This window comes from Euphorbia lathyris, chromosome 7 (assembly GCF_963576675.1).
Source record: "Euphorbia lathyris chromosome 7, ddEupLath1.1, whole genome shotgun sequence".
Taxonomy (NCBI): domain Eukaryota; kingdom Viridiplantae; phylum Streptophyta; class Magnoliopsida; order Malpighiales; family Euphorbiaceae; genus Euphorbia; species Euphorbia lathyris.
The window spans coordinates 1,281,395-1,353,483 of NC_088916.1; the positions used below are offsets into that span (position 1 = coordinate 1,281,395).

Sequence of the window (72,089 nt, forward strand, 5' to 3'; positions counted from 1 at the left end):
GAGTCGTGTTCGTGTCGTGTCATTTCGGGTTCGTGTCAAAAAGAGTAAACCCAAACCCAACCCAAAAACTTTCATGTCAAAGTCGTGTTAACCTGTTCGGGTTAGTGTCGATTTCGTATCGTGTTTTCGGGTTACATGTAATTTTTTTATGCATATATATTAATAATAACTCTTAAAAATATAAGAAGATATGATACTGTTTTTAAACATTTTATATCATTTTTAGATTAGTATGTAAACAATAATTATCGAAAAGTTCGATAATATCATATTAGAGGGTCATGTAATGTGTTTATAACAATTTAGGAAATTCAAATCAATATTTGCAATTAATAATTATAATTTTATTATCTTTATTAATAAAGTGACATAAAAAACATGAGAGAATATAACAATAATTTACAATATCCGTGTCATTTCGTGTCATTTTCGGGTTCACATATCAACACTAACCCAACCCAAAAATTAGCGTGTCAGTTTCGTGTCAACCCAAAAATGACCCATTACCTATTAAGCTCAACACTAACACTAAAAATCCGTGTCGTGTTCGTGTCGTGTAATCGGGTCGTGTGTCATTTTGCCACCTCTAAGTTTTAGGACGGTTTTTAGCGTTATTTCGTGAATAAGCAAGCAATTCTCGCATTTATATGCCTTTGTGTGAGTTAGTTAGAAATTGAAAATGTTTTATTAACTTTTCGTTGTTTAGGCTCGTTTTCTGGTAATTTCAGGCAAATATGGCCAAAATAACATGTACGTCAGATTTTCATTATCTTTTATAGCTAATTGATCCGCCAAAAGTCGCACCAAATGGAGTTTTTACTTAAAATGAGCGATTGGCGGGTCAATTTAGCCCTTGGACTAATGTTGTTTGGAGTTTCGTACATGTGTAGGAATGAATTCGGGTGAAAAACGCGTTTAGGGGAAATTCGGCAAATGCGCACGGGCGTTCTGGGCATTGTCGCTCGACGAACTGGCCTTTGTAGGCCAGCTCGCCGAGCAGGCCCTCAGGGGCCTGCTCGGGCGAGCTGGCATGGCTAGCTCGCCGAGCAAGCCTCCAGGGGCCTGCTCGGGCGAGCTGGCTCGCCCAGCTCGGCGAGCTGACCTGTGGGAATCAATCAAAAAGACTGATTCCCGGCCCCACGAAGACACGTTGACTCCACGACTTCCCACCTGTAAAAGGACACGACTTAGGTCAGAAAGAGGGCCCGAACCGCGTCTATAAATAAGACAATTGTAAATTAGATATCTTTCATTATTGTAAATTACTTTAGCTTTCACCCTTGAAGATTCCTCTCCACCTCCTCCATCTCCTTCAACCTCCATTGAAGCACCTTCGAAGCTCCGCTCACCGAGGAATATTCAAGGTCCGTCCTTAAGACCTAGGAAGCCGGCTGTAGAGTAGACAGGTTCCCTGAAAGGGATTTTCGTATCCCCTTTTATCTTTCCTTGTTTGTACTCTTTGATACAGTCTATGAATCCTAGGCTAATTGTATCCCGTGACAATATTCTTCGCCTTTAATAATATCTTAGCTCTTATTTTGTTCTATGATTATTTGTTTAATCTTTGTCTTACGCTTTATTCAATTGGTTTAACTCATTCAAAAGCCCCAAAATCTTGTAGGCACATATTGTGAGCTGAATCTGACCTAGTCAGAGCCTAGGAGATTGACGACCTCTTAGTTGATTAAGCCCAAATTGCTGAGCCTTAGACCTAGTTTTGGCCTTACAAGGGAATCACACACTAGAGACTTCAGGAGGGTAAGTAGGGTTAATCGCCTTGAATACAAGTGACTTAGATTATGTTTTTAATCTGTTGACCTAATAATCTATCTTCATTATTATCGTTCATACCATGTTCCTTCGGGTAATTGCATTAGTGAAAGATCACCTAGGAGTAGTTTAACTTAATTAGGAGTAGAATAACTTAATTAGGAGTAGAATAATGTAATTAGAATTAGATAACTTAGCTAGGAGTAGCATAATTCAACTAGGAGTAGATTAACTTAAACAAAACCAACTCAAAACCCACACAGCCTAGATAACACCTGAGACCAAGTAGTTCGATACTTGTAGTAAATAAATCCTGTGGATTCGATACCTGGACTTTCCAGATTTTATTACTTGATAACGATGGGGTACACTTATCCCTTAGTCGGCCTCAGCAGAACCGAACGCCGCTGAGGCCGCGTCAGTACTCAGCAAATTCTGACAAGCGACGGAACGCCGAACACAATGCCAGCAAGAAAGCAAGAACTCCAAAGAAAGAAGCAGATTAAGAAGACACACCAAGAGAGAATTTGCAAAAGGAAGACGAAAATAAAACCTCTTTCCTATATTTATATCACAAACGGAGGCACCGGCAAAACACGGTATCCAACGATACTTTACGGCGCGTGCATAAGCATTAATGTAAAAGCAATTAATTCTGCGTTAAAAACTAGAAGCGCGTGCTGAGATTTGAAGGGTCCTTCTTTCTCACAAAACGAGCATCGTTTTCAAAAGCTGCCCTATGCTCACTAGGCGAACAAAAGGCTCCCAGATTCCCAACTACACCTCGCATGCAATACTCGATATACCTAGCCGGGGGGACTACCTGATTCGGAATATCACTCAGGACGAATAGGCCCAACCGGCCCAAGGGCTAAAGGGCGAGAAGCCTCAAAGGCCCAAGGGAACTCACTATAAATAAAAGGAACCAAGAAAGGAAAAGGGATCGGGTAACATACTCTCTACCTTATTTTTAATAGATTAACAATATTCTCGAGTGGCTAACTGTCTTGATCGTCGGAGTGTTCCCAGACACCGCTCCCCGCATAGAGACGACCCCTCAAGAACTCGGAACTCCCCGAAGAAAGTCCGGATCACTGTTCCGCATGTCCCAATTACCAAATTTTAAAATTCTCAAATCCTCTCAAACTCTCTAACCTCTCTTGGATCAAATCCGGACTAATTTATCAACGAAAACATGGATCGGAATAGGGACGACAAAGGAAAATGACTAATGTTACGAAATTGATATGTTTGATTTTGTTGATTTTTGGACATTTTGTTTATTCGAATTTGGATTTTTGGGGAATTTGGATTCGTGAGGTAGGGTGTAAGGCTATCACGCCTGGTGCGGCGTATGAATATCACGCCGCACCATAGGTGGAGGCGTGATAGCCTCACGTCCCACCACAAGAGACGTCGTGATATTCATACGCCGTCTCTTGTGGTAGGGCGTGATAGCCTCACGCCCTCACCTATGTGAGGACGTGATGGCCTCACGCCCGTGTGGGCAAAATTCAATTTTTTAATTTAATTTAGTTTTTATTATTTTTATTTTATTAATTTGATTATTATTTTTTATCTTTGTTAATTTTTATTTTGTTAATTATAGTTAAATTTAGTTGTTGTAAATTTTATTTTATTTAATTTAGTTTTGTTAATTTTTATGTTTATATTATTTTTAGAATAATTATAATTGTTTAGAATAATAATAATTAAAATGTAAAATTGGGAAAAAAATTCACATGTGGAAAAAAAATAATTGTTTATAATTGTTATTCATGAACTTATATTATTGTTACGGGTTTTAATTAAAATTGTATGGTATTTACAGGTTTTAATTAAAATTGTGTAGTGTTTACAGGTATTTACGGGTTTAATTGCATAACAATCCTATTTTTTTTCCTTCCCGACACGCGAGCGTATGGCTATCACGCCCCAACATGCGGTCGGGCATGTGGCTATCACGCCTCACCGTGCGGTCGAGCGTGATAGCCACACGCCTCACCTAGCCACACACCCGACCACAAGGTGAGGCGTGTGGCTATCACGTCCGACCGCACGGTGAGGCGTGATAGCCACACGCCCGCGTGTCAGGAAGGCAAAAAAAATAGCATTTTCCCACCCAAAACCCATTGATGACTTGTGGAGAAATTCCGTTCAGCTTTCGTCCCTGTGGGGGCGTCGTTGGGTTCGACGGGGGGAAGCTCCGATGCCAAAGTCAGTAAGGAAGAACAAGAGAGCAAACTGAATTGACAAAGGGTAAGTGAGTGTGTACCTTGATAGCCAGAGATGTAGGCTATATATAGTCATGAAGTTGTAACCTTTAGTAACTAGAAAGTCTCCATTAATGTCCCATTAATGGCGGTTACTGGTTACCCTTAAGTTGGTGGTTAGCTAATTGATAGCTCATTAATGGTCTTTATTGCCGGATCGGCGCAGCCGTTCTAATGGCAGATTGAGAGCTTATGGAGATCCGCCTCACAGGTTCGCCCGTGGGTCTTTCTTGGCGAGTCCTAGATGATCCGCCCGTCGGATCGCTTTACTTCGATACGCCATGTAATTCCTTTATATCAGACGACCAACACGTGGCATTCTTTAGGAAAATATCCCTTTTTGATCCTTGGGATAATATCACAATATTATCAGAAGCCCCCCCAAAGTTCCTTTAAAGTCCTTTAGGGCTTTTGAGCTTCTTTGCGCGCCGTCATGATTACTTGCATTAATGAGCACTCTGTTCGATGCCAATCGTGAAGTGACACGTGTAGCAGGCGCACCGCCCGAGGAGAGAGAAGACGCCTTCTTCCTTTTCCCTTTTCTCTTTCTTCCTCATTTGTTCTTCCGCTCCATTTTCTTTCGGGTCTTCTTTGCAGAGCTTCTTCGGAGTTTTTAGAATCCTTTAAGCTTTTACTCTTCATGTAAGTTCATCTTTTCATTCTATATATTGTGTTTTTGAATGTTTAGAAGCTCTTCTTCATCTTCTGGGTCAACCTCTGAACTTTTTAATTTGACCTCTCCTTCCGAGGTTGTATTTAGTTGGACCTCCTCTTCGTCGGAAAATTCTCTTTCCTCCGAAGGCACGGTTAATTCTGATTTAGCTGAGTTGCTTGACTCGGCGTGTAATCATGGTCGAACTCATCTAGGTAGGAGTCAAAACCTTTCCACTCCAATCACCGGTACTGCTCCGGCCGTAGCTCTTAGGCGTTTTTCTGGGATGATGGCCTCTTCTTCCGCCCTACCTAGGAAAAAGAAACCTCGAGCGGAGTCCACTCCGTCTCGTATGAATGCCGCGGATCTAGCAGATCTGGCGAGTCGCTTCCCATGGATAAATAATTATGAGACTCAGTTGGCGGCGGCTCACCAACGACCCTCTTGTCTTCCAAGTGGATTCTTATCGGTATATTGTAGTCATGTTGAGAGAGGGTTTCGGCTTCCTCTTCCAAAGATGATGGCGGATATCCTTTCTTACTTTGATATCATTGTCAGCTAATTACATCCTAATGGCTGGTTAGACATAGCTTTAGACTGCTATCTGGCCTCGAACTTAGGAGTAGTGTACACTCCCCGTATCTTCAGAGCTTTTCATAAACCATCGAAACGAAAGTCTGAGTCTTTCCTTACCTTTGCAAAATTTGGAGTCTATTCGCCGTTTAGTGGCAAAATGTCCAATGTCCATTGTTGGGACGAGAAATTCTTCTACGTGAAGATAAACGAGGGCGAATCCCTAGGCTTCCCAACATTCTGGAATCCCCGACCTTTGCACATGGCGGGAGATATGCGTATACTGACGAATAGTGATGAGGTAGTGGCGGAGCTCATGAAGAGTGTCAAGGCAGAGGCCTGGACATATGCTAATGCCTTAGATTTCATGATGAGTGACATTCCCTTGATTCGCCGGGAAGGGGACAAGTTTATTTACTCGAAGATTGCCCAGTTTGATCAAGGTAACTTTTGTGTTTTCTTTATTTGAACCTTGATCGCTTTATTGTTCTCTTTGGCAGGGGTTTATCTAAGGCCAATCACGCTCTTGCAGAGAAGCGTAGGAAGTTGATGGAGGATGAGGCTCGCAAGAAAGATCAGATGGCGAATCCCCAAAAGGGTGCAGGGAAACGTTTGGCTGATACAGCGGGCGATCCGCCTCTGAAAAGGAGAAAGCCTACAGCGTCCAGCGGTCCAAAGCTTATGGCGGATGCCATGAGATCCGCCATGCCCATGGTGGAGATGGAACAAGTAGGTTGTCTTTATCTTTTTATCTGCTCGCTATGTTTGGAATCTAAGTTTTGATCCTTACATCTTTGTGCAGACGGCGAAGCCTGACCTAGGCAGATACTGGTTCGCCAAGTATGGTGTCCATGGATCCTTGGAGAATGAGTCTGTTATCAATGACCTAGATGAGGCTCTGGGTCAGTTGGGCGAGGTACAGAGGAATCAGAACCAGATTCCAGGATCAGTCCATGCTCAAAGGGGAAAGACGGAGCTTCTTACAGTAGGTCCCCTTACTAGAAAGGATCACTTTTTAGAAAAAGTCGTACCTTTGTTCTTTCATTTTGACAAACCTGTTTGTTTTTTGACAGATGTATACTCGCATACACGCCATGGAAGCTGAGCTCCTTCAAGGTGTGGCAGACAAGGCTACCATAGAAAGGTTGGAGAAAGAAATCGCTGATGCCAACGCGAATGTTGCGTCCGCCGCGTCCACCATTACCCTCAAGGATGCCGAGATTAAAAAGCTAAAGGAGAAGGTCGAGGCAGATGCCAAGGAGCATGAGAATGCTTTAGAAGAAGCAAAGTACATGGCTGGTGAGCAAGCTTTCTTTTACGGCGAACTGATCATGGCGTATGTCACGCTGGCCCATCCTGAGATCGATTTTACAGATCCGCAGTTCGCCGTTCCGGACCCAGAGGATGTTCTCAAATTTAACAAAATCCCGGACATCAAGGACTACCTCCGTGACTATGTTCGGAAATGGATGAAGGGACCCGTCGAGGAAAGAAAACCTTCCACCAACGTCAAGCTAGTGGACCTCGAGGAAGTGCCTCTGAAGTCAGGTGAGGAGCCGATAACCGATGGCACCCCTCTTCTTGGGGGAACACCTTCCGTGGAAAAGGAGGTCTCCTTGGTGGGCGCATCGGGAGCTGTTGAGAAGGAAGCTTCTCAAGCAGGTGCCTCAAGCGAGAAGAATGCTAAGGAGAATGCTCATGTTGATGTGTAGTGGTTTATTGTTTGTAAAACATTAAGTACAATTTTTTAATCCTTATGGTTGCTATTTATTTTACCTTTACGTTTGTGTAAGTAAATATATAAGCTTTTAGGATTTATTTTGGAGTAGGTGGCCAGCCATACTCCATTGTGCGAACCTTTGTGAAGGTTTGAAGCTGTTTTATTCCTTTAGAGGAAGTAAAGCTGCCTTTAGGGATCAACTTGCTACCTACCTTTGAGGTGAAGCGATCCGCCTTTAGGACTTGTGAACCCTTCTTTGGGAAGGGAGTAAGAGAGTGTAAAGACCTTGCATCCAAGGAACGTTTTAACTCTATCTCGAATGGGGATCATCTACAGATGGATCCGCCCATGAGATTGTTCTCCTATCTTTGAGGAGAAAAAGTAGTTATGAGATAGCAGTACTTTTTAATTGTGGAAAGCGTTGATGCCCCCCCTCTTTTTGAGATTGGAATATTTATATTGCTGCAAGAAAATACTTAGAAAGAATATGGACAATAGAACAATTGCTTTTTATTAATAGGAGATACGCTTTAGTACAGCAAACAGGTCTTATAGGTGAGCCTCATTAAAACCTTTAATAAGAAAAACCACATGGGAAAAAAGCTTATTAAAGGAAAAAGAGTACTCAAGACCTTGTTTACATTCTATTTTCTGGCGAAGTACTTGCGGAGATTTTGGAGATTCCAAGTGCGTGGCAATGTATTTCCATCCATGTCCTGTATTTTAAATGTGGCGAACCCAATCTTGTCCACTATGCGATATGGACCAGTCCAGGTGAGCCCTAGTTTACCTTTCCCTTCTTTTGATTGGATTTTGTCGGCCTTGCGGAGCACGAGACCTCCCACATTCAATTCTACAAGTCTGGCATTTTTGTCATGATAAGCTGCGATCCGCTGCTTGTAAGCCACCATACGCACATATGCCTTGTCTCTCTTATCTTCCACTTGATCGAGACTTTCTTGCAACCTCTGATTGTTGTCCTCCTCGCAATAGAAGGCGACTCTGTCACTCGGGACCAATATCTCGACTGGGATAATAGCTTCCACGCCATGAGAAAGGGCGAATAGGGTTTCGCCCGTGGCCGTGCGAGGAGTAGTACGATACGCCCATAAGACGCTTGTCAACTGATCCGCCCATTTCTTATCATGCTCCCCTAGCCTTTTCTTTATTCCTTTTACGATTGTCCGATTCGTGACTTCAGTCATACCGTTGGATTGTGGGTAATATACAGAGGCGAATCTGTTTAAAATGCCCAATTTTTCACAGAAAGCTTTGAACTCGCCACAGTTGAATTGCGTTCTATTATCGGTGATGATTGTGTGAGGAACGCCATATCTTCCCACGATATTATCTGACGAACTCTACCATTCGTTCAGCAGTGATGGAGGAGACAGCTTCAGCCTCTACCCACTTGGTGAAGTGATCTACTGCCACTACTACATACTTCCTTTGTCTACGAGTAGGAGGAAATGGTCCAATGATGTCAATTCCCCAAAGGGCAAAGGGTCGACCTTCAATGATGGGCCTTTGGAGATGTTTGGCAGTATGAGATTCATTTGCATGAATCTGACAATTATGGCAAGATTCCACCAGTTTCTGTGCATCAAGTTCTGCTGTGGGCCAATAAAATTCGGCTAGTCTGGACTTTTTTAGGATGGAGGCGGATGCCTCATGGGCTCCACATGCCCCTTCATGCAGCTCATTGAGGACCTGCTGTCCCTCTTCTGGCAAAATGCATTTCAACCAAGGATGGCTAAAAGATTTTCTATAGAGGCAGTCATTTATCATAGAGAAATAAGCCGCTTTCCTCACTATCCGCCGAGCTTCCTCTTTGTCCGTAGGTAATGCCCCATCTAACAGATACTGGCGGATGACAGCCCTCTAATCACCTTCTACTGTCGTAAGTAGGGATACTTCTTCCGAGGCGAAAGCCGGAGCTGCTTTAACTTCAAATGGACATTGTGGATCATCCCATTTCTCCTTGCTAGAAGCCATTTTAGCTAGATGATCCGCTTCAGTGTTTGATCCACGAGGCACATGGATCAACTCCCATTTAGTTTCTTTGGCTTCAAGGTGATCTAGCAATTTTTTGACTTCAGCGACGTATTTGGCCAAAACATCATCCTTCACTTCATAATTTTTGATCACTTGGTTGACCATCAACTTGGAGTCACTATAGATCACGATCTGCTCAAGAGTGATTTCTTTTAGCAGGCGCAATCCTAATATTAGAGCCTCATATTCTGCGGCATTGTTAGTTGCAAGGAAATCCAATTTTGCTGCGTACCGTAGCTTTATATACTGGGGGCCTTTGATCACAATGCCGATACTAGCTCCATCGGCTGAGGAGGCTCCATCTGTATACATCGTCCATTCTTCGACTTAAGATTTAGGGAGATTCATCCCTTCTTCAGTGAATTCATTCACAAAGTCTGCCAAGACTTGACTTTTTAAGGCTGACCTACTTTCATATCGTACATCAAATTCTCCAAGGCGGATTGTCCACTCCATCAATCTCCCTGAAGTTTCTGGCTTTTGCAATACCTTCCTCATTGGTATATTCGTTCGAACTATAACAATATGAGCCTGGAAGTAAGGCCTAAGGCGGATTGCCGTGGTGACAACTGCCAACGCCATTTTATCAAGCTTGGAATATCTGGTTTCAGCATCCTTTAGTACTTTGCTCACGTAATAAATTGGATACTGCTGGCCATCCTCTTCCCTTATCATGACCGTGCAAACAGCTTTATCTGTAACCGAGACATACATGTAGAGATTCTCACCTTTCAGGGGTCGGCTCATCATGGGCGGTTCTGTGAGAAACCGTTTGATCCCCTCGAAAGCTTTTTCGCAATCCTCGTCCCACTCAAATGCCTTTTGCTTCTTGATCACCTCGTAAAAGGGTTGACATCTATGGGCTGAACAGGAGATAAACCTGCCCAAGGCTACGATCCGCCCGTTAAGGCGTTGCATTTCCCTGATGTTCCGTGGCGCTTGCATCTCCAGAACGGCCTTAATCTTGTCAGGATTTGGGCTCACGCCTTTCTCGCTAATCATGAATCCCAAGAACTTTCCATATGTTGCACCAAAGGTACATTTCTCCGGGTTCAGTTTAATATTGTGACGTCGGAGTACGCCCAGTACCTCCCTTACATCATCTGCATGTTTTTGCACAGTGGTGCTCTTGATGATCATATCATCTACATAGACGGAGTAGTTATCACCTTTGCTTTCCGCGAATATCTTGTTCATCATCTGTTGATAGGTTGCACCTGCGTTCTTAAGCCCAAAGGGTATGACTTTAAAGCAATAAGTGGCTTGGTGAGTCACGAACGAGGTCTTGATTCTATCTGATGGATCCATTGGGATTTGGTGATAGCTGGACTTTACGTCAGTGAAGGAGTACATAGCATGCCCCGCGGTTCCATCTACAAGGATATCGATACACTGCAAAGGATAGTTGTCTATTGGACAAGCTTTGTTGAGATCTGTAAAGTCAATACACATGCGGTACAATCCGCTTGCCTTCTTCACTAGAACGACATTCGCCAGCCATTGTGTATAAAGTACCTCTTCAATGACATCCGCCCGCTGGAGCTTGGTGATCTCCTCTTCTATCACCTTCTGCCTTTCTAGGCCATGGTTTCTCCGCTTTTGGGCAACCGGAACTGTATCTTTGTCGATGTTGAGTTTGTGAGTGATCACATCTGGACTAATCCCGGGGAGGATCTCATCCTTCCATGTAAAGACGTCTTCTGCCTCATGGAGAACCTTGGTGATTGCTTCTTTAATTTCTTCCTTGAGCCCTTTAGCCATTCGTACCTATTTTTCATCCGTCATGAGGTACATCTCCGTTTCACCCAAGGCCATTGTGACCAGTTCTTCCTCGTCTTCATCTTTAGACTGTGGGCGAATCATTAGTGATGCTGAGTACGTCTTTTGAGCCACTTGTTGACTTCCTCTGATCATTACACCTCCCTCGGCCGTGGGGATGTAAAGAGTTAAGTGGCGTATGGAGATAAGGGCCACTGCTTCGGAGATAAAGGGTCGCCTAAGGATAATATTATAGGCTAACTGGCCATCCAGGATGGAGAATTCCAGATCGCCTTTCCAGACTTGTTCTTCATCTGCTAACTCGCAATCTAATGTTACCTGACCTTTTGTTCGAATGGTATGTCCTGTCACTCCTAGGATGTCCACTACGGTGGTTTCCACCTGGATTGGGTCTACCATTAGTTTGGCAAATGCTCCCCTTGTGATGACATTGCACGAACTCCCAGTATCGATCATCACTCTTTTCATTTCCCAGCCTTCCACCATCATAGTAATGACCAAGGCATCCGCATGAGGGGAGATCTCTGGACCTACATCGGCAAAAGGGCGATTAAGTGATGCCCTGTCAAGAGTGGTGGTCTTTGCCTTTTTTAGTACAGGTTGGTACCCAGGTCCGCCTGCTATGACATTGATGGTCCCTTTTCCTTTCTTCTTTGGATCATCTTTGGATCTATCGCCATCTCCCTTCTTGCCATCATTTTGGACGAACCGGTCCAATTTGCCTCTCTCGATGAGTCGTTCTATTTCTCGGGCCAACTCCCAGCATGCATCTGTGTTATGGCCATTTTTCCTGTGATATTTATAATAATTTTTAGGATTTTTACCAGTGTTGGTGTACTCCCCCCCTTTTGGTTCGGGGTATGAAATGCTCCGTTTGTGCTAGCTGTTCTCTATCCATATGAGCACTTCGCTCTTAGAGGCATTGAGAGGTGTGAAGGACGTGACAAATGCCGATTTGTTCTTGGAACCCCTTCGCCGGCCTCTAGAGGAAGAGTCTTGGTGCTTGTCCTTTTCTCTATCTCGGTGGCGAGATTCGCCTTTGTCTTTTCTAGGCGGAGAAAGTGATTCACGGCAAATTTCATCCACCTCCATAAAGTCCTTGCAGCGCTCCATCAATTCTGCCATGTTGTTGGGCTTCTTTCGAATTAGATCCTCCTATAAACTCTTACATGTCGTGTTCTTTACTAGAGATTCTACTGCCATGGAGATATCCACATCAACAATTTGTATACACAATTTGTTAAAAGTGTTTACATACTCTCGAAGGGATTCGTTCGCCTTCTGTTTTAATTCGAAAAGCTTCCGTGACTTGACTACTGGAGGATACATCCGGCGAATTTAGCACAAAACTCTCTGCTTAGTTGATCCCAACTGTCTACCGATCCAGGAGGTAGAGATTGGAACCAGTCATAAGCGGGACCTCCTAACGTGGTGATAAACATTTTGCATAGCACTGGTTCCGTTGCACGGTTAAGGCAAAGCAGTATTCGATATTTTTTGGCGTGGGCCTCTGGGTTGTCAGCACCCGTGTATATCGGGAGATTGGGTATTTTAAAATGCCTATCCATTTCCTCCGCCTCGATCCAAGCCGTGAAGGGCGAATCTCTATTGGCGAATGGATTATGCCTGGCATTCTCCTCATTCATGCGGAGCACCGCGGCTCGAACTCTATCATCAAAATTCTCCGGACCCGCCCTTGGGCGTCCTCTCCGTGGAGATCTACTTGGAGAAGATGAAGAGCTGGATCCAGAAGACGGATCCGATGGTGATCGTCCGCCTCCACTTCCATGTCCACCTCCTCCTCCACCTCCACCTCCTCCACCCTGTCCGCCCAGGGGAGCTTGACCGTTACCCCCTCCATGGCCTCCTAAAGGAATGTGCCCATCATCCCCTTGGTGTGGTGGTGGCGGTGGCCCATCCGAACTTGGTGTCTCTACTGGCCTTTTGCTCTGTCTACATCCAGTAGATGGGGGTGATCTACCCTTGCGAGAGGATCTAGGTCTCCGAGGCGAAGGTGATTCAGACCGCCTACTTTTCTCTTTTCTACGCTTTTTGTGCCTTCGCCCTTCTGATCCGCCTTCTGGGAGACTCGACCGCGGGCGGTTTAAATTATCTGATCCGCCCAGATTTATTCGTTGACTTCCACCGGCCTCAGAAAATAATTGTCGATTGAGTGGTGGGTTATTACCGGCTAGTGTAGTAGTCACCATGGAATCCGTGGGTTGAATTTGGAAGAATGAAGAATCATGGGCGCCAGATCCCACAATGGCCTGTTGCCATTGAGATGACGTAGGGGTGGTGCGCCGAAGCTCTGGTACTATCATGAACGACCTTAGGCGTCTCTCCATTTCTGGGCCAAACTCTCTCCCTATAGCTCCAGCGCATGTTTCAACGAATGCATCTGGCGATAGACTCCTTCCCACTTGGGCTGCTGGAGTGCTCGAGTCAACGCGTCCAGCGCTTGATTCAGGTTGGCTGGAGGGTGTTGCCAGGGGCGTTTCAATCCCAGAGGAGGGATTCTGACCTCCGTTAGTCATATCTTTTCCTAATGTGAACGAAAACCCTTTATTTAATTAAGAGTTCCACGATCACCACACCAATTGATGACTTGTGGAGAAATTCCGTTCAGCTTCCGTCCCTGTGGGGGCGTCGTTGGGTTCGACGGGGGGAAGCTCCGATGCCAAAGTCAGTAAGGAAGAATAAGAGAGCAAACTGAATTGACAAATGGTAAGTGAGTGTGTACTTTGATAGCCAGAGATGTAGGCTATATATAGTCATGAAGTTGTAACCTTTAGTAACTAGAAAGTCTCCATTAATGTCCCATTAATGGCGGTTACTGGTTACCCTTAAGTTGGCGGTTAGTTAATTGATAGCTCATTAATGGTCTTTATTGTCGGATCGGCGCAGCCGTTCTAATGGCGGATTGAGAGCTTATGGAGATCCGCCTCACAGGTTCGCCCGCGGGTCTTTCTTGGCGAGTCCTAGATGATCCGCCCGTCGGATCACTTTACTTCGATACGCCACGTAATTCCTTTATATCAGACGACCAACACGTGGCGTTCTTTAGGCAAATATCCCTTTTTGATCCTTGGGATAATATCACAATGTTATCACCCATGAAAGGGCATTTTCGTCCTTTCATGGGCTAGGGGTGGGAATTTGAGGCTGCATATAACAACACCCTAAAATAATGGCATGAGTGACACGTCAACACGAGTCAACTAAGATCTTTGATCGAAACGAAATGTGACAGCAACGTGTCGGGTTTTTTATGCAAAAAAAACTAAATTTTGTTTTTTTCATAAAAATAACTGACACGTAATATTCAGGTGATGCATACGTGGATGTCATATGTCGTTTCAATCAGAAATTTGAGTTGAATCATTCTAATGCGTCACTTATGTCATAATTACGGTGCTTTTTAATCACTGAAATCGTCAGAGTGATTTAATTGAGACAAAACTCAAATTTAAGTAATTTTATTGAGACAAATTAAACTTGAATAACATTTTAAGACAACCATATATGTAAGTTCATGGACCAATGATGCATTCCCTAATTTGCTTCAAACATCTCTTTGCAAAACAGGACCTAAGTAGGGTTAAATACACAATTGGTCAATGAATTTACACGATTGTCTTAAAATGATTACTCAATTTCAATTTCTCTTAATAAAATCACTCAATTTTGAGTTTTGTCTCAATTAGTCACTCTGGTTATTCCAGTGATTAAAAAACACTGGAATGATGATATATAAGTGACACGTCAGTATGAGTCAACCAGATCTCTGACCAAAACGACATATGACATCCACGTACACGCCACCTGACTACCATGTCTTGATTATTTTTATGAAAAAAAATAAAATTTAGTTTTTGCTTTTAAAAAAATAATCGATATATGAGTGTCACGTTTCATTTCAGTCATAGATCTGAGTTGACTCATATTAACATGTCACTCATATCATTATTTTAATACATTTTAACCACTAAAATCTGCAGAATAATCTAATTGAAATTGAGCGATCAATTTAAGACAACCATATAAATTTAGTGACGAATAATGGATTTAACCCAATCTAAAGTTCAAAATTTCACCTTATTATTAAACTTTTGTTTTGTTTTTTTAAAAACGATCTATATAAGCGAGAGAATAAAAGACACGTGTCACAGATCCAACGAGTGAAGACTACAAAATGCCCCACATGGCCCAAGGCTCCTCCGAATTCGAAACTCAAGCAATAAGCGCGAAATTTGAAGACAAACTTTCTCTCAGTCTCTCTCTACAAAACTCTCACTCTCTCTCTCTAGTTATATGAATTTGAATTCATCGAAGAAATCAACAAAACCACTGTGAGATTCGTTCCTTTCTCTCCTTTTTCCTTATAATATAGTAGTAATTTTTTTGAATCTCTCATTTCAAAATTTTCCCCTCAATTTCCCCTTTCTTTATTACTAAACTAATGATTACTTCGTCCTCGGTACGATTCTTACTTTGTTGTTGAATTCGTTAAGTAGTACTATTAGTTTTTTGAATATGAATTCTCAGTCTGTGTTTAGCTTCTGAGAATAGCTGGAGGAAATCAGACGGAAACTAAACATTTGTAAATATGAATGTTTTAGTGTGTGTATATATATATATGTATAAATTCTCAAGTTCCAATGAGTAATTTCGATAACTTCGTCTCTATTCGTTTTAGGTAAGGTCTGTCTGCAAGAGAAATGGGGAAATTTGAGGGGATGCAAAGAGAAATGGGAGCTGATGGAGGAGGTACACTCATGGTTATTTTGGATTTAGAACTCTTAATAGGTGAGTTGAGTGTTATTTATTTATTTATTTATTTATTGTGCTGTTATTCTTATTTCATAGCTTCTTTGTTGGTCTGCGATGTGTACTCACAGTATATATGCTTATTTCTTTCTATTTTGTCAATTTGTTTTTACTAGGGTTTTGAAATCTTCAGTAAAGGAAGGGATAAGTTTTGGGCTATGTTGCACGGAAACTCTTCTTCACTAGAGTTTCACATTTTGTGTAGGTTTCCATTTCTGTTTCTTTTCGGTTTCCATTACTGTTTTCTAACTGTATTTTTTAGAAATAACTTTTCTCGGTCTCGGTTTCAATTTCAGATTCCATGCAACATAGACTGGGGCATGCATAAAATGTCAAATTGAAGGGAACGCTTTCTTTATTAGCAAAATTAAGTTGGAAACTTGGTGTATTATCTTAAAATGAAGTCATATGCACAGATGAAAGCCAAAGGACCTTCTAGGTTTAATGCACAACAAGCGACTTTTGAGCTGAAACAGAAAGTGGTTGTTGCACTAAACAAGCTTGCAGATCGAGATACTTGTCAAATAGGTGCTGATGAGCTTGAGAAAACAGCTCAATCTTTAACTGCAGATGCGATTGCCCCGTTCCTATCCTGTATATTGGACACAGACAAAGAGCAAAAAAGTGCAGTTAGAAAAGAATGCATTAGGCTATTGGGTGTTCTGGTGAATTATCACCAAAGTCTTGTTGGCCCATATGTGACTAAGATGGTTGCTACCATTGTCAAGAGGCTTAGAGATCCAGACTCCATTGTGAGGGATGCTTGTGTTGATACAATGGGTGTTTTGGCTTCTAAATTGAGTGATGATGGAGATGAGAATGGTGGGGCCTTTGTGTCATTAGTCAGACCACTTTTTGAAGCTTTGGGTGAACAGAATAAGCAGATGCAGTCAGGCTCTGCATGGTGTCTTGCAAAAGTCATTGATAATACCCATGACCCTCCAGTCTCAATTTTGCAACGGATGCTGACTCGGACTATAAAATTGCTCAAGAATCCGCACTTCATGGCAAAACCAGCAGTGATTGAGTTGAACAGAAGTATTATTCAGGTAATTTTTCAACCATGGCATAATTTCTTTTTGCCTGTATTTGTATGTCATATTGAATTTCATATTGTTGTACAAATTTGCTTCCATCAGCAATGATTTTTCAATTGCGCGTTCAGTTTGAACTTCTGCATCTTTTAGGTGGAATTTGGCCTTAGAATTATGTACAGCTGTCACTGTTCTTTTTTCAGCATACCATTTAAGGTGAATGTAATAATCTCTACTGATGTTTAAGACTGGTTAGATCTGAAGCCACTGTATTTTGGTGATTTGTATTGTATCCATTTCAATATTTATATCAACTTGGGCAGAAATTTGCACATCACTGTATTGTCTCTTAGCGATTGCATGTTGCTACCCAAGTTCACCATAGATCATGCAACAATTTGGTGGTTGAAAATTTCAGCCTCAGTTGACAACTTTGAACTAGAACTAAAGACCAGATCACACTCGACTAGATACAGTGGAACACTCTGATCATCGTATCTCAAGTTTGAAATATTTGCACAAATGAATAGCTATGATATATGTAATCAAGTGCATACCTGTAGAAGTTAAATGTTGTACTATTGCTCAAGTTACATTATATCATCCAGAAGTACGAGAAAAAGGAAATTGGTATTTCTGATGTTGGTAATGGGTTGTCTGATTAACACACCAGACATCATAAATAGCTTGAAATCTTGAATTACTTAATTTAAGTATCTAATATTTGTCGATTAGTTTGTATCACCTATCTTAACCACTTTCAGTTATCTACTTAGGAGAAACTTCTTTGCTGTCTCATATTGAAGGCAATTTGGTTTCACAATGCATTTGATTGATTCTTTATTTCAGGCAGGGGGTGCTCCATCACACAATGTTCTATCTGCAGCAATGACTAGTATCCAAGAAGCCCTTAAGAACAGTGACTGGGCTACTCGGAAAGCAGCTTCTACAGCTTTAGCAGAAATTGCTTCTTGTGGTGGATCTTGGTTGGAGTCATTCAAATCCCCCTGCATTACTTCTCTTGAATCGTGCCGTTTTGACAAGGTTGATGTTGGTTAAAGGCTTATTTATAGGGAGCTTACAGTTTTTGAGTAATTATGTTGAGTTAAGAATTAAGATGGATGATTCTCGGGTTTCTTATAGGTTAAACCAGTTAGGGAGACAGTACTGCATGCACTCCAATACTGGAAAGGTCTTCCAGGGTCTGATACTCATGAACCTTCCGAAACTGGATCTTCAATAAAAGGTTTGTGTTTTTCTGCTTTGTCTTTATGTAGTAATCTGTACACTGTTTGTTAATCCTTTGCAATTGTCTTTTTGTGTTTTCTCTAGTGAATCCACTAGGTAGACGTTCTTGCAATGCACAATTAGTTGCTAGTAATGTGAGCTATTATCAGTTCTCTGATCCTGAAATTAATCACGGGTCGAATCTTAGGAGCGGCCTCTTGCCAAAAAAAATTGGCAGGGGAAGTCTTGCCCCCCAGTACACCCTTGTGGTGGGACCCCTCCCCGGACCCTTGCTTAAGCGGGGACGCGTAGTGCACCGGGCCACCCTTTTTTTTTAATCAAAGCATCAACTTTAACTTAATGTTCAAGTATTAAAGCAATGCAATTCAACATATTTCTAGTTGCTGATCATTGTAAATGACTGTCATTTTTTTTAAGGAAAAATAGCAATACTTAATTATCAAAAGCTAATAAAGAAACATGCTAAAACTATAGTAATTTTTTAGGGATTAAAATTGCTTGTAATTATTGAAATTGTAAGACTGTCAAGATTTGCGAAAAAAAACTAGGGAAGGTTTAGACACTTTGCAAGTTGCAACTACAGGCCAGAAAAGAGAATATTTATGAACTGAGTCCTAGCGAATCATAAGGCATTTCAAGTTCACCCTTAAATCAGTCCGTCTTCGTCATTTAGGACTATAACATACATTCATGAATGCATTTAGAACTCATTGTTTAATTTGAACTTAAAAAAGTCCAAATTCATCGTAAGATGATTGATTTGATATTCTATGTGAGATATGATGATTGATTTGATATTCCATGTGAGATATGATGGGATCTTTTTCCTTATTGATTTTGCGGTAATTTCTAGTACAAGTATTGTGTTGTCGCCATATGTCCACTGTTCTGGTAAATTATTTCCATCAGCTTATCATATACTGTATGCAGAAAATTTTGGCAGAGCTGACTACAGCGATATTACTAGTGATTCTATGAGGAGGGATGTAACACCCGGAAAAGCTGTTGCAGACTTAGCTAAAAGAAGGGTTCCTCTTTCTGTTAAAAGAACATGTCAGAACTTCCAGGATTCCCAGCATTTCAAAACAGATGACTGGAAAATTGATATTGCAGTCCCAAAATCCCATGGTGTTTCTTTAGCTGATATCCGCAATGAGGAATCTGAGTGTAGCTCTGTTACTAAGACATTAGAAAGGTTCAGCTCAGACGTTACAAGTGCACCAGATGTAGGGTGTGAATATGCACCAGTTGATGATGAGCAAGACTGCTCATCAGTGTCCAACCTAGATGCTGACAACTTTGAGACTAAGTTTGTGACAATTTCTCAGGACTCGCTTGAAGAGGGCTGTCTGCTGAAGTCAACAGGAAGAAATCAACAGTCTGCAGAATCTACAGTGATACAGAATAGTTTTCAACGTCCTCATGGATGTTGTTCACAAGTAGCCAATGAGATGGCTTGCATTCAGAAAAAACTTTTGGAAATCGAAAACAAGCAGTCTAACTTAATGGAACTGCTCCAGGTAAACATTTCTAGAGTTGGAAATTTGTCAGTAAGGAAGTTAATGGAGATTGTTATGTGACACTCTGGTCTTTTGGTTTTGGTTCAAGGCAAAAGCCATTATTAAGCTTTTAACTTAACTTTTAAATTATGTTCTATCAGGCCTTGTCACGGAACCAATTGAACTAAAAGCTCAAGCTGATAGTTAAAGGTGCATTTCATATTAATATCCGACACATCCCCACACGCGAATGCCCATTGGGCTTGAAGCGTGTATAACATAGGCCCATATTACATGCAATTTAAATCAACAAATGGGCCTGTCAGGAAGCGAACCCTAAACCACTTGGTTAGAGAGGCTCTGATACCATATTAATATCTGACAGAACTAAAAGCTTAGGTTGATAAGTTAAGGCCCAATAATAGCTTTTATATTAATATCTGACACACCCTTCACGTGAATGCCCATAGGCTTGAAGCGTGTACAGCACATGCCATCTTACCATGTGTTGAAAATTAATCAATAAATGGGGCTGCCAGGATTCGGAGCCTCGACCACTTACGTTATGAAACCAATTGAAGTAAAAGCTTAAAACTGATACTTAAGGCCCAACTGTAGCTTTTTATATTAATCTCTTACAAGCCTCAAGTTTCTTTTGTAACTTTAACTCCACATAAATTTGATGTTTTTTTTTTCTTTCTAATTGTTTTTTTTCTTTTGCATTTCTTGAATCCAAGAGATCAATGTATATTATTAAAATTTGAAGGCTCAATGTGTAATTTTATATAAATTCGAGGGCTTAGGTTAACAAGATAAATATTCTAGAGCTAATACAATAAAATAAAAAAGATTGGATGTCTTTTTACTCTCTAGGGAGTCTCTCGTTTAATTTGCAGCAAAGGTAATTAAAATAGCTTGATAGTTTTTCACCTCAAATTTTTGACAACTATCTTAACTCTTTTTAATACAGGTGTTTTCAACTGGTATAATGGATAGTTTGTCAATGTTGAGGTCAAACGTGTCTTCTTTAGAGCATGAAGTTGATCGAATATCTAATGCTGTTCTGAATGGTCCTAGACATTCAGATTCAGCTATCTCCAAACTTATGAAGCAGAATCCAAGTGTTTCATCACCCAGACTCTCAACATACACACCAAGGCCATCTGTTGAAATTTGCAATAGGCAACCTTCATCTTTTTCTGCGAAGAAACCTGACATTTGGGCGGACAACACGTTTGGTAGAAGCCGATCAATCAATTCTGCTAAGCAGGGTACAGAGAGGTTGACAAATCCTGCAGCAAAGACCAATAGGATTGCAATAGCTACTAAGGACATGCAGAAAAGCTCTGGAGATAGAGCTTCAAACATGCAATTCAGAAGTAAAGTTGATGCTTCTGTTGCTTCAGTTTTAAGTAATAATGCCAGAGATAATGGTCCAGAGAACTATGATTGCTTGTGGCAACGTGTAAAACATTTTCTATGTGAAGGGAACCTGGATTCTGCATATGTTGAAGCTCTTTCTTCTGCTGATGAACTTGTTCTAATTGAACTTCTTGATAGAACAGGCCCTGTACTGGAAAATTTATCCTGCAAGACTGTCAGTGATCTCCTAGGCACCTTAGCATCTTACCTCTTGGAACGAAGGTTTACAAACTCTATAATCCCGTGGTTGCATCAGGCAAGTACTTCATTCCAATACTTTCATGTCCTGTATTTCAGTATCTATTTGCTATCATAGGTTACTGGATATGGTGATGTGTTGAAATTTTTGTTTTTCTCTTAATCATTAACTAGATGTTACAGGCACTAACCATGATATGATCAGGATTTAGGAATCTGTTGCATAGTGGTGGAAACTAACAATTTCAGATTAGAACTTAACAACAGTAAAATAAGAATTTGAGAAAGAAAGGATGAACCAAGCAGATGTTTGCATTGATTTAGGGAAAGAAAGGTAGAACTTGAAAGGAAAAAACAAGATACAATACAAGTATCTCCCAGGGACAACACCCTCTCTCACTAGGAGCCAAATTAGAATGATAAATCTTAACTGACTGTCACCTCACCACACACACCCATATATCCCCATAACAAACTCATGCCACCTCATCATTCCCTTTTGTCTTCTTTCTTTTAGATATGACCTTAAATATCTTGGGCTTTGGGCCCACTATAGCTGGCAGTAGCACTTCTGTATCAGTAAGCATCCCTCTTATTTGGTCAAGTTGCCAGTGAGGAGTAATAATGATGACTTGGGCAACCTAGAGAACCATTCTATGTCTGCCCATTTAAACTTGCACTATCCTGATACGTTCAGGCTTTTCTTTGGGCAGTTGTATAAGTTTTTGTGACTAGCCTGTAAATCTAAGTTTAGTTGGATGCATAGTTGTTAGAGGCGCGCCATACGCAAGGCTGAAGGTAGTGAGCCTTGATTTCACAAGGCAAACCGAAGTTTAAACAGCTCCCGCCTTGTGTGCCTCGGTTGGGCTTCGGAGCCCGAGTCAAGGCGTGCCTCAGTAACATATACAGTTTTCATTAGTTTTTTTTTGTTTTTGTTTTACTGTTTTGTGTAAAACAAATGGTTAATTAATCTCAACCACTAATCTAATTTAAATAAACTTAATCTTAACCCTTGATCTAAATAAGAACATCAAGAGACGTAAATATAGAAAGACTAGAGAGGGATTAAGAGCTGAGTCACGTAAAGAATGGTCTCCACTCAACAGAAACTACGACACACAGAAACAGAAGAAACTGCGAGACACAGTGTTAATGTCTCTATAAAGAATAACCAGCAGAAGAATATGTTAATGTCTCTGTAAAGTATGAGCTTAACTCGGTGTTCTTGACATTTAGTATTATGATTTTATGTGGTTTTGTCTTGTTTGTGTAGTCATAAGTGTGTTTTTTTGGTTTATACTTTAACTAGAGTATTAGCGATATTGATATTGGTATAAAATATTGATATGCTTTAACTAGTAATAGTAACAGAGTATATTGATATTGAAATTTTTTTATTGACAAAGAAAAGCGGAATATTGTTTCAGGTTGTCAATGTGCCTACGACTATATATGATTATATTTTATGTTAGGATCAGTTTCATGAGAACCAGTTGGATTTAATGCATTATAATATATTACAAAGTATGTAACTTGGCTGTCAAATCTATAGAGAAAGCATCTAATTGACAAGAAATATTTGTCTGAAAGAGCATTTTAAGAGCCAATTTTGATATGTTGCTTCAACATATTTGATGTTCAATTGGAAACCACAAATTTCTGTGTCTTTAGGTAGTGGACTTGAGCGCAGTTCATGGACCAGATTGTTTGGTTCTCTCTGCAAAAGCAAGAAGAGAATTCTTGTCTGCAATTCAGGAGGCTCATAACATGGAATTTTCAAATCCTGCTGAGAGAAGATCTATCACTCAAATTGCCATGAGATTGTCTCACCTTTGGGGTAAGTCAACTTGATGCTTGAATCTTCATTTTGGTGACATATTCTGGTATTTTCTTATCCAAAATATTATTTAATATTACCTTTGATTTTAGTTTTTGGCTTCTGGAGTGCTACTTTTCTTTGGGCATTACACCTATTTGGGTCCCTAAACTAAAGCTTCAAAGTCAATTAGAACCCTAAACTATGAAAATCATCAATTAGGTCCCTGAACTAAGCAAAAATCATCAATTGAGTCCCCATCATATCCTAAAATCAGAAACTGTGACTATTTGATATAGATTATAATAATCTCTATGTTGGTTAAAAATGAGTTTAGAAAAGAGGGTTTAAAAATGTTCAACCAATGAATTTATGTGAAACATCAATTGATGATTTTTGTTTAAAATGAGGGATAGATAAGATGCCGAGACAAAAAAGAGAGTTGGATTCTTTTATCGATTGAGGGAAGACTGCGGATGAGAATGTCGTCTTTGATTTGATTGAATGTTCTATTTTAATAGAAAGAAATTTGATTGAAAGAAGTAGAATCTTCTTATATTATATTAGGAAACCTCTAGCAGTCCATGATCAGCCTTTCAAGATGATCTTTCTTTCTATTGATAGAGCTAGGTTCTCTTACTGAAATTCATGGTAGGACTCAATTGATGATTTTTATTTAGTTAAAGGACCCTATTGATAGTTTAAGGTCCTAATTGACTTTGGTTTGAGGAGCCAAATGTGTATTATGCCCTTTTATTTGAAATTCTTACTTTTGGAGTCCCTTGTCTTAAATTTTGAATTAAGGGTCATCATTTTGTTATTTTTTAAGGGTAAATAATTTATTAGTACTCTTCTTTTTACCTAACACACTATTTAGTCCTCCTATTTTGAAAAATACATTATAAGGTCTCTATCCTTTGTCACTGTTAACCTTTTATTTATTCTGTCTATTTTTTTTAGATTTTTAACCGTTATATTCGGCATAAACAGACAGAGAGAAAATAACAGAATAATAAAGTTGTTTTGTATTGCATTATGACTATCCTGGACGCTAAGATATTTTTGGTAGAAAATCAAAATAGACAATAGTACCAAAGTGTTAACAATGAAAAAAATTGAGACCTTATTATGTGTTATGTAAATTAAAGGGACTAAATAGTGTGTTATGTAAAATGATGAGGACTAATGAATTATTTACCTTTTTTTAAACGAATTTATTCGATTTGACATGTAAAATCCATTTACATTTACATTACGGAATGGAGTTTAGGAGTTATAATATTAGTAGCTCTGTAGTTCATTTTGATCCTGTTCTGGTTAGTTGAGCTGCCAGAAATACTATAAGTTAGCCTAGAATAATGATTTGCCATAAAAGTATAATTTCTAGGGAAAGTAGGAAAAAAATATATTTGTGGTATGTCTTATTTATAAATAGACGTTAACGAACATATATTATTTTAACTACACTATTTAGTTCTGGTGACAATCAATGATATGTATTTTTTTTTAAATTGACATTTATATATCGATAAAACACAATCTCCAAAATTGAATTGTAGCTTTGTAAAATGAATTTGAGCGTCAATTTAGTTCATAAACTGTCAAATTAGTAAAAAAAAAAGTACAATTCTACCATATAATTTATGGTATCGATCTGGAAGTTGTGTTACTGAGGTCTAAAGCCAATTTGATACCATAGAAATAATGAGGCGTAATATCTAATTGATGAAATAATCAAGGGATTTTAATGTTTTTGAGGAGGTGTAGATTTGTCCTTAACGAATGGAATGGTACAAAGTTACTTCTAATGTTTATAAGCAAGATCAATTTACTTTTAATGTTTATAAGCAAGATTAATTTTACCACTATTTAGTGGAAAAAATGAAATGTATGGAATTGTTTAACTAGGATTTGCAAACTATTTTGCTGATAAATTGAAGCAGTTTTATATATTTTTTTATTCATTTTTTCTAACTATATTAGCAACATGATAAACATTTTAGACACTTTAACAAAAAAAAAATGATTAATTTAATGTAGCAAATTTAGTTAGTATTTTACCAAGTTCTTTTTGCAACTGTTTTAGTTATACACTAAATATATGACATTAATTGATGTTTGGAAGTTCCAATGCGACAGTTAAATAATAATCGAATTATCGTTTTCATATTGTCAATAACATAACATTAGAAGTAAATCTATACAATTTCATGCATTACGGTGACTCCGTACTTCCATGAAAAACGTTACGGTCAAATTTCATCCTTATCCCAATAATCATGTCACTAAATTTGTTATAATAAATAATTTTATTCAATCATTTAAATTTACTTTTGCAGGGAATAGCTGCAGATAATTACACTCATCGGAAACATGGATTCCACTGCATTATAAATCTGGTTTATCAGATAGTAGCCACCGTGTTAGGAGGAGCGCAACATACATTTACGTGTCCTAAACTTTCCTGGTGGCCAGAACGTGTTCCGGCCACCAGAATCGGCTTTTGTTTACGGGTAAAGTTGTGGGTAACATCTTTCCTAGCTAGAGTCAGTAGATCAATGTTTATGTTCTCAAATCATGAGTTGTTTTTTCAATACAAATTCTTTATGGTTTAATGGTTTATTTCCACTGTTGCAGCTCTTTGTGAAGTTTTATTGTACCATTTAACTTAATTGGAATTTAAAAAAAAAAAAAGAGAAATCGGTAAAAAAAATAAAATAAAAAGGAAAACGAGAATGATAAGAAAAAGAAGGAAAAACGAGACGAATAAAAAGAATGTGAAAAATGTGACAAACAAGATAAATAAGAAAAACAGGAAAAATAGAAAAAAATGGACATTTTTTTTTATTTTTTTGCCATTTTCTTGGTTCTCTCATTTTTCTTGCTTTCCGTTTTTTTTCATATTTCCCGGTTTTTTTCACTTTTATCATTCATTTATTAAATACTTATCTGTTTTTTCCGATAACATTTTTTCTCATAGCAGATTATATTAAGAGTCTGTTTGTTTTATCTGCTGTTTGCTGTTTCCTGTTACGGTCTGTTGTTCCAAAAAGCAGGGAGTCCCTGCTTTTATAAAAAGCTACTTTTCGGCTACAAAAGGTAAACATGAGGTGTCTAACCAAACACCTTAAACTCTCATTTTCAAAGTGAAAAGGCAAACAGGAGGTCGAAAAGCAGCTACCAAACACCCCCTAACTATAGTAATACCAAACTAGCGTTTAGAATTACTATGAACGCTATTATTAGTTAATATACGAAAACAATAAATTAAATATATAATCTTTACATTGTCCAACTAATTTTGTCTACATCTTTGGACGAAAAAGAGCACGTAATTCATTAGCAACTACTCCCTCCGTTCCATAATATTTATCGTTCTAGAGAATTTTTTTTGTTCCATAATGTTTGACGTTTTGATTCATTCAATGCACATTAATTGATGTTTTACCAAATATACACCTATTAAAAGACAAATATTATGGAACAGAGGGAGTAGCAAATATATACAATAATCTCTTAGCATAAATATATAAACAAAGGGCAAGGTGGGGTCTTCATCTCCGCTTTCATTAAAGTTCAAGGTGATAACCGAAGTTTTGAGAGGGGCAAAAGATATATTAAGTTAATTTTACTTGAATATATATTTCGAGAGAAAATATGTAAAAATACTTGTAACGCTAATAATTAAGAGAAATTTTACTTTTAACGTTTAAAATAGTGTAATTTTATCTTTAACGTTGTCCGTCAAGATTAATTTTACCCTTTACGTTATAAAGTTGGGTCAATTTTAGAAATCATTAAACAATACAAATATTCTTTTCTTGTATTCTATATCAATTGCATATTAAAAAAAATGGTTAATTACAAGTAGATGCCCTGTAGTTTCACCGATTTGCAGCTGTGATAATGTTTTTCTTGCAAACACAATCATGTAATTTGTAAAATTTTGCATTTGGGTTCACGTTGTCAGAATTTGGCCGATGACGACTTCAAAATGAAAATTTTCAAGAATTAAATAATATCAATTTAGTTAATAAACTGTCAAATTAGTAAAAAACGTAAAATGTCTAGCATATGATTTATTGTTCCGATTTAAAGAGTTTTTTTGGGATTTGTATTTTTTTAATATGTAAGAATAACTTTTTTAAGATAAAATTATATTTGGTTGTAATCAGAACTCAACTCTGTAATTGGAAGACTTTGTTTGTAATAAAACATACCACATACCTCTATTTGCAAATTTTTTAAACCACATACCTCTATTTGCAAACAGGGTAAACCACGAACATTTTTTTCATACTTCTCCCTAAAAATAAATGAATTCAGTAATTAAAGTCAACAAATGAAAATCAAATATATGACACATACTGGATACCGGGTATACAAAGAGTATTCTCATACCCGTCACGGGTAAATTTTTGAGTTTGTACGTACATGTAATGTCAATAGGATCGGATACCCGCGGGTAAAGTACTCGTTACCATCCATAAAAGACTAAACTATTTATTATTACAAAAATAACGAGTAAATAGTGTATTATTAAAATACACGGAATAAACAATGTGTTAGATAAAAATATAAATTCCGTCGTGCCCTCAAATTCCATTTCTTATATAATAAGTCACCAATTTCAAAACATCAAATTTGGATAGAAGAGTTATTACATTTTCTTACAATTTCAAACTTCCATCCACATTGATAAAAACTCAAATTAATTCACAGAAGATTTCGCCGCTAGTTTCTCAACGGACCGGAGCGTACAACATCCGAACAAGCTTCACGGAGATCAGATTCAGCAGGAGGGCTACTGTTGCTTCTACCCTTTCCATGATTACTGCTACCTGTATTTAGATTTCTTCTACCGGAATCTTCGTAAAGCGTTACGGCCTTTTCGCTTTGGAACATTGCATCTTCATCCTGTGTTTGAACACTTTCAAGCAATTCAACCACCTGATTCATTAAAGGCCGTCCTTTCGGGTTTTGGCTAAGACATTGGTATGCTAAGTTTGCTACTTTCATTGCGGTTCTGACCGAATATTGCCCGTCCATTCGGGGGTCGAAGATCTTAAGAGCCTTTTTATTGTGGTTCAGAAGTGGACGAGCCCATTCGACCAAGTTGTGTTCTCGGCTCGGTCTTCCCTTGTCCAATGCCCTCCTCCCGAGAAGTAATTCAAGTAACACTACCCCAAAGCCATAAACATCACTTCTTGCAGTTAAATGTCCTGTGTAAAACACCATAAGGATTACATTGTACAGATTGTCCCTAAATACGGGTCGGTTTCAAAAAAGTCACGGAACTTCAATTGGTGCCATAAAAATCCGCACATTCAGTTAAAAAAAATTGTTCCGTCAAGGTACCAAAATAGACCTATGGATTTTGGAGAAGTATCAATCTAGGCTCCACGTACAAAATAGCACCAATATGGGCTTAATGTTTTAAAAAGGGTACCAATTTAGGCCTCGATAACGGAACGCAACACGTCATTCATATTACTCCGTTAAGTTTTATCAATTGTATGTGGAGAGAAAAATCAGAACTTAACGGAGTAATATGAATGACGTGTCTCGTTTCGTTATCGAGGCCTAAATTGGTACCTTTTTTAAGGGTTAAGCTCATTAGTGCTATTTTGTACGTGGAGCCTAAATTGATACTCTCCAAAAACCACTGACCTATTTTGGTACCTTATCCTAATAATTTCCGAATGAACACATCACACGTGTATATACACAAGTGGCATCGATGTCACATCAGATCTCCAGCCAACTGATCGATGGAAGATGGACAAGATAAGTTTTACCAATTAAGGTTAGTTTGAATCGTAAGGGCTTCAAGCCACTAAAGTTAGAGATCTCGAGTTGGAGTTCTAGTGAATGCAGCAAACTTTAATTGGAAAAGGGTACGAACACTAGGACCAAAGGCTAAAACGATATGAAAGTGTCCATGACATTAGACAAATTTCAGTGTTTACTCTTCCTGGGGAAAAATGAAAAGCCCGGTACCACAATTTCTTGCAGGTCGGGCTGCTGATGGCACCCTATGACATTTCGATGTTTACTTTCACATGAAGTACTAGCAACCTAGGAAGGAGTAAATTACACCACAATGGTATCTAAACTTTACCCTAGTTCACACTTTGGTATTTAGATTTCATTTTGCCCAAAAATTATACCTGAAGTAATGATGACCGGACAATTTAGTACGTTTTACCGGTCAATGCGAGTTTGGTGAGTAAATTACACCAATGGTACCTAAACTTTACCCTAATTCGTACTTTGTTACCTAAATTTCATTTTGTCCAAAAAATACACCTCAAGTAGAAATGACTCAGAAATTTCGTATATTTGATCAACGCGAGTTTGACCATTTTAAATTAAAAATTGAGACCTACCATATACTCAATTAACATATACAATACTAAGGGTAGTATTGTATATGTTAATTGAGTGTATGATGGATCTCATTTTTTAATTCAAAATGGTAAAATTCGCGTTGATCGGCCCTAACTGGTCAAATGTACTAAATTGTTCAGATACCATTGATGTAATTTGCTCATCAAACTCGCATTGACCGGTAAAATTTACTAAATTGTCCGGTCAGGTATATTTTTGGGACAAAATGAAATATAGTTACCAAAGTGTGAACTAAGATAAAGTTCATGTACTATTGGTGTTATTTACCCACCTGATGGGTACTCGTACAGGTGCAGCAAACAACATTTTTAAAAATATTGATATGCCAAATTTATATATATAGAGATTATAGCATTCATAAATCATTATAAACCATAAATAACCTCCGTTATAAGTAATTAATTCATCAAAATCAAACATTTTAATACTTCAAACTACCAAAAAACGGGCATCCGCTATATTCTTTTATATTGATTTATTTTTTGGATTAAACCCATATTTGTCCAGTGTGGTATTCAAAATTTTGACATTTGTCCCTTGTGTTATCATTTGGTAACATTTGCCCCTTGAAGTTCCCATAGATGACATTTAACCCATTTTGGATAGAAAACTAACCAATTTATTAAACGTTTTGCCACATTACACAGTTTTTAACATGTAATGTACAGGTGGTAAATTTAATTTATTTTCCATATAGATTTAATATGCGGATAAATAAGGAATTAATTTTTTTCTTATTTATCTACATATTAAATCTATAGAGAAAAAAAAAACAAAAAAAAATTGTTATATTTACATTCACGTGTCAAAAATTGTATGTGGCAAAAAAATTTAACAAATCGGTTAGTTTTCCATCCAAAATGGGTTAAAAATCAAGTATAGGAATACTCCACGGGCAAATGTTATCAAATAATACCACAGGCGCCCCAAATGACACAATTTTGGATACCACGGGCCCTATGAAGCACCGACTCGGGTGCAGACACGGGTGTGGACACGGCAAACGGCATTTTTAGAAAATATGAGACACGGGTGCGGCGGGACACGGCAAATTCTATATATATTAGATATAGGGCGGCCCGGTCGCACTACGCGTCCCCGCTGAGCGAGGGTCCGGGGAGGGGTCCCACCACAAGGGTGTACTGGGGGCAAGCCTTCCCCTGCCAATTTATTTTGGCAAGAGGCCGCTCCTAAGACTCGAACCCGTGACCTCTTGGTCACACGACAACAACGTTTATATATTAGATATAAAATATATATAAAAACTTGCTAAATCACAAAACAAATCGAAGAAGGAAGAGAAAGAAGCTCTAAGCGTTTATAATCGCGATACACATGTGACAATTAGATGTAGTTTAGGTTTTTTTTTGTCAAATTTTGTAATTGAACCATAGGTTTTAAAAAATTTAAAAAAAAAAACGCTAAACTTTTACATATTTTCACCATTAGCCGAGTCCCCGCCGTGTCCCTACCGTGTCACTGCCGAGTCCCATCTGTGTCCCGTGTCCCCGCCGAGTCCGACACGGCCACGGCGACCTCGGGGAAGAGTCCATGCTTCATAGCATGGGCCAAATAGGGGTTTGATCCTTCTTTTTTCTATTAGGGTTTATATATACGAACCCTTTTATGTAAAATTATTAAAAAAAATCCTATATTCTACTTAGTTAACTCAGAAGCCGTGTCCCCGAAGCGCCCCATATTAAAAAGAAAGGGGACACTTATTTTGGGGCTCACCGAACAGTCGTACGTTAACATGTCGGTGTTTCCTAGCTAGCAAGCTATTTATGTGAAGATGCAGCCGGAGACAAGAGGGCGACACAAAATGAAGTAATGTCCAGACTTGAAACAGATATTTCGTCCTCCATAAGAATGAAATATCATTTACTTCATAGTTTTTGCTAGGCAAGACTTTAAAAAATACACTATTATCCTGAAAACTTCAATAAATTAGAACCATAGTAGGAAGCACCGACACAGGTGCGGGTGCGACAAACAACATTTTTAAAAAATATGAGACCAGTACAATGGTGACACGCCAAATCTATATATATCATAAATAACACTCATAACCAGTCATTAATTCATCAAAAAGAAACATTTAATACTTCAAACTATTTAAACTACCAAAAAAAAGGGACGGCTGCTATATTCTTTTCATTAGATTTTGATATTTCTTTTTTTTACCAGGGTTCTATTTTATTTTTGTATATATCAAACCCTCTTTTTTGTAAATTATTAAAAAATACCCTATGTTCTACTTAATTAACTTAGAATTCGTGTCCCCGGAGTGTCCCCATTAAAAAAGCAAAAAAAAAAGGGACACTTATTTTGGAGTGTGTGTGTCCCTGAAGTGCCCCCCTTAAAAAAGAAGAAAAAGAGGGGACACTTATGTTGGAGTGTCAGGTGCGTGTCCCTAAAGTGTCGAAGTGTCCGATACTCGTATGTGAACCTCCTAGAAGTGTTGGTACTTCCTAGGAAGCATACAATGCAACAACAACAACAACAACAACAACAAAGCCTTAGTCCCAAAATGATTCGGGGTCGGCTAACATGAACCATCATATAAAACCGTGAAATCAAGTCGTGTCAACGACACAAATTCGCTCCCTCCACTCCGTCCTATCCACTACCATATTTTCCTCAATTCCCAGTAAACTCATATCACTCTCGATCACCCTCCTCCAAGTTTGCTTAGGTCTTCCCCTACCCCTCACCACTACATCCCTTTGCCACTCTTCGGTACTCCTAACCGGCGCATCAAGCGCTCTACGTCTCACATGGCCAAACCACCTTAGTCGGTTTTCTCTCATTTTATTCTCAATAGATGTGACCCCTACTTTTGTCCTAATTATTTCATTACTCACCCGATCCTTTCTCGTATGACCACACATCCATCTCAACATACGCATCTCCGCCACCGACATCTTATGGATGTGACAGTGTTTCACTGCCCAACACTCCGTACCATATAACCATACAATGCAACAATTTAAAGCAATTTATTACTTCATACTCACCAGTCATAACATACTCAGGTGCAGCATATCCATATGTACCCATCACCCGTGTTGAAACATGTGTCTGGTCTCCCATCGGTCCATCCTTTGCAAGCCCGAAATCTGAAAGCTTTGCATTGAAGTTCTGCATGTTGTTACAAAAATTCAGCAAACAAAAGTAAACTAATAACAAGAACCAACAATAATAAACCTATGTTGCACAGAAACTCTTCTTCGTTAGGGTTTCCCCATTTCCGTTTCCATTACCATTTCCTAGCTATATTTTTCGAGAAATAACGCGGTTTCCGTTTCTGCGCAACATAGTAATAAGCAGCAAGGCGTAAATAAAAAGTAATAGCAGGTCATCACCTCATCAAGTAGAATGTTGGATGTCTTGAAGTCACGATATATAATCGATCTCTCTGCACAATGAAGAAAAGCAAGTCCTTTTGCTGCATCCAGAGCAATCTTCATTCTTTTTGACCAAGTCAACGTGCAACCCACTCCTAATAACACCAACAACAAATAGAAAATTATGAACATAATACTTTCTTCCTTTAGTTTAATTTTATAACCAATATATCACATCTCCCAAAAGTTGAAAACCCGGAAGGAAAAAGAAAGATTGATTCTCAAATGATTGAAAATGAGGTGAAAACTGGAATGAAAAATCTCCTAAAGGGACCAATTAAGGTTGACTTGAGTGGTTAAGGGCCTCAAGTCGCTTAAGCTAGATCTTGAGTTCGAGTCCTAGCTTACGCAGAAAGCTTTAATTGGAAGAGTATCCACCTAAAGGGCGTCTGACGAGCCTCAAACCAAGAAATTGGACAAACTATATATATAAAAAAATCTCCCATAGGGAGGAACCAAATGTTACTTCATGGGGTGACAATGAAGTTCAATTTTATTACTTAATTCCTTGACAAAAAAATATCATTCCGTAGTTTTTTTCCACACTTTTATCAATCTTAAAACACATTCATCTACCGGAGTTTTCCGTGTATCCCAACACATTTACCTAATTGATGAGAATTAAAATTGCAGATTCAGAATGGACGGAAAAAGGAATTGGTTGAAGTTATAGATTCAGCAATTGATGGGTAGAGGAACGCTCAAGCAGAATGCAAAACCAAGGACCGATCATCCACAATGAAACCAATATAGCTTTAGGTTGCATGGATATCGGAAACTGAGAAACTAGCATTAACAATATTGATAAGTTGAAGCTGGATATACATTAGCCACTAGAGCTTCAAAAAAAATTGATTTGAAAATGAAATTTTATGTGGAAATGACATGTTATGCTTGATTAAAACGTGGGTACCTGAGATCAACTAAGTGAAACAAGTTGAGGAAAATGTTAGGATTAGTTTAATCTTGTGCTGCAAGAGTGACACTCTGGCAGAGATTTTTTAGCACTTGCAAATGGAAAGAGATTGAACTCCAGATTCAGGGAGAGCTAAGCAAGAGATGTCCTTGCTTATAATTCTTATGCACAATAGAGTTATGCCATAGTTAGTTGTGAAAGGCGCAAGGCTCAGGCGCACGCCCGAGCAACACAAGGCGCACCAAAACAAAATAACATGTAAAATTATAAATAACACTCGACATTTCTAAAATGACACAAATAGTCAAATAACAACAATTTCAATCTTAAAATGCATGAGATAAATTCTAATTAACTGCTAAGACAATTATAATTCGTAATAAAATTTAAATCTAAACTAAAGACTAAAGTTCAACTTCAACGAAACACTAAGTTACTAACTAGTAGTCTAATAATAACTAGTACTCCTCAAGCAAGACTAGTAAACTATTTAGTCTTTATAGTCCTTATTAAGAGTTAAATGCACCATTGGTTACTGTACTTACATATGTAGCCACCACGTGGCAGGTGGCGCATACGTAGCCGCCACGTGTCGTTTCGGTCAGAGATCTGAGTTGACTCATAAAGTTAGTGATTTTATTGAGACAAATTGAAGTTGAGTGACCATTTTGAGACAACCATGTAAGTACAGTGACCAATGGTGCATTTAACCCTCCTTATTCATCATGTGTCACCGTCATCCCTATCATTTCCTACATCATCAAATTCTTCTTCAAGGTTCTCAATCTCATCATCATCATCTTTTTCTTTCTTTTTCAAATTTAATTTGAGTCCTTAATCCTAAAGTTTTCCTATGGCTGTGATTAGAAGCTGAAAAAACCCTCAAAGCACCTAAAAACCCCTATAGCCAAGGCGCGCCTCCCACCTGGCTGAAATCGCCCGCCTCACACCTATGAAGGTGCTAACCTTTGTGCCTTGCGTCAGCGAGGCGCACCTTTGACAACTATGGGTTATGTTGGGCTTTCAAGAGATTCCCCTAAGATGGATTTGCTAACCTTTTGCTCTGAGCCTACGGATAATATAAAATTCACAGTTTATTCATGTAAGGTGCAAAATAAAATAGGTAAACGCAAATGTTCATAGGAATAAAGGATTGCTGAGAGTACTTGTAGGTTGAAGATCTTTACTGAGGATCATGAACCAAAAGACAGTAGCTATGTATGTCCTATCCAACATAGCCCCCTAACATAATATTGTGGAAAAAGTTACACTTGTATGCACCAAGATATGCTTCATTCATGGGTCAAATGCATCGTTGGTTACCGAACTTTCATGGTTTTGAAATATGTCTCAATTAAGCCGATCCGGCGACTTCAAGACAAAAAGACACCGGAAAAATGATGTGACTTCAACACCAGCACTGGTCAACTTTCACTGTTGACTGAAACAATACGTTGGTGTCACCTAGATAACACATGTTTGCCACCTAGCTGATCGAAACCACACGTGTGAACGTGTCAGCTAGGTGGCAGCCACGTATCATTTTGGTCAGGTAGTCACATATCGTTCTGATCATGGTGAAAATTGACTATTGCATGTGGCAACCACGTCAATATTCAAGTGCCTAAAATTCAAAGTTGAATGATTTTATTGAGACAAATTAAAGTTGAGCGACCATTTTGAGACAACCATGGAAGTTCAGGACCAATGGTGCATTTAACCCCTTCATTCATGTCAAACTAGTTATTATAGAAACCCCATTATTGTAGTTGCTAGAGCCACTTACTACGGAAAAGATGTGTCTCCAAGCTCCCAGATGCCATGTACTCATAGACCAATAGTCTGTGCTCATCTTCACAGCAATATCCAATAAGCCTCACAAGGTTTGGGTGACTTAGTTGACCTAAATAGTTGACTTCGGCCTGCAAATAAGACAAATGAATTATGAATACATAGAAACGAAGTTCCTTAGTAAATGAATAGTACAAAAGAAAAAACAGAGTTTTCATATGAAATATCTTAATTCTATGGTCAATTCTAGAGAATATGATGCTAGATTATTTTCCCTTCAAATCAATGCCAGTGTTTTATCCAACATAGCAAAGTATATAATGAATATCAAATTGGTTTTTATCGGATATTATTAATATGAATTGGGCCTTTAACTATCAGCTTAATCTTTTAGTTCAATTGGTTCCATGGCATGGTATCAGTGCCTCTTTGACCAAGTGATCAAGGATTCGATTCCTGGTAACGTCATTTGTTGATTTAATTTCAACACATGGTAAGATGGACATGTTTTGTTCACGCTTCAAGCTCGTGCGGGGTGTGTCAGGTATTAATATGAATGGAGTCTTTAACTATCAACTTAAACTTTTAGTTCAATTGGTTCCATGACGGTTTTCATTTAGACAATAATTCCTTGGTAATTAACCTTCCACACTTGATTGCCTAAAGGAGTGCCAAAGTGACAATCTTATGTTATCTGTCCACATAAAATTATGAAATACTGAGCACATGAACACGAAGTGCAATTTAAGTGCTGTGTGAATAAAGTTGCTCCTCCTAACCTTCCACACAAAGTAAAAATAAAAAACCCTGCTATTAGACCAGTTATAATTATTAACAAAATGCTGGCACCTAGACACAACAATTTCATAACATGAGCATTGCTAAAAGCCTAAAACATAGGTACTGATACAAATGTTTTGAAACCCCATGCTTGACTAAACAAGAAATTAAATTTTGAGGAGATGGTGGTTCCACCGGGTACTGAATACTGATATATAATATATTGAAAACATAATCTAAGATGCTCTAGACATTTCCAACATAAATGTCCTACTGCACTGGTGCAACCAAACATGAGAAATTCAAGACTCTGAAAAGCAGAAGAAACCTTAAAGATCTAAATGGTGTAAAATAAACAAAGACTCAACAATTCAATATATGGTTGCAAACTATGTTGCCCAGGCACGGATACGGACACGAAAAACATCATTTGTATAAAACAGAAACATGGAGGAAACGTATAAATATTAAAAATATTCAGGCACATTTATAAATATTAAAAATATATTTTTATATTTGAATTTTTGTAATATAACTAAATAAATACCTATAAAAGAAATTTAAAAACTCCATAAGAAGTAGTAGCATGTTCCAGTGTTGAAGCAAATTTTTAGAACAGACCAAAGAATTTTAGTTTGTGATTTGTGAAAGATTACTGCAGCATATTTGTATAGATGGAGAAGTTTGAGAGTCAGTTTTCGTATTAGGAGTTGCATCAATTCCCTCTGTCCTTTGGTTATCTGCAACTGCAATGACTCTGTTTGTCTCTGTTTTTAGAGTCGCATCGTATCCCAATCTGTAACTGTCACACCCGACCCTAAACGACCTCAATCGGCATCGGGCGTGAAATAGAAAGATCACAAGACACGGACGTGACAGTAACTGCTCTCTTCTCTGTCTTTTGGTTTATTTCAGATGTTACATTTTCTGCACATAAATATCGACCTACTCCTCTGGTTATTCGACCATTACTACAATTGGGCTCTGTTTACCTCTGTTTTTTTTTTCTGAAATGAAATTCAACCATTTTTTGTCCGGGAAACACGTTATTTCCCAGACTGATTCGCATATCCAATTTCTGAATATTAGGGAAACGGCCCCGAAACGTATCCAAACCGTATCGGAAACGTGACACGCAGGCATGTTGATGTTTCCGTGTTTCATAGGTTGCAAACATGCCTTGAAGGACTTCATTATGGAAGTAAATTAGACATGTTGGAAGAAGAATGAGAATATTTTCTCACAAAAATTCCTCCTAGGCTTCTGGTAGTTACTGCCCTTTCCCCCAATTCACCCTACTCGCTCTCAACCCAAAATGAAGAATAAGAAACTTGCCTATAAAAAATCTAATAAAAAAAGGCTTATCTATAGTATAGACTAAAAGAAACTTAAGAAAGTAGTTCTATAGATTTTACATGGACAATAAATTTAGTAATGTTGATTTATGAGATTTAGAAATGAAATATCAACCCAAAAGCCATACTAAGAAATGAATCACTATGGCAATAGGTCATCGAAAGGATCTCGGAGATCCAAAAAAGCACGAAAGCCACAATCTTTCAAAAAATGGATTCCTATTCGAAAAGTGCATAACCGCATGGATCAGCTCATACTAACCCGTCAATTAAGAATCCAATTCGGGATTTTCCTTGGGAGGTGTCGGGAAGGAATTGGAATGTAATAATATCGATTCATACAGATGTAGAAGAAAAGGTTCTCTATTTTCGTCAAATCCTAAATCAATATGACTTTTGGACTGTTACTTTCATTTTTTAGTTTCATACATCTTCATACCAATTACAAACCAAGTATGTGAATAAAAATGCTTATCTGTCTTATGATCAAACTGACTAATTTTTTTCTTCTTCTCTTCCCCTTCAATTTTAGAAAGAGATTATTCTCTCATATACTTAAAAAATATGAGTAACTGCATAGATATATGCTAGGGCAAACAGTTGAGCAACTTAAGCAATCTTGGTTTGCGGAGTTTAAAAAACATGGTGGATTTTATGAAATACTTGGAATTAAGAATCCTTGAATTTACATGCTATTCATTTGATGCATTTTTACCATCTCCATTCTGTGTGAAGCCATACGAAATCTATGAAAAGCTTTAGGGTACTCAGATTTAAGAAAAATCTGAGTAGATTCCCTCAAATCATTCAAAATAAGGAATCCATCTCCTACAAGGGTTTTCAAAATCCCTCATTTTGAGGGGTTTCAATGAATCATTGGTTTTGCAAAAAAAAAATCCCACATTTCATCAACAGAACTGTGGAATTCATCAAAATCTTCAGTTGCCCCTCTATTGTTAAAAGGGAAAATAGAAACTAGGACTTACAGGGACTGTGGCTCTGAAAAGAGTTCAAAGTGACAAATATGGAGGCTTTATCCAGAAGCATACAGGAGCATGCCAGTATGCAGCTTCTATGATGCGAGAATTCAACAATTTTCAGTTGCTGGTTCATGAGACGCCATCAAACTAAGGTAAGCATTTCATTTATCTATCTTTGGAGTTATTAAATGCAACACAGGATTCTAATATAACAATGGAGATTTAGATGCAACTCTCTAACACTGTTATTAGAATCTCACTATCCGAATTCGATTCACCTCTACTTCGAGCCGAATCTACAGGGTGAATCTAAATTATAACAAAATCATACAATTTGATTCAATTCAGCTCTATTTTGAGCCGAATCTTCATCATTGTTCATAAAAAACTTCAACAATACTAACTACTAAACTCACTCCCCTCTAGTCCGATTGTTATTTATCAAGTTATCAACTCAAACTAATTCCATTCCATCATTATCAAGTTCACAACAAGGAAAAAAAACAGAGTCAGAAACTCAAACTCTCCATCTCAACTAAGTTATTAAACCAAGTCCGGTTTGTGAATTAGTTTTATTAGGATTGCATTTGCATTAGATTTGAATTTTAAGTACTTGGTTGATATGAATTTGAACCAAATCTTACTATTCGATTCGAGTCACGATTCACAAATGTGGATTTTGATTCACGAGTCTGAATATCGATTTGACAACTATGTTCTCTAGCAAATGAATGTATTATGATTGGAACCCCTATATAAAATTGCTCCACTTCTAAATTCTCTGACTCGTCACAAAAACTTCTAAGGATCATTAAAAGCAACTATAATTTATAGATATGTAAATCCAAGCAGAGAAAAGAACAAGATGAGGCAAATACCAGCCATTCTCTGTCACCTTGCAACCCATCAGGATTAAGCTCTTTTATGGCAACCGCAACGGTCTCCCGACCAGGCCTTATGCTTTCGTCTAGGAAACCTTTATAAACAACTCCAAATCCACCTTCACCGATAATATAATCTGGCCGGAAATGCTTTGTGGCTAATGTCATTTCTCCATATGTAAAATTATCAACATTACTATACCCAGGACTTTGACGAAGATCAATGACATTCATGGGGATCATAGAGGCGTTGCTTGTGCTTTTACGCTCAAATGATTCTGGCCTATCTAATTTACTAGAAGCCTTACTAAAGTCTCCTTTTGAATTGGTTTCACCTGGAAAATTAATGAACATATGATCAAGATACATAAAAGATACAGTCAAGTCATTCTTCTCAAATTCTCTAAATAACTGGTGGATTTTGGAAACATCAGACAATAACTAATCATCAAAAGCCCAACTTGCTCAATTTTCTGCTCTCAAACTTGTTAGATTTTCTTCTAATGATATAACTTGGCAAAATCAAATTCTCACAAGAATGTAAAAAGATTTAAAATGGTTGGCCTATTTGCTCTAAGTTAGTATATGAACTATATAAATTGTTAACTCATAGTTGTGAAAGGCGCACGCCCGAGCGACCCAAGGCGCACCAAAACAAAATAACATATAAATAACAATACTTAACATTTCTAAATGACACAAATAGTCAAATAACAACAATTTTAATCATAAAACGCATGATTAGATTCTAATTAACTACTAAGACAATTCTAATTCATAATAAAATGGCCTAATACATTCCCAACCCCACCCCCAATTTGTCCAAAAACTGCAACTAACCCCTAAACTTTAAAACGTTACAACTAACCCCTCGATTTGCTTATTTGGAACAAATAACCAAATAAGCCCTCAAATAGGTTAATATATGTGATTTTGAGAGATCTTTTTGCCATTTTGTTAATGTATTGCAAATATTTTGTTAACTTTATGTTGAATGTTTTTTGGGTTTAGGGGTTATTTTTTCCAAATAAGCAACTTGAGGGGTTATTTGTTCCAAATAAGCAACTTGAGGGTTAGTTGTTCCAAATAAGCAAGTTGAGGGGTTAGTTTCAACGTTTTGAACTTCAGGGGTCATTTGCAGTTTTTGGACAACTTGGGGGTTGGGGATGAATTAAGCCTAATAAAATTTAAATCTAAACTAAAGATCAAAGTTCAACTAAACACCAAGTTACTAACTAATAGTCTAATAATAACTACTTTTCCTCAAGCAAGACTAATAAACTCTTTAATCTTTTTATAGTCCTTATTCATCATCAAAGTCACCATCACTCTCCATCATCATCATATTCTTTCTTCAAGGTCCTGAAAATTTCCTACGTCTGTGATTAGAAGTAGAGAGAACCCTCAAAGCCCCTAAAAACCCCTACAACAGTGCCTAGGAGGCCCTTACCTTGAGGCCCGCGCCTGGCTGACATAGCCAGCCTCACACCTACAGTCTCTGAGCCTTGACTCAGGCGCGCCTTTGACAACTATGACTGGTTACTTGAATTACCAGAATCAAACAAATTGACAGAAATTATAAAGTCTCTACAACCTAGGGTTAAATGCAACGTTGGTCACTGAACTTACATGGTTACCTCAACATGGTCACTCGACTTCATTTTGTCTCAATAAAATCACTCAACTTTGACTTTTGACTCAATTAGGTCACTCAAGCAATTTCAGTGGTTAAAAGGCACCTGCCACGATAACATGAGTCAACTCAAATTTCTGACGGAAACGACACGGGACAGCTACGTTTCGGTTATTTTTATGAAAAAAAAATAAGTTATGTTTTTTTTTCCATAAAATTAACCGACATGTGATTGCCAAGTGGCCCATATGAGGATTACATGTGTCATTTCAATTAGAGATCTGAGTTGACTTATTTTGATATGTCACCCATGACATCATTCCTATCCCTTTGACAATATGACTGGTTACTTGAATTACCAGAATCAAACAAATTGACATAAAGTCTCTACAACCTAGGGTTAAATGCAACGTTGGTCACTGAACTTACATGGTTGTCTCAAAATGGTAACTCGACTCCAATTTGTCTCAATAAAATCACTCAACTTTGAGTTTTGACTCAATTAGGTCATTTTGCCAATCTCAGTGCTTAAAAGGCACCAGCCATGGCACAATAACACAAGTCAACTCAAATTTCTGACCGAAATGACATGGGACAGCTACGTGTCGGTTATTTTTATGAAAAAAATTAAGTTATGTTTTTTTCCATAAAATTAACTGACATGTGATTGCAGGTGGCGCATATGAGGATTACATGTGTCATTTGAACTAGAGATCTCAGTTGACTTATTTTGATGTGTCACCTATGGCATCATTCCTATCCCTCCTAATCACTGAAATCATCGGAGCGGTCTGGCATCATTCCTATCCCTTTTAATCACTAAAATCATCGGAGTGGCCTGGCATCATTCCTATCACTTTTAATCACTAAAATCATAGGAGTGGCCTAATTGAGACAAAACTCAAAATTGAGTGATTTTATTGAGACAAATTGAAGTTGAACATTTTGAAACAACCATGTAACCAATGATGCATCTAACTCCTACAACCTATGTCGCAAGGAAACTCTTCTTCACTAGAGTTTAGTGGGAGTTTCTTTTCCATTTTCATTACAGTTTCCTAGCTAATTTTTCTTACAAATAACATCGGTTGTCCATTTCGGTTTCCTTGCAACATATTCTACAACCAATTACAATACAGTGCACCACTGACATCTAAAAGTTCCGAAACATACATCATGAAAGCATACCATTTCTCCAAGAGCAAAATACAAGGAAGGCAGATTTTAGATTTTTGACCCATCCATTACAACAAAATTGAATTTAAACAATGTTCATGTAGAGGAAAACACAATGTAAATAAATGAATCAAATACCTCTGCTAGAAGATTGTAGTTCCCGTGAAAATTTCTCTCCCTCAATGCTAAAACAGATCCCCATAAATCTGGACCTTAAACCGCGTTTGGATCTACTAAATTTCATCTTTCCATTAATTAAAAATCACAACCTTATCCGCCGCAAAATTTTCAAAAATCAATAATACAAAGGGGTTTCTATTTTAAAGAGGATAAAGAAATGGAAAATGGATCTGCTTCTACCCAAATCACAAATGGGCCGCCGGAAGTATAAAACTCTCCGGCAGAAATACTACCAAGAATTTACCCGGCGTGAAGCAGTGTCCTGAGGAAAACAACAACGACAAGAAGAATTAGATGGAATGATTGTTGTTTTAATTTTGAAAGTAGAGAGAGAAAGAGAATGATTGGTTTTGATTCAAAAAAATTGCAAATCAAATGATGAAATTTTGTTCCGGAGAGAAGATTAGACATGAAAATGAAGAAATTTCGGTGGAAGGACAAGCGCCAAAAACGCCAAAGCAAGCGGGCCCTTGTGTCTTTTGCCTTTATGGTTCTAACCCTCGACTTTACATTAATTTCTCTTTTGCCATTTCCATTTTTTACACAATTAAAATTAGAAAGAAAAAATGAAAATATCTATATAATAGGTCCGAGTAAAATAACCGGTAATTAGGGATGCAAGTGAAGCGCGAATTCCCCGTCCTCATCGGTGACCCGTCCCGATGGAGATATGGAATCACCGATAAGAATCCCCATAGGATGGAGATGGGGATAACATTATCCCCCGTAACGGGGATGGGACGAGGATGAGGAATGGTATCCCTGTCCCGTAGGGATCGACCCCGCCTCATTAATCCCCGATGGGTAATCCCCAACGGATGTCCAATTATTCCCCATTATAATTAAAATTATATTTTAAAAATTATAATTTATAAAAATAAACTTAAATTAAATAGACTTATTTTCAAAATAAAAAATTAAATGGGACTAAATGAATATTTTTATTAACAAGGACTAAATGAATAGTTTTAGTATATACTTTTTTTTAATACAAATGGTGATTCCCCGTGGGGACGTGAATATGGAATAGGGAAAACGTGTTTTTAAACGGTGATGGAGATCCCCGGGGGGACGAGGATTCCCCGCGGGATGGGGATGGGGGGACAAATATGTACTCGTCTGTCTCGCGGGGATAGAAATGGGGAATTCTCGACTAGTCGGGGATGGGGATGAGAAATGCATTCTCCGCCCCGTTTGCATCCATACCGGTAATCGATGAACAAACCTATAACCGAACACATATTTTAGTTTGGTTTGGTTATTTTTATTATCTGGTTCTATTCGATTTTTCATTTAGGCATAGTTTGGTTATCGGTTATTAAGGTAAAAAAAATCGATTTAATTGAAACCAAACTGAAATTTATATATATAAACAAAAAAAATTATAACCTTATTTCATATTTAACAAACCGGAGTGTTATTAGGTTTTGAAAATGTCAAATCAATGTTCAACTTTAATAAAATTCAAATTTATAAGAGATTGTAATGTTTTCTTCATAAATATATATATATATATATATATATATATATATATATATATATAAATTGTAATTTTAAACATTAAATTAGAAATTTAAATGTTTCGGACAAAAGATTAATTATATTTTTTCTGAGACACGATGAGAGAAAGAGAAAGGGCTAGGGAGAGCGATCGGGTGAGGGAGAGGTCACGGGAGCGGGATCAAGCGGCGTTTGGCGGAGGGCAGGCGAGGAAGGGGGGCGAGAGGCCGGATCAGGCTGGGGGATTGGGAGGAGGGGTGGATTTGGGGGCGATAGGGGCGACAGGGACGCGACTGGGAATGGAAGGGGTGAGATCCACAGATATGGGCGAGAAGCGGGAGGTTTTGGCAGTCCAGGAGGGCCACTCGGAAGTTCTGAAAGGTTTGTCGGCAGGCCATGAAGGAGGGATGGGCGAGGTCTTCGGATCTGTGGCGGCAAGAGAGAGTGACGCGGGCAGTAAGGGATCGGCAGTCCATGGAGGCGGGCCGTCTGTCCAGGAAGGCAGGCCGGCAGTCCAGATGGGCGGGCCGGCAGTCCAGGGGGTTGCGGTTCATGACAAAACCATATCCAATTTGAAATTGGGTGCTAGGTCTTTTGTTGACGCTCTGAACAAAAATTCTATCGAGCAAGTCTTGGGGAAAACCTCCTGGAGAGATACTGTGATGGGGGTGGTCGAGGAAGAACCCGTGTTAGATGAAGAAATTGTAGAGGATGAGTCTGAGGAGGTCTATTTTGACTCTGATGTTGAGGATGGAGATCAGGATGACCCGTTATGTCTTGTGATTCGACTATCCTCGGCGGATAAACGCGCCCTCAGATCTAAATGGAAGTTAGCTTTAATAGTTACTGTGCTTGGTAAAAGGATCAGTTTTAATTATTTTGCTCAGAGAATCCAGGCGCAGTGGGCAAAAAAAGGGGAAGTCGCCATTACTGACTTAGAGAATGATTATTATGTTATCAAATTTACTAGGGTGGAGGACTTTAATGTTGTTATTAATGGTGGCCCTTATATTATCTCGAATCATGTTCTGGCATTAAGGCCATGGGTCCCTAATTTTAATCCTCATGACTGTTCAGTTAATAGGATTCTTACTTGGGTAAGATTTCCGGGTTTACCTATTGAATACTATAATGAAAGCTTTCTTAATAAAGTTGGTGGTCTTGTTGGGAAAGTACACCATGTGGACAAAACCACCATTGGGGCTGAGAGGCAAGTTTGCCAGAGTTTGTATTGATATCGATATTGCTAAGCCTCTTTTGTCTAAATTCTGTGTTCAGAATACGGTATACTATATTGAATATGAAGGCATTCATAATATTTGTTATGAGTGTGGTATGTTCGGCCATACTTATGAAGGGTGCCCAAAGAAAGAGAAGCTGGTTGAAGAGGTTATGGTGGCTGATAAAGAAAGAGAAGAGGGGACTCAAGGTGAAGGGATGAACTTTAGCCCTTGGATGCTGGCTAAGAGGTCAGTTAGACGAAGGACTCGGACAACTGCTGTTCAGAATCATCCTCCTGACATTAGTAAGGAGATGAATTCTCTCCAGATTGCCCCTGAGATCAAGGAGAGGCCCCCCAATAAGGAAATTGGTTCTGGTGTTGAAACGGTTCTCGGTTCAGGATCTAGATTTGGGGTCCTGTCTATTGAGGATGCTCATGAGTCTGACCACTCAAATGAGCATTTGGAGCTAAGCATGTCAGGGTTAGAATCTGCTGAGCCGGAGACCAATAAAGTAGAGACTATTAACCCTCTGTTTGAGTCCAAAGTTGTTGCCTTGGGGAGCTCCCATAATCATGCCCTATTTGGGAATAAGAAGCACAATGAGGTTAGTATCCCGAAAACCTATGTTGATAATTTAAATGGAAAGGCTATGGGGGTCAATAAAATGAATATGAAAAAACATAAAGGTAATCAGAAGAATAACCATAGATCTTTGGATGTTTGGGATAAAAGGGGGCCTGCTGGTACCTCTTCAAGGCTCTCAGGAGCCCCGAATAAATACCTGGTTTAGGGTGTTGGGCCTGTGGTCAGTTGTCTGCCTTTCTGATGGACTTTTTTGTTTGGAATGTTAGAGGTGCGGCTAGCAAGGCTACCCGTATCCATGTTAAAGATTTAATTAAACAATTTAATCCTTCTTGTTTTGCTTTGCTGGAAACCAATATCAGTGGTAGTAAAGCAGATGAGGTGGTTAGAAAGTTTAGAAATTGGAATTGTGTCAGATCGGAGGCTACTGACCGGGCTGGGGGGATTTGGCTCTTTTGGAAGCCATATCGTGTTCAGATTGACATTGTCAGTATGGATAAACAATTTATTCATAGTAAGGTTATTTATCCTGGTAATAAACCATTCTTTATCACCTTTATTTATGTTGATCCTATCATGGCCAATCGTAAAAGGTTGTGGGAGGTCTTGTATACTATGAGTACGAGCATTTTGGATGCTTGGTTCGTGGCTGGGGATTTTAAATGATATTGCCCTTATAAGTGACCAAAAAAGGGGTGGGAACCACTATGTAAACCGATGTCTCAACCATAAGCAGAATATGGATTTGTGTGGGCTTTCTGATCTGGGAGCTGCTGGTCTTAGATTCACTTGGAAACGTAATAGTGTTTTTGTTCGTTTGGACAAAGTTTATTCGAATATTGCGGCTATCTATAGATTTCCCGAAGTGAATGTGTTGAATCTCCCTTTCCGTCACTCTGATCACTGTCCTATTTTAGTTAAGTTGGTGAAGAGTCACCGGCCTAAAGGCGACAGACCTTTTAGGTACCAGGTGGCCTGGGATTCTCACCTTGAGTTTAAAAACTTTGTTTAGGACAATTGGCAGCCCCACTCCAATGTTCTCCTTGCTGCTGAAGGGTTTAGAAGGAATGTGGTGGGATGGAATAAAAACATCTTTGGCCACATTATCAGAAGGAAGAATAAGCTTTTAAGCAGAATCGAAGGCATTCATCACAATTTGGAGATTAGATTTGATCATAGTCTGAAAGGTCTTCTTAGATCTCTCCAGAACGAATTGGAAGCTGTGCTGAGGCAGGAAGAGCTACTTTGGTTTCAGAAATTTAGAAAGGCTTGGATCAAAGATGGAGATCGCAATACCAGGTTTTTCCACCTTTCTACTATTATTAGAAGACAGAGGAATCGGATCGATGCTATCAAAGATTTAAATGGAGATTGGGTCTATGAGGATGAGGACATTCGTCGCTTGGCCCTTAATTTTTATAAAGACTTATTTAAAGAGGAGGATGTGGATATGGATAAAGCCCTTTCTAGAACTTCGTTTCCTAAGTTGGAAGAGGAAACAATTCGGGAAGCTTTCCATCCTATTGACCAGAAAGAGATTGATCTGGCCTTCTCGAGTATTGGAGCTACCAAAGCTCCTAGGATTGATGGTATTCCGGCCAGTTTTTATCACAAACATTGGGATACTGTGAATGAAGGCATTTACAGTTTTGTTAAAGGAGTTTTTAGTGGGTCCAACGATATTAAGCTTGTGAATAAAACTCTCCTGGTCTTGATCCCAAAAGTTGAGAAACCGTCATCCTTTTTACAAATGAGGCCTATTAGTCTTTGTAATGTGTTGTACAATTCAATTACAAAAATTGTGGCTAATAGACTCTGGTGTATCCTTCCTGAGATTATTAGCCAAAATCAAGGCAGCTTTGTTCCGGGCAGACAGATGATGGATAATGTTGTTATTGCCCAGGAGATGGTCCATTCCATGAAAATTAAAAAGGGTAGAAAGGTATTGTGGCTCTGAAGCTGGACCTGGAGAAAGCTTATGACCGCTTAAACTGGAGTTTTCTTCTGGATTGTCTGAAGAGAGCTGGTATCCCGGATAGTTGGAGGAGATTGATCGAGGTCTGCATTTCTTCTCATGTTTTTCAGGTTTTGATTAATGGAGATATGTCAAAGGAGTTCACTCATTCCAAGGGGATCCGTCAAGGGGACCCTATGAGCCCTTTCTTATTTGTTATTGCTATGGAAAGATTGTCTCACCTTATCCAAGAGGCTGTGGGCAATGGGAATTTCCATCCTGTTTCTATCAACAAATTCTGTCCTTCGATTACCCATTTGTTCTTCACAGATGATGTTATGATCTTTGTGGAAGGGAATGATGAGCAAATTGGTGTAGTTATGGATATCCTTAACTGTTTCTGCGCCGCTTCTGGACAGAAGATCAATATCCAAAAGTCCCGGATGTTGTGTTCTAAAAACATGAGTAAGGGTGTCTGCAAAAGGCTCAGTGAATTATCTGGTATTCCTCTGACTAACTCTTTGGGTAAGTATCTGGGGGTTCCCCTCCATAGTGACAGAGTCTCCAAAGCCTCATTTAAAGAGACTCTGGACAAAACTAATGGTAAGTGTGCCAGTTGGAAAGCTAAAACTCTTTCTCTTGCGGGCCGTCTTACTTTGATTCAGTCTGTCAATTGTGCGGCTCCCAATCATATTATGCAAGCTTGTAGATTGCCTGAGCCTGTTCTTAATGATCTGGATAAAATCAATCGGCATTTCCTTTGGGGGGACTCTGCGGAGGGGAAAAAGATCCACCTGGTTCCTTGGAAAGAGGTTTGCCGACCTAAAAACATGGGAGATCTGGGGATTAGACAAGCCAAGGACAATAACAAAGTTTTATTAATGAAACTTCTGTGGAGAATGTGGCAACTCTCTTCTTCTCTTTGGGTTCGTTTTCTTTGTGGGAAATATCGAAAAGATAAGATTTTTGGGGGCCCCAAGGAGAGAGTTGCCAATTATTATTTTCTTTGGAAAGGCCTCAATACTGTGTTTTCAGAATTTTGCTCTGGGATAGGTTGGGAGGTGGGAAATGGTAAGTCCATCAACTTTTGGAATGACATCTGGATTGGAGACAAATCTTTATTAGAGATGTGTAGCTCCCCGCCGCCTAGTAATATCCGCAATTGGAGGATCGCAGATGTGGTGGATTCTGAGGGGGATTGGATTTGGTATAAATTTGACTCCTTTCTTAGTCTGGATACTCTCTTGAGGATTAGAGGGGTTAAGATAAGTAACAAGAAGGAAGATAGGGGTAGTCATTGTTGGGCACTAACAAACAATGAGACTTATACCTGCAAGTCTGCCTTTGAGGCTTTTAACCGTAATGGGACGGGTCCTCACTCTGAAGTTTGGAAAATCATTTGGGCCTTAAAAATTCCTCACCGCATTAGGAGCTTTCTGTGGCTTGGTGTTAAGGATAGGTTGCTCACTAATTCGGATAGAAATAGACGGCATCTGGTGGATTCAGGTGCCTACAGCAGATGTAGAGGGCATGTTGAGACTATTTGCCATGCTCTTAGGGACTGCTCTAGGAGTAAAAAGGTGTGGAGGAAAGTTCTCCCTCACCACCTGCTTCCTACCTTCTTGGCTCATTCTGATCATGACTGGTTTATTGATGGAGTTAAGGGGAAGTTATTGGCTAACCTTGAGCATGGTGATATTCTCTTTGCTATTGTCTGTTGCCAGATTTGGAAGTGGAGGAATGATGAGATCTTTGGAAAGAAAACTGTTTCTATGCCTAATTTAGTTGAGTTCTTCTCGGAGAAATTATTCAATATTACTGATAGCTTCAAAGGAGATTCTCTTGCTAGGGCAACCCTGAAGAAGACTGTTCACCTCCTTGGTTGGTGCAGGCCTTGGGAAGGGGTGGTGAAATTAAACACGGATGGTTCTTGCCTTAAAGACGGTAAGATTGCTGCAGGAGGTGTTCTGAGAGACGATGGGGGTAACTGGTTGTCTGGATTTACTCATAATATGGGTTTGGGCTCTTCCTTTTCGGCTGAGCTCTGGGGGATTTTTTCTGGCCTTGAACTTGCCAAGAGTCTGGGTTTAAAGAAGTTAATTGTTGAATCTGACAACCTTGAGGCTATCAAAATGATTTCCGATAATAATGCTATTTGTTTAAATAGCCAAAATCTAATCAAAGGTATTAGAAGGTTTTGCTCTTCCTTTGATTTCATAAATTTCAACCATATCTTCAGGGAACAGAACCGGGTTGCGGATCGCTTGGCGGCTGCTGGTCATGAGGGGACGTTGAGCGTCACAACCTTTTCTCATCCTCATGTTTATCTTTCTTCTCTTTTTTTTTTTGAAGATGGGGTGGGGGTTAGCTTCCCTAAGCTAATCCCATGTTAGGTTTTTGGTTTTTTTTTGTTTCTTCCTTTTTTTGCTGTTCCTACCAAAAAAAGAAATTTAAATGTTTCGGAATCGAATTGAATTTTTTTAGTTTAATATTATTTGGTGGTTATTAATTATATTCGGTTCGATTTCTAAAATAGTGTATATGTCGGTTAAGTTAATCAAGAGTTTGGTTTGAAAACCAATGATCATCCCTATATAATATATATCCAACAAGCACTTGATTGAAGTAATATGATTGTTTGTACTCGTAATCATTGTGTTAAGTTGAAGTTATGGTTGAATTATTAAATATTGGACTACTAAATATAAATTATAATTCTCCTTGACGGATTATGTTGTTCAAAGATCGACATATGTTTTTTTTTGGGTTAAGGTGCAAAAATACCCCTAACATCTAACGTGGTGTAATTTTACCTCTAATGTTTATAGCCAAGAATAATTTTACCCCTAACGTTGGTAATTTGGATCAATTTCAGACACTATTATAAAACACAGATATTTTTATTCATTATTTTGCACCAATTGCGTATCAATTCATTCTAAAAAAATGATTTCATGTATTTTGTAATTTAATAATAGAATTGGAGATTAATATTTATAAATTCGGTGAATTTTTTTATTTTTTTTTGTCCAATTCGTACAAAAGACAGTATGTTTTTTTATTATTTTTTTCACATCCCAACATATGTTTATGATTTGTTACTAATAAAATGATGCACATGTGAAGTGTAGATGATAAGATTCATGACCGAGAAGACAGTTTGATGAATTATTTCTGAAATTGACCCAATTTATCAACGTTAGGGGTAAAATTGCTCTTGGCTACAAACGTTATGGGTAAAATTGCACCATTTTAGACGTTAGGGGTAAAATTGCTTATGACCCAAAATATTAAGGGTATTTTTGCACCTTAACCCTTTTTTTTATTATTTTTATAGTTTTATTGCTAGGCTAGGTCCAAGCGTGTGAATTTTCATTTAAAAAAAAAAAACCCTTAAGATTCCTTTGATTCTCTCAAAGGAATATAGATAATGTAAAACCCTATTCTTTATTACTTAATTTCAGTAATAATAAATTCAGTTCAGCATCTAGTTTCAGCATTCAATAATTTATCATTATTTATTATAATTATAATTATTTATATATAATTTATTATAATTATTATAATTATTTATCTATAATTTATCATTATTTATTATTATTATTATTATTATTATTTATCTATAATTTATTATTATCTATAAATTAGATAAAAGTCAAGAAATAGTAGTTTATTAAAGTATACATCGTTTAATAAAAAATGACGCACGTGTGATGTGTATATGACAAGATTCATGACCGAGAAGATAGTTTGATGAATTATTTCTCAAATTTACCCAATTTATCAATGTTAGGGATAAAATTACTTCTGACCCAAAATTAAGAGTTTGTATTCATATGAAAATTTGTATTTAATTTCATAGGCTTTACATTGTTTGTAAATTTATGTTTGTATATAATTTATATTTTTAATTTAAATTAGATTCATTTTTATTTAATTTCATAGGCTTTTATCGAGCCGAGCTTTTATTTGATATTCAATTTTGTTTTATCTTTAATAATATATTTATTATTGTTATTATTATTAGAGCCATTATTATTATTATTATTATAAATTTATTAATGTCCAATATTATCATTTTTTTTATTAAAGGCTGGTTATCGAGATTCAGTTCAGTTTTTCTCAGCGATAAAGAACAGAGCTTAAGCATCTCATAATAGAAAATTGTTACTTGTAAGTGCAATTTATAAAGAGAGTCCTCACACTCTTGGATGCATCTCAAGGGGTACCCCACTTTTGTGAAAGGGTGAGGATCTATATAATGCTTGATCACCACGCACACACACTTCATCATCGACCGACCTATCGAGCCGAGTCGGGTTGGGTTGGTCACTATATTTTTTATTGAATTTTTTTTGTTATTGATTTAATTAAAATTTTCGAAAATCATTTTTAATTAAATAATTAATTTTTCAATAGATATTCTTAAGTTGAATTAGTTTCAAGATTTGGTCTCAGCTGAATATCACATTCCTGATTTTGCTCTCTTCTTTTCCCCCACTTGACCAGTATAATAAACTGTTTCTCTTTAGCTATAAATTGATGCGGAGCATCTCCTTGGAGGATCGAGTCCGGACGAGGGAAGTCGGAGGAAGAACCAAGCACGAACAACAAGAGTAAAGAGGCCAAAATAGTGCCACACGGCAAGTCAGCAGCTAAGGCACGCTCCGCGTGAAGGAAGGCTTGATCCGGACAAAGACCAACAACCAATCCACGATCCGTTTGGATTGGGGACGCTCCACTTGAATGAAAACACGCTCCGCGTGAATGAAGATTTGATCTGGAGAAAGTCCAGCAACCAATCCACGCTCCGCTTGGATTAGGCACGCTTCACTTGGATCAGACACGCTCCGCGTGAATGAAGATTTGAATCCGGAGAAAGTCCAACAACCAATCCACGCTCCGCTTGGATTCATTTTAAAGAACTTGCTCCTTACTCCAGCCTCCTCCTTATTTATTAACCCATGTCACTCCCTATTTACTATCCATGCCACCCCTTTACTTTCAACCCATTTTACCCCTCTAAGCTTTATTTAATTAACTATAAGCTTTACCCTTTTATGTAATTTGTCAATTAGGTTTTGGATGCTATAAATGCATATCTTTCTTTTTCTTTTGTAATTGTTTAACGCTTTATCAATCAAAATTTATATCTTCTTCATTGAAGTTTTGTTAAGGTTTTCACCTTCAATAATGAGGATTTCACTATTCCTATGGATTTAGTCCATAAAATCGGGATTAACTCCTTCAAGTTTAGCTTGAGAAGAAACATCTTTGTTAGTTTACGATTAAAACTAACACGTCCCGAAACCGGTCTGTATCATAAATAGTTTCAATTTTTGCACTTTTACTACACTGCTTTTCTTTCATAAACTGTTTACACTTCTTCAATCGTTTTTTTGTTCCAAAATTGAACTGAGCAATTTTTTTTAGTATACATATTAGACTGACTTTGAGCTGTGCAATTCAAAATTGTATTCCTTTGTGACCGAGCTGTTTTATCCCAGAGGCGACCGGTATTACTAATTACTTGCACAATTTAGAGGTAGTATCACAAATGTCTTAAAGAGAGCGACCCCGTCCGCGACTCATCTCATATTACTATGTTGGATAACTTTGTTATTTCTCTGTTTGTGCATCAACATTCTTTAATTTGGCAAATTTCGGAAGAAATTTGCAATGCACGGTTAATTTGATGAAAATTCAATAAGGCTCAAATGTTTTGTTTGACGGATGATTTGAGGGATTCTTTTTTGAGAAATTGGAGGACTGAATTGAATGAAATATATTTTACCGGTACATAATTTGAACTTTTATTTAAGGGTTAAGGTGCAACAATACCCCTAACGTTTTGGGTCATGAGCAATTTTACCCCTAACATCTAAAATGGTGAAATTTTATCCTTAACGTCTAAAATGTTGTAATTTTAATCCTAACGTCTAAAATGGTGCAATTTTACTCCTAAAGTTGGTAGCCTTTTACCCCTAACATTGATAATTTGGGTTAATTTCAGGCATTATTATAAAACACAGATATTTTTGTTATTTATTCTGCACCAATTGCATATCAATTCGGTCTAAAAAAAGGATTTCATGTTATTTATAATTTAATAATAGAATTGGATATTAATATTTATAAATTCGGTGAATATTTTTGAATTTTGTTGTCCAATTCGTACAAAATACAATATATTTTTATTTTATTTTATTTATTTTTTCACATTCGAACATATGTTTGTGATTTGTTACTGATAAAATGACGCACGTGTGAAGTGTAGATGACAAGATTCATGACCGAGAATACAGTTTGATGAATTATTTCTCAAATTAACCCAATTTATCAATGTTAAGGGTAAAATTGCTCTTGGCTACCAACGTTAGAAGTAAAATTACACAATTTCAGATCTTAGAAATAAAATTGCTCTTTATCCAAAACGTTAAAGGTATTTTTTTTTTTTTTGTATCTTTAACCTTTTATTCAATAACTAATCAATCTTTGTGGCCCTTTTTAATTCAATATACTCACCTTTTTAAGTTTTTCTCTCAATTGTTTGTGTGCACACACTCTTAATTTGTGTCACTTTCACATACACAGTTTTCACCCTTTCTTTTACTTCTTTCTGCTCACTCATCACGCACGTGCACGATCCTATATTTATACTAAAATAGACATGCCCATGGGTTTAGGTATCCGTCCGGTCCGATCAGGTCCGTGTTCGTTGAATCATGTTTGGACGATGAAAATTGATTTTAGGCCAAGTTCGGCCATGACGCCTATTTTTTGGACAGGTTTGGGATTGATAAAAATAGCCGGTCCACCTTTATGTAACATGTAAATTTTTAAATCTCATTTCCGTCTCAAACCTTTTTACATACTATCCGGATATATAGTGCCGAGCATCCAAGAAACATGTACTCATTGTCATGACTTTTTCTCATGCCAAATTCTGAATATAATGAAATTATCAAATAAACTTCTATCAAATTTTTTTGGTCCGGAGCCGGGAGGTTGACAGACCCCTCCACAACTCCTAAAAATGGAAAATTTCGTCTAATTTTTTTTCCGGTCCACATTGGGGAGAATTTCATTGTGGACCAGGACGAATAATGATCCTTCCATTTAGATGATATCTATTAGAGTATAATTGATTTACTTTATATGTAAGGGCATTCTTGTAATTACTTGTAAATAATATAGAATCATTTGGTAATTACCACACTCTCATGTAATAGTATAAGAGCATTTCCAATGGATAATACTGCTAACCACTCAATAGTTAAGACACATCATCAATGTGAGACCAATTTAATAAACTCTCATACCATTAAAATATCTACTCCAATGGATAATACTACAACTCAAAAGCTGCCAAGGCAGCTGCCTTTGACAGCTTTTGAGTTGATCATACCGCTTGGTCTGTATGATCATGGGGAGAGTTTCCCCAATGGTTTAATGGTATTTTGGGGGTTAATGAGCTTTTCATTAACCCCTATTATAAATGCTCTAAGATGTAATTACTTATTAATAAATAAGAAAGTATATTTATTGAATCTGATTTCATCGATTTTGAAGTCGACAGACTCTCATCAGGTTCTTCGCTTGTGAAGTTAAAACTTCTCAATGGACATCTTCCGGATTCAACCGACTAGTTTGAAGAATTGCCTATATAATGCAAGCTCCAGCTCAAATTCAAAAGATGGACATAAGCAAAAAGAAATATACGAGCATAACATAGTAATTGCAATGCACATCAAAACTCCATACTTATGTAATAATTTAAGAGAGATTAGTTCATACAATTTTCTATCTGAAGAACTTGTAATCTTTTGATTGTATTCAGTAGTGGTTTGTTACTTCGGTTTTAAGTTGCAAAGAGAGAGAAATAGAGTAAGTGTTGATTGAAGGAGGGTACTTCATTCAAACTTAGATATTTATGTAAAAGGTTTGTTCTCCTGTGAAAGAGATCAATAATGGATTAAAACTTAAAGGAAGGTATCCCGAGGACTTGACATAGGCAAGAGACCGAACCAGTATAAATCTGTTGAGCATTTCTACATCTTATTGTTTACAATTTGAGATAAATGTGAAACCTAAGGGAAATTAGTTAAAAGGCTTGACATAATTGGCTCACAACTTCCATTGAGTAAAAAAAAAAAAACATCATAAATATTCTCAAACCCAAATACAACATTTTCCTCCAAAACAGAAGAATGTTTACAAAGATTAAACTACATGACAGTCATAAAAATTACAACAAAATACATTTATTGATAGTGATTTTGATTTATAATCAATTGTAAGAAAAATAAAAATTAATCAGTTTTTTTATGAGGATAAAGGCGAATAGGAAGGCCATTAGCAGGCATAGACAAAGGATTAAAAATGATTTTTTCATTAGGAATAATTTTTTGAAAATTGAATCTTTTAACTAAATTATGAATAAAAACTAGAATTTCCAATCTAGCATATTCTTTTCCAGGGCACATTCTAGGTCCTCCTCCAAAGGGTACAAATGTAAATGGAGCTGGTCCTTTCCCTTCAAATCTACTTGGATTAAACTTTTCTGGTTCTGGGAAATATTCTGCACTTTTGTGTGTTGAATTTGCACTCCAATACAACTGCACAATATTATATATTAGTCAGTGGCGGACTCAGAAACAAATATTCGAGGTTAATGGAAAAAAACATGTTAAAACTTAGAAATAAGTTGCAAAAAATATTCATAACGTTAACCGTCAATAGTAATTTAACCTCTAATGTTTAAAATGATTCAGTTTTACATTGGCTACTAAGACCAATTTTACCATGCAACGTCGATAAATTAGGTTAATTTTTAGAAATAATTTATCAGTGTTTTCTCACTAATGAATTTTGTCAACTCCACTGTATATATACATCATTTAGTAACAAATCAACAAGATATAATGCAAAATAGTAATTTTACCCCTAGCGCTTAAAAGGGTGTAACTTTACCGTAATTGTTAACAAATTAAGTTAATTTGAGAAATAATTTATCACACTGCACAATATTATATATTAGTAAGTGGCGGACTCAGAAACAAATATCCGAGGTTAACGAATGAAATGATGTTAAAAATTAGCAATAAGGTTCAAAAATACTCTTAATATTGACAGTCAATATTAATTTTACCCATAATATCTAAAATGATGCAATTTACGTTGGCTACCAAGAGCAATTTTACACCTAACATTAATAATTTAGGTCAATTTTAGAAATAATTTCACACTGTGTTTTTTCTATAATGAATCTTGTCAACTCCAGTATATACGTACATCATTTAGTAACAAATCAACAAGATATGATGCAAAATATCAATTTTACCCCTAGCGTTTATAATGGTGTAATTTTACCCCTAACGTTGACAAATTAAGTCAATTTAAGAAATAATTCATCACACTGTGTTTTCTCAGTCATGAATTTTGTCAACCCCACTGCATGTGTATCTCGTTTAATCAATTATTAGTAGCAAATCATGAACATATGTATAAACATGAAAAAAAGTATATTGTCTTCTATACGAGTTGAACAAAAAAAATCCAAATATTTTATCGAATTTAAAAAAATTGATTTCCACTTCTATTATAAAATTTCAAGAACATAAAAATAAATAAATTTAGAATCAACTAATATGCGATTGATCCAGAATACGGGAATAAAATATCTGTGTTTTGTAACGTTGTAAAATTGACCAAACTTATCAATGTTAGAGATAAAATTGTTCTTGGTTGCCAACCGTAGAGGTAAAACTATACAATTTTAAATATTAGGGTTAAAATTGCTCTTGATTGTTAATATTTGAGATATTTTTGTACGTTATCCCTAAAAATTACAAATTATTTTTAGCCTAAATGTCATTGGTAATTTTATAGCAGATTTCGCTGCGATGCCAAATCCGAAACACATTTTTAGTAGAACGGAATTACTGACCGAAATTATGAAATTAGCAACAAAATTTTCGGCTGCTAATACTTTTTTTTCCCCTTTATTTCATCAAATACTAGATCATTTTTTGAGGTCAAGTTTAATTGGGTAAAGTTAGTCAACTATATTGGACTAGTTGAAAAATCAAATATAATGTGAATGATTATTATAAAATCTATTTGCATATGCTTTTTGTCACAAGTCAGTCAACTTATTATTGTTTTATTCTACCTAATTAACATGCATGTATAACTAATTTTAAGGATAAGATAAAAAAAATACTCTTTTGAAGAAAAAAAACTTTTAATGTTAGTAAAAGCAATTTTAACATATAAAAATACTTTTAAGATTAGTAACATATACAAATACTTTTAATGTTACTGAGGTTGGTATTTTGAAAGCAATTTTACCATCAACGTTACAAGTTGGGTCTATATTTAAAATATTTTTAAAAAACACTTCTATTTTATTTTCATATTCTGTACTAGTTACATATTAGTATCAGTTGAACTTTTTAAATTTAATAATAGAATTAGAAATTAATATTTTTAAATTTGATGAAATATTTAGATTCTTAATTTTTTTTTATTCAACTCGTATGGAAAGTATTTTTTAATTTTCTTTTCTACTTGTATGCATATGTTTGTGATTTTTTTACTGATAAGAATAAAATGACGTACATATTCACTAGAAATGACAAGATTTATGACTGAAATAAATTACTTCTCAAATTGACTCACATTGTCAACTTTAAGAGTAAAATTGCTTCTGATCGTTAACGTTAGCGGTAAAATTATACTATGTAAGATGTTAGGAATAAAATTACTCTTGACGGTCAACGTTATAGATATTTTTACACTTTCGAGCCGTTTGTTTGAGGGGATAAAGACATGGAGATAGGGATAAAAAATTTAAAATGAGTTATCCTTTGTTTGTTTATGAGATAGATGGTGAGATAATGAAAGGGATAAGGATTTTATCCCATCAAACTTATCTCTGGAGGGGTGGGGTATTAGATCTGGGATAAGAAGAGTTAGATGGAAAAGACTAAGTTATCCCTGCAAGATAGTTCAATTTAATGTATTTAAAATTGGATAATGGTAATAGAGTAAAATGCATTATTTTATCCCTATCCGTATCCCGCATAATAAACATGAGATAATTAATTCCAGCATCTTATTTTTATCACTATATCAATCATTTATCTGTATCCATATCCCAACCTTTATCCCTATCCCTATCCCCCTCAAATGCCAAACGCCTCGTTTATCCTATATATAAATAGAGAAAATAAAATAGAATTGACTTTAATTATGATTATTAATTAATTAATTACCTTCCATCCTTTAGGAATTGAAAAACCATTGAAGGTGAAATCATTAATAGCTTCTCTAAAAGCACCTTGAAGAGGAAGAGCAACTCTCATAACCTCACAAGCCACATTCCATGAATATTTCATCTTTTGTATGTTTTCCCAATTCAACAACTCTCCTTCTCTTTTCCCTTTTGCAATCTCCATTTGCTCTGCATCATCAAATAAATATAACTATAAATTAGTCTTTTTTTTTTTGCAATTATTTAAGGATAAGATTCAAATTTTCCATAACATTCATGGCGAAATGCAGATATACTTCTAATATAAAAAAATGATAAATATCATAATCTTTCAAAGTTGGAGCACAAAATAATGGCACATAGAAAAATTTTAGAACTAAATAACGTAATCCATAAAACAATACTGTTATTAAGTAGAGACAGGGGGCACGGTCATTGGGAATCACCCGTGCCCATCAGAAGAAGAGTTATGCAATTTGTTTTTGCCTCAGCTTAAGCTAAAACGATGTCATTTTAGCCCAACTAGCTAGAGGTGGAGACAGAGGGAACGATGGAGATGGGGGCATGATGTCAGGAATCACTCCTCCCCATTAGTCATGAACGAGTAAAACAACCATCACATAAATAATTCACCAACAGTCAAGCAAATTTATATTAAAACATTTAAAGAGATAGAAGCATACATTTTGGAAGTCAGTGACAAGGGTAAATCATGCCTCTTCATCCAGGTCCTAGTCCTCTTTCACTAGCCTCGGAAACCACTTCCAAATCTCCTTTGTTTCAGTGTCAACTACAACCCATGCTATAGGGTACATCTAGTTATTACTATCTCTCATTTGCATATTCCCCTAAGGAAACACCCATCCATAACAATAAACCTCTTGCATCTTTGTTTAAAACCCTCTTTCATTACTTTAAAGCATACATAAAAACCTCTAAATATATGTCTTTGAGGTATATCTTTGATGTCTACTAGCACAGTACATGTTGAACCAGGATTGGACCTCAGTATCTCATCCCTATTGTTAAGCCCAAAATATACCTAAAATGTCATTAATATTTACATTAGTTTTGCTATGAAATCGTGTTGTTTATATCTATTTAGAGTACTTTTACGTCTGAATATGTTTCTTTCATGCAAGGTACCTAAATATTTGGTAAAATCCAAATAGGAGCGAAAATGGATCAAAAACGAAGGAAAACCCCTAAGTTACGAGCTAAAAGACGAGAAAATCAGCACACCGATACGAGGAAGACGGGAACGAAGTCAAAAACGGGAGGAAAATTCTGAATCTCGACAGGGATTCTGGAATCTCGGTAGAGATTCCGAGTCGCGACCGAGATTTCCTAATCTCAGTCGCGACACGCCTTTTTCGATCGTTTTGCTTGTTCGTTCTGAAGCATAGAAATTGCTCCTCAATCTCGGCTGAGATTCTTTGATCTCGGTAAGATCAGAATTTCTGGCAGCACTATCTTCACATGTTTTAAATCAAAGAAACGCGTCCGTTCGAGTGGATAGAAACATCTCTTCATAACAGACACGACCCCTAAACACGACTCTTCAACATCTATAAATAAAGAATTGATTTCAGAGTTCATGGAGAGTTAGATTTTGAAGATTAGTGCAGAAGTTATGCAGAAACTCTGACTCAGAAATGAGTTAGAGATTATATTTCATTTTTTGTAAAAAGCGATATGATGTACACACATTGTTTATCAAATAATTACATACACAGTAGCATTTAGATTTAGATTAAGATCTGTTTTTATTAGTTTACATTTTGGTAGTAGACGAACCATTTCTATTCCGAAGATTCAGCGAGAAGATCAAGTAGCGGATTCGACCCACGAGCCTGACAAACTCTAACGAGGTTTGAGGAAAGGATTGACGACCCGGAACTCTCATGTCGTTTGAATGCTTCCATGCTTTTTATTCTCTGTAAACTCGTATCAAATTCATACTTCATCTAATAAAGTTCATGCAATTCAATATAATTTTATGTAACACTCTGTAAATGATCGGAAGTGAGTTTTGGTGTTTTCATTAAAACGTAGTTAAATTCAATATCTTTACAAGGAAACTTTGTTGAACACTTAGGCAAATTCATTCTTCAAGAATTAATTTGGTTAAGGTAGCGATCTATCCCGACCGTAGGAAGATTGTCTGCGGTTCAAAGCCTTTTAATTGAAGGAGTTTACGTTATTACACTTTTATAGTTTATACAAAGTTTAAAGTTGTTTTCTTTGCTTAGTGCAAACAAACACAATTATTCTCTTATTTTAAACACTAAACGTTCCTGTTTTGTAATTCATATTCAAAACAAAATTGATTTCTAACATTCTACATATTCTAACCTAATTCTTATTCTATCAATCTCAAAATCAATTTCAAATAACGATTATCTATTTCTATAAACCTTAAGATGTATTTAAACTACACATAAATAAGTTTTTGTTGAATAACGTTCCCTGTGGGATCGATATCTTTTTATTACTACAAGCGAAACCGTGCACTTGCGGAAATCGCTCAACACCTATAGTCATAAAGCTTACTAAATTCAAGCTTGTAGTCACCAATCAATTCCTGTATGACCTTCAACTTTGCTCTCCTGCACACTGTCTTCCCTACAAACACTTCATGCTTTTGCTTCACCATCTCTTATAATCTCCAAATCCGTATATTAGGGTTGTCCAAATTTTTCTCTCTAAAGTATTGGGCAATGTACTTAGAATTACAGTGTCTGTTCCTATTTGTCTTAAAGCATGTGTGCGAAGGAATATATGTTCTAACTATAAAATCACGTGTTATCTTATCCAGACTACCATACAAATGCCAAGTGAAATTACAGCATCTTGCTCTAACCTTATGAAAGTCATTGGGTTTAATCTTTAACTTGGCTCCCTTCCTGACAGAATAATTTTTTATTACCTCTATAAACTCATCAGCATGTTTAAAGACCATACCCAATTCAAATACAGGGCTCTCAGTGGTTGGGTCATAATGAACTCTTCTAGTTCTCCTCCTTCTGGGACCATCATCATCTTCAGATCTAGAATCAAAGCTATATACATCTGAACTTCCAATGTAATCCTCATCACCAGCCAATAGCCCTTCCCTATCTTTTTTAGGAACATAATCCTTACAATCTAGACCCTTATCTATGCCTAAAGGGCCTAAATGAACTTCTTCTGCTGCTGAAGGCCTTTTTCTGCTAAATCTGTCCCTCTTCTCCCTTTGAATATCTGCTTTAACTTATGTTAGCTCCTCATCAAAGTCACTACCTTGAGAGTCCTCATTAGGCTCAATGTAATTCTCATCCTCCCCTGAATCATCCTCCTCGGATTCTTCATCCCCTAATTCATCCTCCCCTAATTCACCCTCCTCTATTCCATCTTCTGAAGTTGCTTCTAATCCCAATTCATCAATTACCTCATTTTGCTCAACATTAACTTCTTCTACAGCCTCAGGTCAATCTTTCGGAGGTTCTTGCAGTAGTAAAAAGATACATGTGTTGGCCTCCAAAAGATCTACTGTTACTTTTTCATTTAAAGCTTCAGGGGAATTAGGTAAAGTATTTATGCATATACTTGCCACGCTGGCAACATCCTCTGACATATGGGCCCCTCTTTCTTTTGCAACTTCTGTTTTGTCCATAAATAAGTCAATATATCTCTCTTCCCCTCTACCACTAACCATGTTTAATACATCATGGTCATTGCTTATCCTCGCTAAATTACCAGACTCAAAATTTCTAAACACCACATACCCATAACGAATATAGCCTAAACCCCTAATAAGCCACAAAATTTCCATCCAGCTCAGTTTATCAATATCAACATCCTCTTTCTCATGTAGTGTACCACCATCATATATCAATCCATCTATTGTATTGACTAGCCTCCCACCATGATGCAATGTCAGGATAACTTTACAATCACCCATTCCTTCAAAACTGATAAATACACAAAAAAAGCAATAGATACATGAGATAAGATTCTCACACCATATTCAAATAACTAATATTATTATAAAAAAGATTATTTTCTGAAAAAGTTATAGTGTTGCACATGTTGGGTACACTTACTTTATCGAAATATATTCCCCCCTCATATTCAAGCAATATCACAAAAATACCTAAACACTACAACCTTATATACGTATATATCAATTAAGCTAAAAGAGTAACATTTTTCAACATTAACCTCAAGATGATATATCCTCTAAGTAAACTTGCATGTAGAGCCTACCAAAACCCTAACCCTTCATTAACTTCACTCATAGTCGAACCCTAACCCTTCATTCTTCTATGAAACGATCGTGATTGTTTCAATTTAGGCTAAATGTTTCAATTTTAGAGAAATCGTTTGGAGTAATCGATTTAGAGTGGTGAAGCAATTAGTTTTGGTGATGTTTGGAACGAGTTATGATGAAGTAAAGGGGTAGGAGTACTAAGGAGTCATTAAGGGTATTTTCGTCTATTTAGTAAAAAGCTGACATGTCAAAAAATTGACTCACACCTTGCCACGTGTCCTACGAAAATTCAACTAGGCAAGAGTGTGTAACACAATCGTTACCATTGTCTGCTAATTTGAAAAAATTGGGGCACATAGTACCACTTATACTGGAGTTGAAGGGGTAAAAGGGAAGTCCCCTAACCTGGGGGGAGGGGGTAAAATGACCAAATGGTGCAACTTAAGGGGGTTGGGTGTGTATTAAGCCTAAAATAAAATAGATAATTTTTTTTTATCCAAAAGACAACATTGCCCTCAAATATAATTTCTTATTTGTTTTAAAATTTCTTATTTATTCCATTTTTTCGTGTTTTTTCCGTTTTCTCACGTTATCGTGTTTTCTTTGCATTGTTCGCATTTTCACGTTCTTTCACATTTTTTTGTTTTTCGTTTTTTTACGTTTTTACGTTTTTTCGCGCATTCGTGTTTTTCATGTTTTTTTTTATTTTTTGTATTTTATCGTTTTTTCATGTTTTTCAATTTTTTCATGTTTTTGTGTCTTTTTTGTGTTTCTCACGTTTCCGTGTTTTTTTGCGTTTTCTCACCGTTACGTTTTTTTTTGCATTTTCACATTTTGCCGCGTTTTTTGTTGTCGTATTTTTGTGTTTTTTCACATTTTTTATTTGTCATGTTATTCACGTTTTTACGTTTTTGTGTTTTTGCTATTTTTTTTGTTTTTGTGTTTTTCATGTTTGTTCATGTTTTTGTGTTTTTTGTTTTTTAACGTTTACGTGTTATTCATATTTTTTGCATATATAACGTTTTCCCATTTTTTCCATTTTCACAGTTTTTTAGGATATAAATTATAGATTGCTCCAAAAATTTATAGGATTTAAGAAATTATGTAGAGGGTAATTTTGGAAATAAAGGATGAAATTTATTAGGAATAGTCATTCCTAGATTAAATCAAGGAATCCCTATTCCTTGATTTGTGATGTTGGAATAGGAATGGTTTAGGAGTAGCTATTTTATTCCATCCCTATTCCATGAACCAAACAAGCCTCGAGAATTAAGTTTAGTAATATGATTTAATTGTAATTTTGTACTTAATTATGATATTCATGTATTTGACTCTTAAAAGATTAACATATGTTTGTTTGGGTTTTCATACTTTTATTGTTGGGCCAGGTCTAAGTGTGTGAATTTTCATTTAGATAAAAAAGCCTTTAAGATTTGTTTGAATCTTTTAAAGGGATATAGATAGTGTAAGAATCTCATATTGGAAAATGGTTATTTATAAGTGTAATTTATAAGGAGTCCTCAAACTCTTGGGTATATCCCAAGGGGTACCTATTTATGTGAAAGGGCGAGGACCTACATGATACTTGACCACCACGCATGTGCACTTCATCATCGACCAACCGATTGAGCCGAGCCGGGTTGGGTTGGTCATTCTATTTTTTAGAGAATTTTTTGATATTGATTTAATTAAAATTTTCGAAAATCATTTTTAATTAAATAATTAATTTCTCAACATATATTTTATTAAGCTGAATTAGTCTCAATCTCCATATTCCTAATTTTGCTCATTTATTCTCATCCACTTAACAAGTATCGTATTATAAATTGTTTCTCTTTATAGCTATAAATAGTTTCAGTTTTCGCACTTTTGATACACTACTTTTATTTCATAAACTATTTACACTTCTTCAATAGTTTCTTTGTTCCAAAATTGAATTGCACAATTTTTCTGAGTGTACGCTATTAGACATATTTTGAGGGATTTAAATATATAATTGGTCACTGAACTTACATGATTGTTTCAAAATAGTCATTCAATTTTAATTTGTTTCAATAAAATCACCCAGCTTTGAGTTTTGTCTCAATTAGATCACTCAGATGATTTCAGAGATGAAAAATTATCGGAATGATGACATACGTGACATGTCTACATGAGTCAATTCAAATATCTAACCGAAACGACACATGACATCCACGTATGCACCACATGGCTATCACATGTCGGTTATTTTTATGAAAAAAACAAAATTTAGTTTTTTTTTCATAAAATAACCGACACATAGATGTCATGTGTTGTTTCGGTCAGAGATCTGAGTTGACTCATGGTGACATGTCACGTACTTCATCATTTCGATACTTTTTAATCACTGAAATCGTCAGAGTGATCTAATTGAGACAAAACTCAAAGTTGAGTGACCGTTTTGAGATAATCATGTAAGTCTAGTGACTAATGGTGCATTTAACCCATATTTTGAGCTTTGAATTCAGAATCATATTTTCGTTATGACTAGGTTGTTTTACCCTAGAGGTGATTGATATTAATGACTGCTTGCACAATTCAGAGGCATTTTCGCGAATGTCTTGAAGAGATCGACGTCATCCGCGACTCATCTCATATTATTGTATTCGGTAACTTTGTTCTTTCTCTGTTCATGCATCAATAATTTTAAGACGTTCTTTGCTGCTATAGCTACCAAACAGACCAATGGGATGGTTGATATCAACAAACCGTTCCGGATTGAGGGGGCTCATTTCCGTCGATAGAAACAAAAAATGTACTTCTATCTGACCACAAAGAGGGTTACTTCTATTCCTACATATGAAAAACCTGATGTTCCAGAAATTGTTACTGAGGTAAAAGGATATGACTTGTACAAAGATGGCCAGAGCTATATTTTCTGTACAAAAATAACATCCTTAATGGCTTGACAGATGATCTGTACAACTATTATAATGTTGAACAAAAAACTACCAAGGACATTTAGGATGTGTTGCAAAAAAAAAAAATATGATACAGAGGAGGCTAGAATAAAGATGTATGTTGTCAGTCGCTACCTTAAGTTCCAGATGACTGATGACAGATATGTGGAGGCTCAATCACATGAACTACCTCTTGGACTTTGATTAATTTTGAGTAGGCATTAGAAGAATATTTGAACCACGAACTTATATCACTGGTCATGCTTTTCCGATGCTAAAATTATTCGATAACGAAGTCTCCTTGACTATATATATAGAGAGTGGCACCGAATATTAGAGAGAGAATTCAAGAGGAAGAACGATTAATACATGATCTAGGGCCCGTTTGTTTTACCTACTATTTGCTGTTGTTGTTCCTGTTTGCTGTTGCCATTTGCTGTTACGGTTTGCTGTTTGCTGTTTGCTGTTACGGTTTGCTGTTTGCTTTTTGAAAAAGCTGCTTTTCCAAAAAGTAGAGATTCTCTGCTTTTGTAAAAGCCTGTTTTTCAGGTGTGAAAAGCAAGCAGGAGGTCACTAACCAAACACATAATGCTGCTTTTCAGATTTAAAAGGCAAACATAAGATCACTAACCAAACACCTAAAACTCTCCATTTTGAAATGAAAAGGCAAACAGGAGCATGAAAAGTAGCAACCAAACGGGATCTAATAACCAAGTCTCTTTAACTATACATAGAGAGAGTGGCTCCGAATACTAGAGAGAGGGAGAGAATTTTTTGTTTGAATTCTATGAGTTGATGTATGTTTCTAGTTACTCTATTTATAGATTAAGTATTAGACAGTTATTAATTCATGTTCTTTTACTATTCTAACTTTCTAATTAGATTAGTTGATTAATTTGAGGGTTAAGGTGTAAAAATACCCTAACGTTTTGGGTGAGGAGCAATTTTACCCCTAACGTCTAAAATGGTGCAATTTTGCCTCTAATGTTTGTAGCCAAGAGCAATTTTTCCTCTAACGTTGGTAATTTGGGTCAATTTGAGACACTATTATAAAACACAGATATTTTTGTTCATTATTTTGCACCAATTACATATCAATTCATTATAAAAAAAAGGATTTCATGTTTTTTTGTAATTTAATAATAGAATTGGAGATTAATATTTATAAATTTGGTGAATTTTTTGAATTTTTTTTAATAATTCGTACAAAAGACAATATATTTTTTTATTATTTTTTTTTCACATCCCAACATATGTTTATGATTTGTTACTGATAAAATGACGCACATGTGAAGTGTAGATGATAAGATTCATGACCGAGAAGACATTTTGATGAATTATTTCTGAAATTGACCAATTTATCAACGTTAGGGGTAAAATTGCTCTTGGCTACAAATGTTAGGGGTAAAATTGCACTATTTTAGACGTTAGGGGTAAAAAAAAAAAAGAAAGATAACACCATAAATATTCTCAAACCCAAATACTATAATATATTTTCCTCCAAAATAGAAGAATGTTTACAAAGATTAAACTACATGACAATCATAAAAAATACAACAAAATCCATTTATTGATACTGATTTTAACTTATAATAAATTGTAAGAAAAATAAAAATTAAACAGTTTTTTTATGAGGATAAAGGCGAATAGGAAGGCCATTAGCAGGCATAGGTAAAGGATTAAAAATAATTTTTTCATGAGAAATAATTTTTTGAAAATTAAATCTTTTAACTAAATTATGAATAAAAACTAGAATTTCCAATCTAGCATATTCTTTTCCAGGGCACATCCTAGGTCCTCCTCCAAAGGGTACAAATGTAAATGGAGCTGGTCCTTTTCCTTCAAATCTACTTGGATCAAACTTTTCTGGTTCTGGGAAATATTCTGCACTTTTGTGTGTTGAATTTGCACTCCAGTACAACTGCACAGATCAAATATTCGAGATCAATGGATGAAAATATGTTAAAAATTAATTTTGGATTAAGCATAAGTGACGGATAATTTCATCGTAGATTTTGTTTTGATGCCAAATCCGAAACAAAATTTGTAGAGGTGGTAGTTTCAGGGACGGCAAAAATCGTCTCCAAAAATATGATATTTTATCCCCTAGACTTTTGGGGACAATTTTTTTGTCCCCATTTTTTTGTCATTGATTCCTGTGCCTCTGATTCTATAAGGGACGAAAAACAAGATGTCGTCCCCATTGAGAGGGATGATTAACATCCCCATTTTTAGAGACGACTGTCATCCCCGTTGAGAGGGACGATTGTGGTCCCCGTTCTTAAAGGTGAATGCAGTCCCCATTGAGAGGGACAACTTTCGTCCTTGTTCTTAGAGATGACTGTCGTCCCGTTCATAGGGATGACATCGCGCCCCTGCTTATAAGGACGTCTTCCATCCACATTTTAAGGGAGAACGGTCGTCCTTCGTTCTTACGGATGACTGTCATCCCCATATAATGGTGACATATTATTTTTGTAGAGGTGGCAAATATCGTGTACGTGTCGTGTAATTTCGAGTTAGTGTCAAAATGAGTTAACCTAACTCAACCCAAAAGCTTTCACGTCATACTGATCAGATTATAGTATCGAATTTGTGTCGTGTTTTCGGGTCACATGTAATTTTTTTACTATGTACGTATATTAATGGTGACTTGTAAAAATATATGAGGATATGCTACTAACTTAAAAAAAATTTATGTAATTTTTTATTAATATATTAATATTAACCATCCAAAATTCTGTTAATATCATATTGGAGGTCATGTAATGTGTTTATAACAGTATAAGAAGTTCGAGTCGTATTTGCAAGTAATAATTGTAATTTTATTTTCTTTATTAATAAAAGTAATATGAAAAATATGAGAAATATAATAATAAAAATATTCGTATCATTTTCGGGTTAGTATGCCAACTCTAACTCAACCGAAAATTATGTGTCAATTTTGTGTCAACCGCTTCTTAATACATTACCTGTTAAACTAACTTCAGAAACTAAAATTTTGTGACAATTTTGTATCGTGTGTGTAATTGGATGATGTGTACTTTTTCCATTAAAAATTTGAATACAACGAAATTACCTTATGCAATTAACAACAAAAATTTCCGCTGATAATTCTGTTTTTTTTTTTTTTTGTTATTTCATCGGTACTAGATCATTTTTAGAGGAGATAAATTAAAACCTTGTCATTAAACGTTTTTTTTTTTATATAATATGGTGACTAAACTTCAAAATGTAACATAAAAATCATTTAACTTTACATTTTTTTAACATTATGATGATTAGATTTCAATTAACACCTGAAAATTACTGTTGATGGTCTCAAAATATAGAAAATTGCAAGAATTGATGATATTTTAAGAAACTTTAATTCTTCAAATTTTCATTTTGATGTCATTTAGATGTTGTTTGGTTAGGAGAAAGAAATGTATCTTTAGAGAGAAAAACCTCTAGAAATGATGTTTTAAAAAAATGTGGTTACATGGTTTTGACCGTCGGCTTGTTTCCAATCAAAATAGGGCCTAGAAACACCGAAACCCTAAACCCTAATTTGACATGTGTCACTTTTTTGGGACTAATTTGATCTGAAAATTACAAATGCAAAAGCTCAACAAAATTTGATTTTGGATTGACTTGATCCAACTTAATTGGGATTAAATTTAAACAGAGTTTGAATTATTTACATAAATAGCGCAGTTAACAATCACTTTAATTTTTGGACATTCCATTTTGAGATCATCAATAATCATTTTGAGACGTTAATTGGAATTTAGTGGTCATAATGTTCAAAAGTGTAAATAGAATAACTTCTATATTACATTTTAAAATTTAACAGTCATATAGTGAAAATAAGTAAAAGTTTAGTGGACAAGTGTAATTTGCTTTTTGTCACAAGTCAGTCAACTTATTGTTTTATTCTACCTAACATGCATATATAATTAATTTTGGAGATAGGATAAAGAAATACTTTAAGAGTAATTTTATATTTAATGTTGGTAAATAAATATTATTAAAGAAAAGAAAATTATAAAAATAAACTAGGTGATTTGGCTGATTTATAAAGACATCGTGGTTAAAAAAATTACGAACAGGGAAACTGTACTTTGTGCGGTTTTCAAATTCAGTTATTCCATCAATTTATAAAGACATCGTGACAAAATTTTGACTTTTTTTTCTTTCTAATATGTGCAAAACAGAGGATTAATACTGGTTCTCCAATTCCCTTCCCTGTGTCTTGAACCCACGTCCCTTGTAAATGTCAATGTGTAGGTGAATCTGCTTTACCACTAAGCTAAATCTTACTGACATAAAAAATTTCTTGATATTATTCCTTAATTAGAATTATTTGCACTAATATTAGCTCTATCTCAGTGACCAATTTTATAATCCTAGAGCGACATCTATTTTAGACCGTAAGGAATAATATATAAGTGGAAAAAATTAAATGAAATTTACTCTAATTATTATTATAAATTACCTTCCATCCTTTAGGAATTGAAAAACCATTGAAGATGAAATCATTGATAGCTTCTCTAAAAGCACCTTGAAGAGGAGGAGCAACTCTCATGACTTCACAAGCCACATTCCATGAATATTTCATCTTTTTTATATCTTCCCAATTCAACAACTCTCCTTCTCCTTTCCCCTTTGCAATCTCCATTTGCTCTACATCATCAAATAAATATAATTTATTAACTAAATTTATTTTCAATTATTTAAGAATAAGATTTAAATTTGCCACTAACGTTTTTAGTGAAATGCATATATACTCTTAATATTAGAAATGATAAACTATTGTTTTCAATGTTTTCAACTTGGAGCAATTTCGAGTCAAGATAACGACACTTAAAGCAATTTTAGACCCAACATAACTCATAAAACAAGACTCTTATTAGGCATAGATAGGAGGCACCGTCGTCTAGAATCAACCCTTCCCACCAGATGAAGAGTTGTGCATTTTTTTTTTTTTTGCCCTAGCTCAAGATAAAATGATGTCATTTTCGCATGCTAGCTAGAGGTGGAGACAGGGGGCGGCCGTCAGGAATCACTCTAGCCCACTAGATGAAGAGTTGTACAATTTTTTTTGCCCTAGCTCAAGCTAAAACGACATCGTTTTGGTCTGGTTAGCTAGAGGCAAAAAAACTATAAGCCGATCCACATGGATAGGATTGAGTCTAAAATTGCTCCATGTTGAAAATGTCAATGACAAATTTTTTACTATTCACTGGTGGAAAATGGCTATTAGTGATGCGCTTTTAGGATCATTAGCAACACACAAAACGCATCACTAAAGCCCGCATCGCTATTGCTCAATGACGAGCATTGATGCGTCACAAACTGATCAATAGTCACGCATGTTGCATACAGTCGTCGCTATTAACCCATCAATAGCGGATCCAGTTATACAAGCATCGCTATTGATCATATAATATAGAAATAAAAACAATAAAGGGTCAATGGAGACGCTCGTAGTAACCCATCAATGATGACGCATGTTACCTACAGACGTCGCAATTGACAGTCATTTGTGACGCTCTTACATTGACACGTCGCAAATGCTAAATTTAATGATGATTTGTGATGACCATTTGTGTAACCATCGCTATTGAGGCGTCACTAATGCCATTTTTCCACTAGTGACTCTTTTACTTTAGAAGTATGTTTCCAAAAACGTTTGAGTAAATTTGAATCTTATCCCGTTATTTAAAGGTAAAAAAAGGGGATAAGGCACAAATTTAGCCCAATGTTTTTTTTAGGGAGAGAGCAGATTTAGCCTCGACATACTAAACAGTTCAATCTTAAGTTTAAGATTTACCAAATAGTGTAATTTCAAGTCTAATTACCGAAAAATGATTTGTTTTTTTCACATGCAATTTCATGTTCTTGCCATCTTGCAACCTTGAACATTCTAGCGACTCAATCAACTACTAATGAAAAAAACTTTTTTTTTTGTTAATGAGACTTGAAATTTCACCGTCTGGTAAACGTTAACATTAATAT

General features: G+C 36.6%; 4 protein-coding genes across 6 annotated transcripts in view; 1 reads left to right on the top strand and 3 right to left on the bottom strand.

Annotated features, from left to right (window-relative positions):
* Positions 1 to 15,053: 15,053 nt before the first annotated feature.
* Positions 15,054 to 25,500, top strand: LOC136234809 (TORTIFOLIA1-like protein 2). 3 transcript variants are annotated; one of them, XM_066024291.1, is made up of 10 exons: positions 15,054 to 15,174; positions 15,522 to 15,631; positions 15,769 to 15,853; positions 15,949 to 16,701; positions 17,536 to 17,730; positions 17,830 to 17,932; positions 18,865 to 19,454; positions 20,404 to 21,115; positions 22,729 to 22,890; positions 25,209 to 25,500. In XM_066024291.1, the coding sequence occupies exons 4-10, from the start codon at positions 16,051 to 16,053 to the stop codon at positions 25,223 to 25,225; spliced, it is 2,430 nt and encodes an 809-aa protein (XP_065880363.1). In that variant the 5' UTR covers positions 15,054 to 15,174; positions 15,522 to 15,631; positions 15,769 to 15,853; positions 15,949 to 16,050; the 3' UTR covers positions 25,226 to 25,500. The 3 variants fall into 3 exon arrangements, with proteins under 3 accessions (XP_065880363.1, XP_065880364.1, XP_065880365.1); XM_066024292.1 differs by lacking the exon at positions 15,054 to 15,174 and adding an exon at positions 15,179 to 15,302; XM_066024293.1 differs by lacking the exon at positions 15,054 to 15,174 and adding an exon at positions 15,346 to 15,425.
* Positions 25,501 to 27,352: 1,852 nt separating this feature from the next.
* Positions 27,353 to 42,781, bottom strand: LOC136235717 (probable serine/threonine-protein kinase PBL17). Its single transcript, XM_066025609.1, has 6 exons — positions 42,338 to 42,781; positions 39,388 to 39,725; positions 35,390 to 35,525; positions 32,646 to 32,782; positions 32,298 to 32,421; positions 27,353 to 28,091 (listed from the first exon to the last, which is right to left on the bottom strand). The coding sequence occupies exons 1-6, from the start codon at positions 42,441 to 42,443 to the stop codon at positions 27,604 to 27,606; spliced, it is 1,329 nt and encodes a 442-aa protein (XP_065881681.1). The 5' UTR covers positions 42,444 to 42,781; the 3' UTR covers positions 27,353 to 27,603.
* Positions 42,782 to 55,950: 13,169 nt separating this feature from the next.
* On the bottom strand, positions 55,951 to 59,040 carry LOC136235375 (beta-amyrin 28-monooxygenase). The gene is made up of 2 exons (XM_066025022.1): positions 58,918 to 59,040; positions 55,951 to 56,256 (listed from the first exon to the last, which is right to left on the bottom strand). The coding sequence occupies exons 1-2, from the start codon at positions 59,038 to 59,040 to the stop codon at positions 55,951 to 55,953; spliced, it is 429 nt and encodes a 142-aa protein (XP_065881094.1).
* Positions 59,041 to 67,556: 8,516 nt separating this feature from the next.
* Positions 67,557 to 72,089, bottom strand: part of LOC136234893 (beta-amyrin 28-monooxygenase-like) — a 7,265-nt gene continuing 2,732 nt past the window's right edge. Inside the window, exons 3-4 of the mRNA XM_066024391.1 lie at positions 70,567 to 70,754; positions 67,557 to 68,010 (exon numbers count right to left, since the gene is read on the bottom strand). Coding sequence (XP_065880463.1) covers positions 67,705 to 68,010; positions 70,567 to 70,754 — 494 coding nt within the window. The 3' untranslated portion in view covers positions 67,557 to 67,704. The remainder of the gene's footprint in view (positions 68,011 to 70,566; positions 70,755 to 72,089) is intronic.

Excerpts from the sequence above, each read along its gene's own strand:
- LOC136235375 (XM_066025022.1), bottom strand. The coding sequence starts at position 59,040 with ATGAAATATTCATGGAATGTGGCTTGTGAGGTTATGAGAGTTGCTCTT. Across the intron at positions 56,257-58,917 it reads CAATTCCTAAAGGATGGAAG|TTGTATTGGAGTGCAAATTC; the intron begins GTAATTAATTAA and ends AATATTGTGCAG.
- LOC136234809 (XM_066024291.1), top strand. The coding sequence starts at position 16,051 with ATGAAGTCATATGCACAGATGAAAGCCAAAGGACCTTCTAGGTTTAAT. Across the intron at positions 19,455-20,403 it reads ACTTAATGGAACTGCTCCAG|GTGTTTTCAACTGGTATAAT; the intron begins GTAAACATTTCT and ends TTTTTAATACAG. Across the intron at positions 21,116-22,728 it reads CCCGTGGTTGCATCAGGCAA|TGGACTTGAGCGCAGTTCAT; the intron begins GTACTTCATTCC and ends GTCTTTAGGTAG.
- LOC136235717 (XM_066025609.1), bottom strand. The coding sequence starts at position 42,443 with ATGAAATTTAGTAGATCCAAACGCGGTTTAAGGTCCAGATTTATGGGG. Across the intron at positions 32,783-35,389 it reads GGAGACACATCTTTTCCGTA|GAGTGGGTTGCACGTTGACT; the intron begins GTAAGTGGCTCT and ends TGGTGTTATTAG. Across the intron at positions 32,422-32,645 it reads CCAACATTCTACTTGATGAG|AACTTCAATGCAAAGCTTTC; the intron begins GTGATGACCTGC and ends AACAACATGCAG.